The 72,089-nt window shown below is 45.6% G+C and overlaps 1 protein-coding gene across 2 annotated transcripts; it reads left to right on the top strand.

Moving 5' to 3' along the window:
- The first annotated feature begins 21,087 nt into the window (after positions 1-21,087).
- LOC128416584 (uncharacterized) lies at positions 21,088-47,810 on the top strand. Of its 2 annotated transcripts, XM_053394513.1 has the most exons (8): positions 21,088-21,496; positions 27,716-27,843; positions 29,173-29,361; positions 31,764-31,823; positions 37,005-37,343; positions 39,516-39,591; positions 41,139-41,225; positions 46,751-47,810. In XM_053394513.1, exons 3-8 carry the CDS (start codon positions 29,187-29,189, stop codon positions 47,199-47,201), a joined length of 1,188 nt encoding a protein of 395 aa, XP_053250488.1. In that variant the 5' UTR covers positions 21,088-21,496; positions 27,716-27,843; positions 29,173-29,186; the 3' UTR covers positions 47,202-47,810. The 2 variants fall into 2 exon arrangements, with proteins under 2 accessions (XP_053250488.1, XP_053250489.1); XM_053394514.1 differs by lacking the exons at positions 21,088-21,496; positions 29,173-29,361 and having other exon boundaries at positions 27,681-27,843.
- Positions 47,811-72,089: the final 24,279 nt, after the last annotated feature.

Genomic DNA, 72,089 nt, shown 5'->3' with positions numbered 1-72,089 from the left:
GTGAACCGGGTTCACGACTCTGCTCCTCCACATGCAGCTGCTAGGTGACCTTGGGCTAGTCACACTTCTTTGAAGTCTCTCAGCCCCACTCACCTCACAGAGTGTTTGTTGTGGGGGAGGAAGGGAAAGGAGAATGTTAGCCGCTTTGAGACTCCTTTGGGTAGTGATAAAGTGGGACATCAAATCCAAACTCCTCTTCTTCTTCTTTTCCTTAGGATGCCCCTGTTTTCAGCAGAGAAATGCTGGACCATCTGAAGGCAGCCTTGCATAGGGAGGTTTTTAACTATTTAATGTTTTATTATGTTTTTATATATGTTGGAAGCCGCCCAGAATGGCTGGGGCAACCAAGTCAGATGGGTGTGGTGTAAATAGGATGATAATGATGATGATGATGGAGGAGGAATAGGACACCCCTATTTTCATCTGAGAGACATTGGAGGGTATGTAATCCAAGAACAAAACTTTTTTGTCATACCCAACCCGTGTTTCAGATAAAATGGGATGTTGCAATTTGTGGAGGCATAGATAAAGTGATGCACAGAGCTGTAAGTATACGGGTCATTAGACTTTTAGAGTAGTTTATTATGCAGTTACAGACATGGTTGTAGATAGTTCATAATACGTAGGCTCACTTAGAGATTATAAATTACTCCATTACTGAGGCGAAAAGCTGGAGGGAGCCCCACAAGCAGAATATTAGACAGCAGATTAATCTACCATTTTCATCTTGCTCCAAGTGAGTAGTACTCTCAGTAGTACTCCAAGCAGGCAAGACTCTCAGGGAAGTACTTGCCAACAAAGGAAGGGTTCCTGGTGCATCACAGTCTAAATAAATCAAGGTCAAACACATAAAATCAGCATAGGTCCAAGCATAATCCAGAAGTGAGGTCAATATTCCAGAGTATTTCACAAGACGGTTGCAGTAGTGTGAAGAACAAGGAAGCAGAGATCTGTGTTGCTTCTGATAACTAGAAGGCTCAGGAGGAAGACTTTGCATACTTTGGCCATCTAGACCACACCCTGACCAAAGTAAGCCCCTTTAGTCACAAGTAGCAAGACGACTCTGGGTCTGTAGTGTGGGATGTAATCCATTGGCGCAGTCAAAGACAACATTCCTTGTTTGCCTAGAGTGGACACAGATGGGGGATGTTGATCCAGCCAAGGTAGAATTTCCTGTTCCACCTGGTCTGGAGAATCCTCCCCCTGCATATGACCAGTTAGGGTGGCGTGACCTTTGCTGACCTAACAAAAGGCCCAGTCACACAATCATCTCTCTCTTGATGTTCTCTCTCCCATTTTGGCCACTGCTCCTGATGCTGTCTGCTGGTTCTCTGCCAGCAGCACATGGGCCCATCCCTACAAGGATGTAAGCCACTCTGTATCTGTAACTACAAGCTAAAGCCTTCCTTCAGGGATCATACTGTGAACTGAATGCGAGTAAACTTTTCATTGCTTATAAGGAAGATTCGTGTGTCTTTATTTCTTTTTGAGAGGGAACAAAGGAGTCTGAGCAGGAATATACTCCAATCTGGGCATGCCAGATTGGATTGCTTAACTAAAGAAATCCAAACAAATCTGCAACTAGCTTATTGCTGTGTAAAAGGGGAATAAGCTCTGCTATATGTAACTCACTAGCATGAGTGAGGAAGGGTAATATTTAATCAATATATCCTCTCCTAGGGACGTGGGTGGCGCTGTGGGTTAAACCACAGAGCCTAGGACATGCCGATCAGAAGGTCGGCGGTTCGAATCCCCGCAACTGGCTGAGCTCCCATTGCTCGGTCCCTGCTCCTGCCAACCTAGCAGTTCGAAAGCATGTCAAAGTGCAAGTAGATAAATAGGTACTGCTTTGGCGGGAAGGTAAACGGTGTTTCCGTGCGCTGCTCTGGTTTGCCAGAAGCAACTTAGTCATGCTAGCCACATGACCCGGAAGCTGTACGCCGGCTCCCTCAGCTAATAAAGCGAGATGAGCACCGCAACTCCAGAGTCGCCCATGACTAGACCTAATGGTCAGGGGTCCCTTTACCTTTACTTATCCTCTTCTACTGTCCACAACTTTCCCATATGCAGATACACTCAATGACTTTGCTGTTCCAGTTGGTTCCTTTCGGTGCTGGTGTTCTCCAGGACTACATAATGGTGGATAAACATCCTCTTCTGATAGCTTGAGGGGTTCTCCATCAGGTCCCAGTTCAAGACGGCCCCTCAAGGGGGTCCTCAATATTGGTTTCAGGGGTCCCTGCCTGTTTCCCAAAGCCATCAATCTGTGGCACGTCTGGAGTCTCAAAGGACTCCATGCCTGGGATAAGGTCAGGTCCAGGCATCACAACTATATGTTTTGGAAAGTTGTTTGTCTATGCATTAGAACACCTCCTAAGATATTGTAACAACATTTTGCACCATGGTTCTTGAGATCAAGCAGCAGGTGTTTATGTATGGCTACAGCTGGGTGCCATTTTGAATCAAGATGGTTCAAAACTGCACAGGTTTTTCGGTTTCTCAGAAATTCCGAACAACACTGGGTATGAGGCTGCTAGTTCCCCGATAATTAATGGTGCTCCACTAATTGTATTTATTTAAAAGTTTTCACAGCTCCTTTATTCCAAGTAATGCTTTGTTGTGTTCCTACCAGCATGAGCTTAAATGGAAGCCGTGTGCGCTTTTATTAAAAACTGGAGAATGGCACCAGGTGGTCCTCTGTCTGAGAAGCATTTGGTTATGACTCAGTCCCCATCTCCCTTGTAGATGAATCTCTCAGTAGCCACCCACACAAACAATAACTTTCAGGCAGCTTTTGCTAATTAAGAGTTCACTCTTGCAAAACTACGCTTGCTGCAGCCCAGTTCAGTTAATTGTTGCCTACATATGCTTAAGAACATAAGGGGAGTCCTGCTTGCTTGGATCAAAAGTTCGTCTAGCACAGATTTCAGTTTCCAGCTTGAGCTAAGAAGATGCTTCTGGGAAGTCCACAAGTCTGTCACAAAGGCAGTATCCCTCCTACGTTTTTTAGTGGTACATCAACAACAACAACAACAACAACAACAACAACAACAACAACAACAACACTTTTTTTGTACCCCGCCCATTTCGCTGGGTTTCCCCAGCCACTCTGGGCGGCTTCCAACAACGATTAAAAATACATTAAAATGTCACACATTAAAAACTTCCCTGAACAGGGCTGCCTTCAGATGTCTTCTAAATGTCAGGTAGTTGTTTATCTCTTTGACATCTGATGGGAGGGCGTTCCACAGGGCGGGCGCCACTATCGAGAAGGCCCTCTGCCTGATCCCCTGTAGCTTTGCTTCTTACAGTGAGGGAACCGCCAGAAGGCCCTCAGCGCTGGACCTCAGTGTCCGGGCAGAACGGTGGGGGTGGAAACGCTCCTTCAGATATACTGGACCGAAGCAGTTTTGGGCTTTAAAGGTCAGCACCAACACTCTGAATTGTGCTCGGAAACGTACTGGGAGCCAATGTAGGTCTTTCAAGACCGGTGTTATGTGGTCTCGGCGGCCACTCCCAGTCACCAGTCTAGCTGCTACATTCTGGATTAGTTGTAGTTTCTAGGTCACCTTCAAATTTAGCCCCACATAGAGCGCATTGCAGTAGTTCAAGCGGGAGATAACTAGAGCCTGCACCATTCTGGTGAGTCAGTCCACGGGCAGGTAGGGTCTCAGCCTCAGTACCAGATGAAGCTGGTAGACAGCTGCCCTGGATACAGAATTGACCTGCGCCTCCATGGACAGCTTCAACTTGGATGGCTGTAAAAGAGGTTTAGATGAACTCATGAAGGATGAGACTATCAGTGGCTTCTGGATCCAGGTTAGTCTTTTTTACCTTACTTTTGGATGCAGTATGCTTCTGAATGCCAGTTGCTAGAAACCGCAGGAGGGGAGAGTTCTGTTGCACTCAGATCAAAGAATCATAGAATTGTAAAGTTGGAAGAGACCACAAGGATCACCTAGTCAAATTCCCTGCAATGCAAGAAACCTTTGCCCAATGTGGGGTTCGAACCCACAAGATCCCGCTTGCTAGTTTCTCACACACATGTGGTTGACCACTGTGAGAACTGTTGGAATAAGGTTAGAAAAAACACACATAAGAAGCTTAAATTGTATACAGTCAGCGTTTTGCTGGCTGAAAAGCTGGCTGCTTCTTGAAAACACAGACATTTTGGATTTGGAAGGGTTTAACAACAGATTTGGCTGGCATGCATATATATGGTACGACAAGGTAAAAATTCATCAAGGTTTCAAGAACCATATTGTTAGGAAAGCATTATACAATGTTTGGATTCGATATAAAGATTTGTTGGAAAACAAAACTCCCAGGTGGCTGTCACCAATGGAGGCTAAGGAAGTGAAAAAACTTAATATGGAATCCAAATGGCCAAAGTACTGGGAAATTATAGAACAGGAGGAGGGAAAAGTGAAATTGCAGAGCTATGAGAAACTGAAGTCAAAAGTAAGAGACTGGCTTCATTACTATCAGATAAATGAGGTCTTCAAACAGGACAGGAAAATTGGCTTCCAGGTGGAGAGGTCAAAATTAGAAACAGAGCTATTGGAACCCAATACTAAGAACTTGTCAAGAATGTATAACCTGCTGTTGAAATGGAATACACAGGATGAGACGGTTAAATCAGCTATGATTAAATGGGCACAAGACATTGGTCATAACATTATGTTTGCTGACTGGGAACAGTTATGGACCACCGGTATAAAGTTTACGGCATGTAATGCCTTGAGAGAGAACATTATGAAAATGATTTATAGGTGGTACATGACCCCAGTCAAGCTTGCAAAAATTTATCATATGCCCGATAATAAATGTTGGAAATGTAAGGAAACTGAAGGTACCTTCTACCACCTTTGGTGGACGTGCCCAAGGATCAAGGTATTCTGGGAAATGATTTATAATGAAATGAAAAAGGTGCTTAAATGCACGTTCGTGAAGAAACCAGAAGCCTTCCTCCTGGGCATGGTAGGCCAATTGGTGTCAAGGAAAGATAGGACGTTTTTTATGTACGCTACAACAGCAGCAAGAGTACTATTAGCGAAGTATTGGAAGACACAAGAACTACCCACACTGGAAGAATGGCAGACTAAGGTAATAGACTATATGGGACTGGCTGAGATGACCGGCAGAATCCGTGACCAAGGGAAAGAGACGGTGGAAGAAGATTGGAAGAAGTTTAAAATTTATCTCAAGAACTGTTGTAAAATTAATGAATGCTAAAGTGTTTTGGGTAATGCAAAAAAGAATTGCAGCGATTAGCAATTGGATATGAGAAATAAGATCTAAAGAAAGTATTATATTGAAATTAGGGGATGCTGAAAAGATTGATAACAGGGATGCAGAAAGGGGAGGTATGGGGAAGTCGCTGAAAGAAGGCTTAAGAAATGAAAGGTTAAGAAATTATACGTGTTTATATGTTTGTATGTCTTGTATTGTGTTGTATTGTCTTGTATTATGTGTGGAAAAAACCAATAAATTTTTTTAAAAAAAAATTGTATACAGTCATACCTCGGGTTACAGATGCTTCAGGTTGCGTTTTTTTGGGTTACAGATGCGCCGAAACCCGGAAGTACTGGAACGGGGTACTTCCGGGTTTCGGCGGTCAAGCATGCGCAGAAGCGCTAAATCGTGCTTTGCGCATGCGCGCCGAATCGCAACCCGTGCATGCACACACGCGGCTCTGTGGGTTGCAAACACTGTGGGTTGTGAACGTGCATCCTGCATGGATCACGTTTGCAACCCAAGCGTCCACTGTATAAGACTGACATCCTTCTTTGGAAATTAAACCAATGTCCAGACTTTAACATTCAAAAACTTTACTTGCAGAAACTTAGAGATGAATTAAAACATGTTGATAGTCACATGCTTCCCCAAACATGGGCTTACAGTCTGTTCTTCTAACTTCCAAACAGCTGTAATTTCCTCTCCAGAGCTCAGCAGTCAGGCTTTTGTATCTCAATTAGGCCATGTCTTGCAGCTCCTATGAGAGAATTTCACTTTTACCTTCTACTGCAGCTTTGCTTTTTCTTTTCAAGCAAAGAAGCACTCCAGCACTCTATTCAACCTAGCAGTGTTCACAGTGGATTCTAAAACACAGTCATCTTGCTTCACATAAAAAAGAAGTCTCTCCTTCACTAGATACCTCCCATGTGACCAACATTTTTTTTAAAAAAATAATCTTTATTGCATTTTAGAAATACAAACAGAAAAAAACAACAACAAAAAAGCAAAACCACACACAATACAAAAAGAAAAAAGAAAAAAGAAAAAACATTTCAATAACACAACCTTATTTTCGTTCACTTATTTCCTCGACTTCCTCACACCTCCCTCCTTGTATTCCACTCTTATTTAATTAATTTCAACAAATCCTTTCCCTCTTTCTTTCCCTTATATCTCAATTATACATAACATAATTTTCTTAACCTTATTTTAACCTTAAAGCTAAAACCTAAAAGTACTTAACTTCTAATAACATTTCTGCTAAATCCATGAAGTGTCAATCCTCCATTTCCCTATCCCTCAAAAGGAATTTTGGTTAGTTTCATATAAACCTTCAGCTTAATATATGCTTTAATAAGAACTTTAAATTTCCAATCTTCTTCCCTCAGCTCCCCCCCCGGTTTCAGACACTGCCGGTCCTATCCCCATGTGACCAACATTAGCCAATCACATGAGAACTACTTTCTAGAATTCAATTATCAACCAATCAAATTTAAACACATGGTAATGCATACAATGGGATGCGGGTGGCACTGTGGGTTAAACCACAGAGCCTAGGACTAGCTGATCAGAAGGTCGGCGGTTCAAAACCCCATGATGGGGTGAGCTCCCGTTGTTCGGTCCCAGCTCCTGCCAACCTAGCAGTTCGAAAACACGTCAAAGTGCAAGTAGATAAATAGGTACTGCTCCAGAGGGAAGGTAAACGGCGTTTCCGTGCGCTGCTCTGGTTCGCCAGAAGTGGCTTAGTCATGCTGGCCACATGACTCGGAAGCTGTACGCCGGCTCCCTCGGCCAATAAAGTGAGATGAGCACCGCAACCCCAGAGTCGGTCATGACTGGACCTAATGGTCAGGAGTCCCTTTACCTTTAATGCATACAAGCATTTACAATTTCAGTGAATCAAATCACTACACTTAACAAGAGCAAGATGTTGGCCTGATCTAGCAAGTTCTTTGTTGTGGGATAATCTCAACATAGGATGGGCCCTAAACTGGCAGTGGCCAAATAGGGAAGAGACTTAGTAGTAGTGATGGATAGCATCAACTCAGTGAACAGTAGCAATAGAAAATGGCACACTCTGTACTAGAGATTATTAGGATTTGAAAATTAGATTGTCAGTATGGCAATGCATTCATAAAAAATATATGGTGCAGCTGCATATGGAATATTGTGTGCAGTGTTTTTCATTTGCAGATAAATGATTTGCTGTCTGATTTTCAATTGGAATTCTCAGAACAGAAATTAAAAAAATGGAAACTGAAATAATAAAATACAGTGATAAAATGCAAAACACACAGAGGACAGGTTCAAAGGCATGAGAGCCAGTACTGCTCCCAATAATATAACTTTAATCGTAAAATACCTGTCTATAAAAATTGTCTTAACTGCTTGAATAAAACTGCAATGGCAAGCTGTATCATCAATCCAGGATTCTGTGTAATCTCAAAAGGGATACTGTAGATCTGGAAAAGTAGAAAGGGACAAAAATTAATAGGGTGCTGGAACACGCCAGAAAGGATAAAGCATGTGTGATTCCTCTGGACATTGCTGGACTATAACTTTCAATGACTATGCTGGCTGGACTTGATAGGATTTGTAGGCCCAGAAAAGCCGCTGCGGCAGTGCCGACATAAAGCGACATCATGTTATGTCACGGGTGCCATTGGGCACCTATAATCTGTGGCCCAAGTCAGCACCCCCGCCCTTCCGCCACCACTTTACCAAGGCAACCACTGTGTGTTATATTTACTCTTTGTAAGCAATGCTTACAGTGAGAGCTGGACCATAAGGAAGGCTGATCGCCGAAGAATTGATGCTTTAGAATTATGTTGCTGGAGGAGACTCTTGAGAGTCCCATGGACTGCAAGAAGATCAAACCTATCTGTTGTGACGTGGGGTTTGTGATTTCAGCTCTCTTGACATAATATGCTGGAGACAGTTCTGTAGTAACACTTCTTTATTAAAGCAAACAAGACTGAGAACTGAGGAGGGGAGAGCTACATTTATAGGGACAGGGAACTAGCTAGAAAGGATACATTTTGGAGGGAACAATATCAGGCAATCACAGTCCTGCCTTTTGGAGGAAACCAATAAGACAGAGGATCCAAATACAGCAGCTTAAATGAACCAATAGTAGCTGTACCCTCTGGAACCAAAAGGCAGTTACTTTACCCTAATGCAAATACAGACAATAATAATACAGATATAAAATCCTTTGACTCAATACACAACACCCCTCCCCCCCTAGTGAGCACCGCAGACGTAATCTCTCAGGTACTGTGGGGTCCTACAACTTCTACTTGATCTCCTGACAACAGGTGTTGCCGGTTCTGGATTGGATGTTACCTGTGGTAGGGGGGGTGCTATAGGGGTTTCGTCAGGAACAGATGGAGTCCCAGACATCGCAGGGTCCCCTACCTGTACCTCGTCATCCTGAGGACTAGCAGACCCTGGTTCATTTGCTGAAGCCCCTGGTGACTGCACCTCTGGGCCATTTTCACTCTGGTCTTGCAGCTCTGCGTTGTTAGCCAGGGATGAATTATCTGACCCCTCCCTGCTGAGCGCCCGGCGCCTCAGCTGATCTATATGTCTCTTCCAAACTTACCCATTTTCCAAGGTCACATAATAGGACACAGGTCCACTAGTCCGGGTGACCACACCAGCCACACACCGCGAACCTCGTGAATAGTTCCTCTCCCAGACCAGATCTTCAGGGGCGAGATACCTTGTTGTGTCAGCCTCAGCCTGGGGGGTTGCTCTTGAATTACGGTTTGGCATTTTATCGGGGTGGACATAATCCAGCACCGTTACCAGTCTTCTACCCAAGAGCAGCTCAGCTGGCGACTTGCCCGTCGTAGTACACGGCGTCGCATGCTGCAAAAATAACATTCGCGCGATGCGAGCTGACCAGTTACCCTCCATTAAGCGCGCAATGGATTCTTTGGCTGTTCTTACCATGCGCTCAGCCTGCCCATTGGAGGATGGGTGAAAGGGCGCGGATGTGACCCCTCTTATGAAGTTATCAGCCAAGAATGCCCTGAATTCTTGGGATACAAAAGCTGCCCCATTATCTGATACAATGGTCTCAGGTAACCCGTGGGTTGCAAACAGCTGCCTCAACACCTTGATTACGGCAGCTGATGCCATGCTAGGGACCATCGCCACTTCTAACCATTTGGAATATGCATTGACGATAACCAAAAAGACCTTTCCCTGGAATGGCCCAGCAAAATCTAAGTGCAGCCGGCTCCAGGGAGATCTGGACTGCTCCCACCAGTGAACTGGTGCTCTGGCCACTTCTGGCCGCACCTCTTGGCATGCCTTGCATGTTCGTACCCATTGTTCTATGTTCTGGTCCATTCCAGGCCACCACACATAACATCGGGCTAGCGACTTCATCCTGACCATTCCCGGGTGTCCCATGTGAAGCGTCTCAAGAACCCTGTTTCTCAGTGGTGCTGGGATGATCACCCTATCTCCCCACAGGAGACAACCCTTATGCATGGACAACTCGTGCTGCCTTGTCGCATAAGGCCTGAATTTGTCTTCATGCGGACCACCTGGCCACCCCCTCCCCACCCAAGTGAGCACACGGGAGAGAACAGCATCTTTCCTCGTTTTCTCAGCTATATCAGTAGCCGTTACAGGAGCCCCCGGAAGTGTTTCCAGCATCATTATGTGCTCCGCTGGAGCAGGATCCACATTGCTCCCGCCAGGAAGAGGCAATCGACTCAGCGCATCAGCGTGGCACAACCGTTTCCCCAGCACATGGGTACTGGAACCCGTTCAGGAATATAGACCAACGCAACATTCTGGGGGAGAGAATTTGTGGCGTTTGTTTTTTCGGGTTGAACAACCCTAACAGTGGTTTGTGGTCCGTTTCAATGGAGAAATGGCGACCATACACATAATCATGGAACTTTTTGATTCCTGCCGCAATTGCAAGCGCCTCTTTGTCAATTTGAGCATAGTTGCGCTCCATGGGCGACAACGTACGGGAATAGAAAGAGATGGGCTTTTCCGACCCATCCGGTTCCCTATGACTCAGCACCGCCCCCAGGCCGTATTGAGAGGCATCACATGCCAGGACCAGCGGCTTCGACTCATCATAATGAGCAAGGACGCTCCTGCTACTCAGCATTCCTCGCAAGGAGTCAAAAGCCTTCTGCTGCCCCTGCCCCCATCACCACACATTCTTTTTCTGCAACAGTCGATGTAATGGTTCAGCTACCGAAGCTTTCTGGGGTAAGAACGAATGATAAAAGTTAATAAGTCCCAGGAATGACTGCAACTCCGTCTTGTTCTGTGGTCGTGGTGCCTCGATGATGGCCTTAATCTTAGCATCTGTGGGGTGGATGCCTGATGCATCAATTTTAAACCCCAAGAAATCCACAGTTGGCACCCCAAAACTGCATTTTTCCTTTTTCAGTTGCAACCCCACCTCCTTGAACTTGAGCAACACTGCACGGACACGCGCAACCAGTTCCTGTGGGTCTTTTCCAGCAATCAAAACGTCATCAAAAAATGGCAAGACCCCCGGCAGACCTCTTAACAGGCGTTCCATGAGCCCTTGAAAAATCCCTGGGGCCACACAAACTCCAAATTGTAATCTGTTAACTCTGAGCGCCCCTTTATGTGTGACAATAGTCTGTGCTTCCGCTGATTGTGGGGTTACTGGCAGCTGTTGGTAAGCTTGTGCCAGGTCAATTTTGGCGAACACCTTGCCCCCAGCCAGTTTAGCCAACAGATGTGATACGACTGGAATGGGGTATGAGTTTCCCCTGAGTGCCTTATTGATAGTACATTTGTAATCTGCACAGATCCTGACTTCCCCATTTGCTTTAAGGGGCGTGACGATTGGAGTCTCCCACTTAGCAGAGTCCACGGGTGAGAGAACTCCCTGCTTGACCAATTTATCCAGCTCTGCTTCGATCTTGGGTTGCAGTGCAAATGGCACTCGCCTTGGTTTGAGTCGGATTGGGGCCACCCCAGGGTCCAATTCGAAGTCAACTGGGGGCCCTTTATAACAACCCAGTTTTCCATTAAAGAGACCAGCAAATTCTTTGCATAATGCCTCGCTCATCTCAGGGCAGGTTTGGATTGAATTAAGCCCTGATATACTCAGTCCCAGGGCGGGGAACCAGTCAGTGCCCAGGAGACTGGGGCGACTGCCCTTCGCAATCACCAGTTTGAGTACCGCCTGTTTGTCCCGGAACTGTACTCTCACGGCACACATTCCCATGACATGGATGCGGCCCGCTGAGTATGACTGCAAAGTTGCCGGGAAGGGCTCCAGAGGGGGCAACTTACCCCTGGGGAAGAATGTCCTCGCGGTCTGGTCCGACACGATAGTGAATCCAGATCCGGAGTCCACCTCCATGTCGCACAGCTGACCCTCAATCTTCACCTTGCCGTGTGCCTTGCCTTGCGCTGGAAACTGCACGACCCTCCCGTTGATCTCCGTTACGTAGTGGCAGTCCTTTAGAACATGGTTTGCCGTGGACGGTCTGCGATGCTCCAGTCTAGGTGCTCCTGTCGCTCCCAACGCCGCCGATCTACAGACCCTGGCGATGTGACCTGTCTTCCCGCACGTCCGGCACATAGCATCCCGGAAACGACAACTCTTCCGCTCATGGTTTCCGCCACAACCAGGGCACCTGCCTCGGTGATCTTTGTGCACTGTGCAGGCCTGACGCACTGACTCAACCCCACGGACTGGGCTTTGGCTCGGAGTAGCCTCTAGCTCGTCCATGGCATGCGCAACTTCTATCTGTGGCTTAGGGGCCTTGCGACTGGCATCAAGCTCCTCTCTTTCATAATTCTCCGTGGCGGTGGCCTCCTTCAAGGCTGAAGCAAGGGTAACCTCTTCTTTAGCCACAATGCGTCTTCTGGCTTTCTTGCTGCTCAGACCACCGATAAACCGATCCAGGAGAGTCTCTTCCAGATCTTGGAAGTCGCAGTGCTGAGCGAGCTTCCGCAGTTCAGCTAGGAATGAAGATACAGACTCCCCAGCACACTGCTGCCTCTTATGAAACTCCAACCGCCGGGCCATCTTGGTCTCAGTAGGCGCCAAATGGCTTGTCAGGCAGGCAAGAATATCTTTGAGAGGTGTCTCACTTAGCTTCGCTGGAGCAAGCAATGCCTTGGCCAGCTTGAAGGTCTCAGGCCCACAGTAGCTCAGGAATGTGGCCCTTCTTTTGCTGGCATCGGTGATCCCTTGAGCCACTGCGAAGAACTCGAAGCGTTCGACGTAGTCTTCCCACGTGTGGGGCTCTGATGGCTGGAAGGGCTCCAATACCCTTGGACTCTCCATTGTCCTGTGGGCAGGGTCGTCTTCTCAGCTGGCCAGTGAGTCTTGTTCTTAGCTACAATCCGGACTCTGAGGCAGGGCTGCGTTTAACCGCTCCTCAGCATTCCGGATCCCATCCTCGTCGCCAGTTGTTGTGACGTGGGGTTTGTGATTTCAGCTCTCTTGACATAATATGCTGGAGACAGTTCTGTAGTAACACTTCTTTATTAAAGCAAACAAGTCTGAGAACTGAGGAGGGGAGAGCTACATTTATAGGGACAGGGAACTAGCTAGAAAGGATACATTTTGGAGGGAACAATATCAGGCAATCACAGTCCTGCCTTTTGGAGGAAACCAATAAGACAGAGGATCCAAATACAGCAGCTTAAATGAACCAATAGTAGCTGTACCTTCTGGAACCAAAAGGCAGTTACTTTACCCTAATGCAAATACAGACAATAATAATACAGATATAAAATCCTTTGACTCAATACACAACACTATCCATTCTGAAGGAAATCAGCCCTGAGTGCTCACTGGAAGGACAGATCCTGAAGCTGAGGCTACAATACTTGGGCCACCTCATGAGAAGAGAAGACTCCCTGGAAAAGACCCTGATGTTGGGAAAGATGGAGGGCAGAAGAAGAAGGGGACGACAGAGGGCGAGATGGTTGGACAGTGTTCTCGAAGCTACAAACATGAGTCTGACCAAACTGCGGGAGGCAGTGGAAGACAGGGGTGCCTGGCGTGCTCTGGTCCATGGGGTCACGAAGAGTCGGACATGACTAAATGACTAAACAACAACAACAAAGCAATGCTAGCAATGTGTGAACAAGAGAGAATGTGTGGTCAAGGGACTGGATAGATTCATCTTCCAAGCTATTAACTCTGCTATCATCTACCTGTATAAACCAATCCAATTTTATTTTTTAAAATAAATAAATGATCTCCAAAATGATTTCCTTTTGCAAAGAAAAAGAGGTGGCAACAGACACCCACAAGCCCTCATGAGCTCTCCATTGCTCCCTTCCACGGCTCACCTTTCCATCCATCTGGTCCATGCTGATTAGCCCATTTCCCCCCATTGTTTGTTTGTTTACCTCCCCTATTATCCATCCAACCATTTGAATTTACTGGTCCTCCCCCCCATCTGTCTGTATTACCCATTTCCCTCCCCTCTTCATCCTGCTCTGGGAGCCATTCTGCAGATCTCGCTCTCCAGGAATAGGCCTGTCACCATAGCACAAGTGCCTTTCAGTGGGCACTAATAGTGTAGATGCCTCTTGCAACCAGTCGCACTGACAACCAGTGGGAGCAGGGGGAGATTGAACATTCAGATGCAGGATTCTAACCATTCCTTTCAGGCACAGGTAGGGTGGAGGTGGGAATTGTGTGGGGGACAAGGTGGGAAGACCTCCCACGCTCTAAATCAGTGTACAGTTGCAGTAGTAGATTATCTCACATGCCAAAGTCACTGATGTGAATAAAAAATTGCGTAAAAATAAGTGAAATATATACACGCATGACTAAAGTCGCTTTGGGGGTCCCTTTGGGATTAGGGGCCCTGAAGCTTAAGCTTCATTAATTCCACACTAGATCCACCCCAGATCTTAAGCTCTTATGCCTAGCCTCTCAAGTCACACTTAAGATTTTGATTTATGGAAAGCCCAGTGGCAATCCCAGTGGCAGTACGTTCCCAAGCACAATTCAAAGTGTTGGTGCTGACCTTTAAAGACCTAAATGGCCTCAGTCCAGTATATCTGAAGGAGAATCTCCACCCCCATTGTTCTACCCGGACACTGAGGTCCAGCACCGAGGGCCTTCTGGCAGTTCCCTCACTGCACAGGGAACCAGGCAGAGGGCCTTCTCAGTAGTGGCACCCGCCCTGTGGAACGCCCTCCAATCAGATGTCAAAGAGAAAAACAACTACCAGACTTTTAGAAGACATCTGAAGGCAGCCCTGTTTAGGGAAGCTTTTAATGTTTAACAGACCACTGTATTGTAATACTTTGCTGGAAGCTGCCCAGAGTGGCTGGGGTATAAATAATAAATCCTTATTCTTATTCTTATTCTTATTCTTATTCTTATTCTTATTCTTATTCTTATTCTTCCTGCCCTGCAAAGCAGAAAATCTTGCGGTGTTAACCCTGTTTCATTGTGGGCTAAGTAAGCAGCCAAAGTGTCCTGCTCCAAGGTCCATATTCCCCATAACTCACAGTTAGGGTTGCCAGATCAGGAGTGTTCCAGACCCTGAGACCTAGGAGCGACTCCTGATGATGTCATGGGACTGAGCCTTGGAGATGCAGATTAATTGGGAGAGGTGAGAGGAAGAGGGCAGATCCCCACACCAGGGGCTCTGTGCTATAGTTTGCAGCCAGCTCCTGCCAGGCTGAAATTTGCAAGCTATATGCACAGTCTTCTATATACGTGTGTATGTGTGTGTATGCAATTAAATACATACTTCCACCCACCTGGATATTCAAGCCCTTCACCTGCCAACTGGAAGGGGCCAGGAAAACCTGGAGACTTCAGGCCAGACCTGGAGGTCTGGAAACCCCACCCAGAATGCTCTGTGCGTACTGTTGTTGTTTATTTGTTTAGTCGTGTCCCACTCTTCGTGACCCCATGGACCAGAGCACGCCAGGCACTCCTGGCCACCACCAGTTAGTATAACGATTGTTAGGGAAAGTGTCTTCAAATTTGAAAGTTTATTGTTATACCTTTCAACAGCTGCGTTAATTCTTGCTGGAGAAACATCCCCGGTCTCAGCATCCAATATTATTGCATCTGTAGAAGACTACAAAGACTCCCCAGACACTATTCATCTATTCACATAAGGATTACCAAGGCAGAATTGGTGAATAAATCAGAACCCCAGCACATATCTCCCAGGCAATTGTATTCTGTGGACTTCTATTCTCCACTTCTACGCAGCTTCATAGAATCCAAATTCCAACAACATTCATGTACCTTAAGATTGCAAAGAGTGTTCCATCAGAAGTCTATTAATTTCTGCCACAAGTGACATTTCCCTTAATAAGTAGGTACAGGAGACCCTGGATAGACATGCTGAATAGCTTTTTATTTTTAATGTCACTGAATGTATAAGCATCCTCCTTTCCTAACCTAGAATCCTTTTCAAATATCATCAGTCAAGGAAGCAGGCTTCAAAACCATCACACTAAGTAGAAATGCTGACCTTTGCACCCACACCTCCTTATCAGAATGAAGACGTCAGGCATGTGAATGGAATTAGAGTCAGGCTATTAAGTACAAGCCAGCATTTAGCACAAAGCAGTGAGAAACTTCAGAATAACACGAACAGCAGGCGGCCTCACTGAAGAAGATGGTAGGAAATGGACCTCTTGACTTCCCCATAGGGCAGATCAACCCTGGCTCCTTTCACTGGGTCCATGAAGTCATAGATCTGTGCCTCTCATAGCCTGCATCAATAAATATATACAAGCACTTCTTGCCAGCTTCACCCCTCTGCACTGGTGACAAATCAGTGGGGCATAGCAACAAGTACCTGAGGAAATCTTCCTTCCCTTGACTCTATTTCCACTGCCAGAATGCCTCAGAAAGCCAGTTGCCAGGAATCACATGCTAAGGGAGGGTTGCTGTTGTACTAGGACGTCTGGCTGGCCATTGTGAAAATAGGATGGTGGACTAGATGAAGAGTTTGGATTTGATATCCTGCTTTATATCTACCCTAAGGAGTCTAACATTCTCCTTTCCCTTCCTCCCCCAGAACAAACTCTCTGTGAGGAGAGTGAGGCTGAGAGACTTCAAAGAAGTGTGACTAGCCCAAGGTCACCCAGCAGCTGCATGTGGAGGAGCAGGGAAGCAAACCCGGTTCACCAGATTACGAGACTACCGCTCTTAACCACTACACCACACTGTCTCCAAAGATGTGGCTTTGGTCTGATGTAGCAGACTCTTCTTAGGTTATTTGGGCCAACCAGCAATGACAAGTAGGTCAAGAAACTGACCCCTCAGCCGTACCCTCCAACATTTCTCTAATGAAAATAGGGATGTCCCATTCCATAATGATAATTTTACTATTTATACCCCACGCATCTTACTGGGTTGCCCCAGCCACTCTGGACAGCTTCCAACATATATAAAAACATAATAAAACATAAAACATTTTTTAAAAAATATTCCCTGTACAAAACTGCCTTCAGGTGGCTAGGGGGTCAGATAACTCCATACCCGCCAACATTTCGCCAATGAAAATAGGGACAGCCTAAGGAAAAGCAGGACATTCCGGGATCGAATCAGAAACTGGCATGCCTTCTCTAAAAGAGAGATGTTCCTGGAAAATAGGGGCACCTGGAGGGTTTGTTCACCAAGCAGGTGCCTCAGGGGGCTTACCAAGGTCTCCTGAATTACACCTTTCTTGCCTATGTTTCCTGCCAAAGTGAGCAAAGAGTGCCAGCTACCCAAATCAGGACCACAGACCCTTCCAATTCTGCAATATGAAACAGGCAAAAAAATCCCAAGAAAGAGTGACAATTTTAAAGCACCAAGATAACTCGAGGTCTCTTGTCTTGTTCTGGTGCTATGAAAAAAAAACCATGATCTCAGCAAAAGTACCTGTGACAGGTGGCTCCCCTGCATTGGTCTGGCTCATGAACCAAATTAAATGAGACGCGATTCCTCTCTGTTGGGCAGTGGACTCCTTGGAGTTGAACTGTTTGGCCAGAGATCGTCTCTCCAGTCACATTTTCAGAATGGCAGCTTTGGGCAAACACTCTGGCTTCCAGAGCAGTAATTCTGGCAAGATAATGTGCTTTCATCCAATTGCTGTGGCCTTTAATACACTCAGATGCATTTCTCATCTCATTTCTCAAGGGAGGTACAGAGGGTAGCCACACAAAAATGGGCCTTTTCAGTGTTGGCTCCCTGATTGTGGAGCCCTGTCTCCAGAGACATGGTGCCTGGCACCATCCTTAGCATCTTTTGGGGGCACCATGAGGTCATGGGATATGAAGACAATCAAGCCTGTATTGGTGTCCATCTTTTAATAGGGTAGGATTTGTCCTTTCATGTTATTGCAGGATGGGCACTTTTAGTTAGGGGTGTGTGTGTGTTTTAAATTTTGCTTCATTTATGCTTTTGTAATTGTAAGTGGCTTTGACACATTTAGTAATAAATGATGGATAAATGCTATTATCCCCCCCAAAAAACCCCACACCAATATCCTGCAAAATTGAGGGGTAACCTATCTCCTTCCAGATGTTGGACTGCCGTCAGCCTCAGCCAGTGTCAAGACAACATCTGCAGGGATCCAGGTTATCCACTGCAAAACAAAGAATGCAAAGTCCTTGTGGTTGCATTTTGCATCACCTAGCTACTAACGTTAGCTCATCTCTGGGAGCACCTACATGAGGCAGGGATAACGATCACAATAGGCAAAATGAGAGGACAGAAAAAGATTCGGGCATAGGATTATATATTCTATTGCATACCCCTGTCAATTTCTTTACAGTTCTTTATTTAAGCAGGTGTGTTGTGCAAGAGAACTGATCTGCTTTAACAGTGTGACCTGAACTTGCTGGTACCCAATGGCATCCCATTTGGCAAATAGTGACAGTCTGGAAAAGGCCTTCTTAAACAGACACTGATTTGTCACTTATTTGTTTCCATCAGCATGGTAGAAAAATGCTGTGGGATTTTCTTTTTAGGCCATTGCTGAGACTGAGTTGTTGAAAGGAGTGGCCTGATTGCTGAGTGAGGCAAATCTGAAGATTGCTGCTCTGTCAAGCAAGCAGTATCCTAAAATTATAGGGTAGAATTCAGTGTTACATTAGGGGATCATTCCACCGGTGCAAACATTCCTACTTTCCAGACTGAACAATCTCCCCCTCTTCCCCTGCGGCTTTGGGGCTTTTCCCAACCCACCTGGCCAATTTTGGTGGGTGGGGGCAGGGGAAGGAGAGTGCAGGGAGCCCAATTCCATAAGCCGTATGCATTGTGCTGGCTCCTACCAGCACAACCATTTAGTCACGTTATTTGGCCCATTGGCAGAAGTACCAAAGCTGTATTGCTTTCGGTGAATCGGCTGCCAACACATTTCAGGAATTTTGATGCCGTACATGTGCCATATTCCAGCAGCATCTTCATTCAAACACATTAATCCCTAGTCTATCTGGGGGGAAAGAGCTAGAATGGGATGAGGCTGTAGCAGGAGTGGCTCACCTGGAGGGATTGGGGCCACTCCTGATGGCAGCATCCTGATGGCAGCATCACTAACACTTCCTGAGAGAGTGTCGTGGACTGGATGTGTCAGGATGAAGCAGATGGAGGATTGGCTGAGGCCCCAGGGGAAGACTCTAGTGGGACATGGGGGGTGGGTCTCTGGTGGGATTGGGGTGGCCTGATAGTGAGGGTGAGTGGGGGCTTCCTAAGTCTGCTCTCTCTTCTACATCCCCTTGATGGGAGCTGCAAGCTCCTCTTCCCTCTCCAAACTTGGCTCTCTTGAACATGTCCACTCTTTTGCTGTCAGATGCTGGGTGGAACTCTTGTCTTCCCAGAGACAGAGGCAGATTTAGGGCAGCACAACCAGTTCCGCTGCACTGGGAGCCGAGTCTAGGGGGCGCTGCAGGGTGTCGTAACTATGACGTAGTGAATTAGGCTGAGTGAATGGAATACAAGAGACAGGGGGCTCAAAATTTTGGTCTTGCACAGGGTGCTGCTGAAATTTGAAAGGTCTGCCCTTGCCAGAGAGCAATGTTTCACCGGACTCAGCCACCTCTCAGGAGGTGAAGAAACCTCTCCCATAACCTCCAGGAGGAGTCAAAAGCGAAGAGAACAAGGGTTCTGCCTACAGAGAATGCAGAAACGCTTTCAGCCTTAAGATGATCCTGCCCCAAATATAGGATAGTGAATGGGTGTGACAGCATCAGATCAGCTTTCAATACTTTTGGCAGTTAGAGCACCTGACTTTGTTGTAGCTGCAATTTAGGATTAGCAGCATTTCCATACATTTGTCCTAGTGGTTAACCAATTCCCCCAGATTTGGGTCAGAATTATACTGGCAATCATGAGCAAAAATGGAGGGTGCTGGGGTTGGAGTTGTAGACTCGTAATCTGGTGAACCAGGTTCACTTCCCCGCTCCTCCACATGCAGCTGCTGGGTGACCTTGGGCTAGTCACACTTCTCTGAAGTCTCTCAGCCCCACTCACCTCACAGAGTGTTTGTTGTGGGGGAGGAAGGGAAAGGAGAATGTTAGCCACTTTGAGACTCCTTAGGGTAGTGAGAAAGCAGGATATCAAATCCAAACTCTTCTTCTTCTTCTTCCCATCTGTTTTGCTTTCCCCATCCTCGTGTTTGAAGAATTTGAGGAATTGCATCTGGCAAAATTCCTCATTTGTGTAATTATTAGGGTTCCAGAACACTAGGGCAGAGGGAGGGAGAGAGAAATGAACTGGCAAAGCATGGATGCCAAACTTGACTACAAACATCAGCAGATGACAGGCCTGATCCATGATCTCCTCAGCCTTCTTAACCCTTCTCATCTACAGCAGTGATCTTTCTCCCCACTGCAACCTACTACCCTGGTTGCATGGGAACCCAGGACTAAAAAAGCAAATATTTGCAAACACGGGCTTCCAAACAAAATCTTTCTTCCCCCACTGAAGCTGCCGCAGTCAAGTTGGAACCTGGAGTAGCACAGGCCCATAGATTCTCCTTTTGCAGCATCCTTTGATGACAGAGCCAAGCCTCGCCTCCCCATATCTTCATTAGCAAGCTTGCTCAGTTCTTGTAAATCTTTGCTGGCATTTATTATTTTGTTTGCAGGATGAGTGTTGCTTCTGAGTACGAAAGGAAGGTGCCATCTTGCTCGAGGGGAAGGGACCGACAGGAGCAGCAGGCCTGGCCTTACCAGCCGGCAGTTTCCTACACATCCATGCACTGGCTCCATGGCCATCCAGGTGATGCATGATGCAAATAACATCTCAGCCTTGGGCATCCCATTTGACTGGCCTGTGTGGATGATGCCACTGTGAGCAGGGGAAATAAACTGAGAGCGAGAGCGAGAGAGATGCTAATAAGTGGACAGCCACTTTTGCAGGTCAAAGAGGCTTTTATTTATTTATTTATTTTGCAACCCCCCAAAAAACACATCAGAAGAGGCTGCAAGTCATCCCAAAGGAATTCACAATTCTGATTCTCTGTCACCTGTGAGATTCTCTTTCTCCCCTCGAGGACCCAGGAAAAGCTGGGAAAACAACAACAGCCCACCCACCCTTCCTTATTTTGTCACATTTCAGAAGGTTCCAAAAGAATATTTCGGGGCATCCCTTGACACAACTTTGCCATGGGGGCGCACCCCTCCCTCGCTGCCTCCCTCCATCTCGGGGAGCCGAGCGCCAGCAATGTGACTCACCCGCTCCCTCGGCAAACATGAATTAACCAGGAATGTTCGAGAATTATCCCTGAATAATGCATGAACCTGAATTAATCATGCATTTTCCCCCCACACCACACCCCAGCCATGAATTATTCATGAATAACTCATGGAAATGCAAGGTTTATTCATGCTTTGCGGAAAGAGGGGGGAGGAGGAGGAGGAAGAGGAGGAGAAGCCCCTCTTCTCAGCCAAGATTTCATCCCCCCCATCTCTTTTCTTTTTTGTCCTTAGCCCGGTTTTTCTGTTGTTCCTTCCCATAAGGGAAGTGTTTGGGGTTTGGTGGGGGGGCTGGTTTGTAGTAAAGCAAAAGACCTATTTGTTTTGCAGCTGTGGGGGTGGAGGTCTGAGGAGGGCAGTGGGGCTGTAACTATATCTCAGGGTGGTGGGGTGGGACTTTGCTTGGGGTGGGCAGGGGGTTGCAAACAAAAGGAAGCCCATCGAAGAACGGTGGTGATGAAAGGAGAAGGAGACCTGGAAGGCAACCTCCACTTCTACCCTCAGCAGACATTTTGAGAGAAGAAGACTCCGAAGGAAAGCAGGCAAGGACTTTGTACTTCTTACTTTTTTGATGGCTGTGGGACTTCTCCTTTCAATTCCCTCTCATCCCCCACCCACCCCTTCTCTCTCTCTCTCTCCTTCTCTCTCTCTTTCTCTTGGGTGTTGGCTGCATGACTTGGTTGGCTCATTGCTATCCTGAAACTAAAAACTGAGCGGGGGGAAACTCCTCAGAGGGACTAGCACTCCAAACCACCTGATACCATCAAGAGATGGTTTTGTGGGAGCTGCCTGCCTGCCTCCCCACCCTCACCCCAACCCCACCCAAAGAAACCTTCTGGAAACAGCTTCATTTCTGAAATTAGGGGCACCCAAGCTCAAACGACACTTATAGCCTGGGGGCAGGAAAAGCTGGTTATGGCTTTTCAAGGCTGTGCAGTGTCAACACACACACACACACACACACACACACACACACACACACACAGGGCTGCCCTGCCATTCAGTTCATAGACTTGTTCCTCCTCCCACCCAGCTCTTGTTTCCCATTTTGCCCAAAATAAAACCTGAAGCTTTCTATTTGGGCAGGTCATCTGCTACCAATATTCTTCTAAGGCAAAACTGAAAGGCAAGTTTGGATAACTCAAGAAAAGCAGTAGAGTGCAAAGGTCTGTCTGATCCAGTGTTCCCAGCAGTGGTCAGCCAGATGTCTCTAGGAAGCCCGCAGGCAGGGCATAAAGGCAGTAGCCCTCCTCTGGCATTTGCCCCCTTGCAGCTGGTATTTGGTGGTACCCTATCTCTGAACCCGGAAGTTCCATTTAGCCACCATGACTAATAGGCCCATCCTGAGATTCATGCTCTGAGGACTTGAGAGGATCAGAGGCTCAACTTAGAAGTTTCCCCACATGTAACCAGGTGGCCCTCCTGAACATGGCACCCTCTAGATGTTCCTAGACTAGAAATCCTATCATTCTGACCTTGGTCTATTGAGCATTGTAGTCCAACAACATGTGGTGGGACCTCCAGATGTTCCTGGACTACAACTCCCATTATCATTGACCATTTGGCTCAAGGGAGATGAAGTCCAGGGACATCTGGAAGGGAGCAGGGCTCCACCCATCCTGACCTTTGGACATCCAATGATGGTCTGAAGATAAAGTCTACAGGTGCCTGATAGTGTGACAGTCACACTGGGGGCAGGACCACAGGACATCCCCCTTCCATCTCCCTCCCTGTTTTAGCCGTAAGTATGAAATGCAACTTATGGAGGACCAGAACATTTCAGTGAGAATCACAACGTTTCTCAAGGGGGTAGGATTCTGCACATCCTATTGTAAATATTTGGTGGGGCAGGGTTCTTTCCCTCCAACTAATGCATGATGGTCAAGATACTATTTGTATCGTAAAATGCATGCTGTGTCTGGCAGGAAGAAAAAATCTCTCCCAGACTTGTAAGGAAATGATGTCTCTGTTTATGGTAAATGTTGCGACCTTGGGAAATGACTATGCTCTTGGGAGCAAGAGACAGTTTGCAACCATCTGCTGAATGACCCCAACCAACTTTCTTAGGAAACACTTGCAAGCTCCAGTGCTGGCCTGGTGATATTTCTGCATCCTACAGAAAAGAACATGTGGGATGTGGCTGCCTAGCAACTGCCACTGTGGTGCTCTCCCTTCTCCTGGACCATTAATGAAGCATGGCTGCTGTCAGGAGGTAGCTGAGCACATCGGAAACATATGCTGTGGGCATCAGTTTACTTGTGTTTTTGATATGTTCTGAGCTTGCTTTCTGATGGGCCCTGATGAATCTAGGGCCCGTTTCTGACCTTGAATTTGAGGGTTGGACCATTCCACAGAATCCAAATCCTGCCTGGTGGAATTCTGAAATTGTTTTCTCCCCTACTCACCCACTCTAGGGCCAGGTTTGACAGGTGGGCAAGGGCACTCATCTGCCAATCCACTGATGTCACAATGAAGTGACAAGAAGGGCCAAAAGTTCAGAATTGAGCAGAAGCAACAAAGATGTCCCAACAAGTTTCCACACCCCATTTACCAAGCTTTTAAAGATGAGGTGTGGTGTGCTCACTCACAAGACTCACTCATCCTGCAGGAATGCAGGGGGCTGCAAAAGTGTGCTTCTTTGGGCTGGGTAGATCTGCTCCCTTATGCAAAAGCAGTGTCTGGTTTTAGGTGGCAAGACTGTACTCTTCTGTTGAAGTTCCTCTTCAGTCATTGCTACCTCTGGTTCTGGCTCACCCCTTGGCTGCACAGAGCCCTCCTGAGTCCCCCACTGAGGTTGTCCACTTTGCAGAAAAGTAAGGGAGGGAGGCCAAGCATCCTTGATCCCTCACCGCAAGCAACTGAAGTCTGAGTAGAAAGAGGAGCGCTCCCTTCAGCAGCTCAGCTCCTCACCATCCACGCCTTCCCGCTGTTTTTCCCAGCTTCCCCTCCTCCTGCATCAGGGCTTGTCAACCCAAGCCTGACCCTAGTAGTACTGCAGAACTCGTGGCAAGAGTGCATTGCAGTAATGCATTCTTGAGGTTACTAATGCATGGACTATATTTATCCTGATCTAGATATGGACAGACATAGCTGGTGTGTCAGGTGAAACTGGCAAAAGGCACTCGTAGCCCCTGAGGTCTTCTAATGGCTACATACCTGCTCCTTTGAATTCAGTCAGGATGGTGATGGGTCTGTCTCTGGAGGAGCAGGTGAAAGAGCTGGGTACGTTTAGCCTGGAGGAGAGAAGATTAAGTGGAGAACTGATAGCTGCCTTCAAATATCTGGAGAGCTGTCATGCAGAAGATGGAGTGGGCTTGATCTCTGTTGTTCCAGAAGGCAGGCTAGAAGAGATGCTTGAAATTGCAGGGAATCTGTTTTCAGCTGAGCATTTGGAGAAGATTCCTAGTGATAAGAGTTATTCTATAGGACACAGGTAGGGAGCCTCAGACCTGAAAACCAAATGTGGCCCTATTTTTCTATAGCCTTCAGAGCCTTTCCCAGTCCACACCCCTTTCCAATGCCCTTCACGGTCCTTGCTCTGCTCCTTCCATGAATGCTTTTGCCTGGGTGGAATATGTAATAATGTTTCGTACCTGGATGGAGGCTGAAGTCTCTGGTGTCATGTTGGAGAACCCTACGATGATAATTCTGGATGACTTCAACATCCACACAGAGGCTGTCATTGGGCAGGCGTAAGACTTCATGGCCTCCATGACAACTTTTGGGCTGTCTCAAATGGTCATTGATCCAACACCAGACTACTCTTGATGTTGTCTTTACCCCAAGTGATCTGAGAGATGGAGTAGAGGTACATGCACTCCCTTGCCATGGCTGGACCATTATCTGTCAAAGTTTGGAGAGGTAGCAGCAATTCTCCCCTATAAGGGTGAGGGTCCATTTGGATGACCCACTCTCAGAGACTGGTGGAACCTGATATATTCCTCCATGCTCTGGGGGATTTTGCAACAGAGAAAGCTGATGATCCCATCAAAGTCCTGTACTTGCTATGAAATGGCAAGATGAAATGGGATGATGACGTTCTCTCTCTTGAGCACCCTCTCTTGTGGAGCCCAAGTGGTTCCTTGGTATTTGGGGGAGCTTTGGGCTATGAAGCAAGCTGGACAAAGACCAGAGCATAAGTGGCATGAGTCTCGCACCAAAGCAGACTGAACATTGGTTAGCGCACATAAGATTGTCCACCATGTGCAGGGATCATTTATCTCTCTTGTGTTCTGCTTTCAAACATTTGGGGGCCCTTAATTCACATGGAGAGTTCAGCGTCCTAGACCCTTCTAGCCCACACTGAAGAAATAGGAGAAATACTATTAGCTACATATAAAATGGAGAAAGTTTGGTACACTATTTACCTTGGGAGCAGCATGGTCTTCCCGCACCATCTCTCTTCCTTGTTTCCTCAAAGTTACCCAAGAATTTTCTCTTCCTTTGGGGACCCACAGAGTTCTAGGATTCTTTCCAAGTGCCAATAAGCATTTTGATACAGGCAATCCAACAGACCATTGATGGAGGACCTGTGACTTTCCAGTTATTGCTGGACTGCATCTTCAATCAGTCCTCATCATTGACTATGTTGGCCGGGGCTGATGAAAGTTACAGTCCAACAACATCTGGAGGTTCACAAGTTGCCCATCCCTGTGGTAGATGTTATGTTTTTGGCCAAGTCCCTCACCAAAGGGAGTGAAATTAGCAGTCATGGAATAAGAGAACAGGACCTTTTATGAAATGGTGACTGGTTAAAAGCAGAAGGTTGGAATCAATAGGGAAATGGGGTGTTGAGTTTGAGGGGGAGCATGTTTTTCCACCCTTCTAAATTTCCATGTAAAGCCAGAATTGGGGCCTTTGTGGATTGGATTGGTGGCCATGCAGCTTGCAAATGCATGGCTTGCAAATGCATTGCATATGCACTGACACACAGCCTTCAGTTCCCACTCAGGCAGCCCAGAGCACACACAAATGAGGGCAGTGTGTAATTCAGGCAAGTAGTTTTAGAAGATTTAAATCAGTATTTTAAAAAGATTTGCCATCTCAGCTGGAGGGTTTGGGGCTTTCCTTTTGCGATTTCTATGAAACAGTGGTTGCACTGGTGCATTGATCCAGAGAAGAAAAGCTATTTGTTTGCAGGGTATACTCCCAGTGGTTAATATTTCCTGTGGTTTGGGTCTAAATTTGCTTGAGCAAGAGCAGTAAACAGCAAGATGCGTAAACAGGAGCTTCAGGACCATCAGTTTGTGGCCGGGGGAGTGAGGGTATGTGCAGAATTTTAACATCTCTGTAACAAACGTTTCCACATGGATGGTAATTAAAAGATTTTGTTGGAGCGGGACTGAGCAATGTTTAAATTAGATTGAGGCTTTTAATCAAGAAGGCTAATTTGAACAACATTAGACTCTAGAGAGTGGGAAAGGGAATGATCAGTTTCTGTCCTGCATCTCTTAGACCTGATGCCTGCAACTGTCTTCTCACTGATAACCCATCATGGCTGCCGGAAAATGGGGAACAGGTAGACCGGGCCAGTGGAAGGGCGATGATCTGGGAGACTTGGGGGAGGAAAACAAAATAACTGGGAGGGAGGAAACAGCAGGGGAGAGAAAGTGGGGTGGCACAGAAGTTAGGAAGGAGGGAGGCATGTTCCCGCACACACATTGGATCCAGTAAAATTGAACTTTCATGGATTTCCCCCCAGAAGTTCATTCCTCAAATCTCCATCAGATCACAGATCACATTTGTCTCTTTTGATTGAGCTGTAAAAATAGTGGACTTTCTGCCTTCCAGCACTGTCATTGCTCAAAAATATCCTTAAGCATCCTTGTAACCATATCAAAACATAGTTCATTCCTGCCTTCACACATGTTTCCTATGATTTGTTGATGGTTTTATTGTCCTGTGTAAAAAAAAACCACAAAGTTCCATGAGATCTATGCCCTAGATCAACATTTCTGTGGCTTTAAGCTCAATCACAATTAAGCAAAATGGAATTAAGCAGCCTCCAGTAAGCCTGGTCCTTTCTTTAGGCAGAGTGAGGCAACCTCCTCAGGCAGCTGATTTTGAGTGTCGCGAGAGGGCAGCAAAAAGTTGTTTTTTATTGTACATTTGTCTCCCAGGGAAAGGCATTTGTGAGCTTTTTCTGGCGCAGATGCCAACATAACTTGGCCAGCTTTATAGCACTCTACACTGATTGTATGGTGAGAATCATTTAGATTTTCACATCTGATATCTATCATTGTTTAGGCCAGCCCTGAGAACAATAGAACATAGTACAGAAAATAGCAGCACTAAAATAGCAGTTTTAATGCAACCCATACAACCAGCAGGTTGTTAATAATGAAAAATGCTTACCAAACTGATGGACTACGCCAAAATGGCAAAGCTGACTGGAAAGCTCAGGAACCAAGAGGACAAAAGCTTTAAAAAAGAATTGGGGAAAATTGTCATTTACTTAGGAGACCACTGTAAGCAGATGAAAACATTAGCAGGATTTTAATTTCACTTGTAATGTAACAAATACTATGGATAGATACAAAATATAGATTGTGAAATAAGATGTAGCTGAAAATGTTGACGATAGGAGGGGATGTGGGGGGAAGGCTCAAGATTCAGAGAAATCTCTTTATACAGATAGGTTTTTGGCATTGATATAAACTTATATTTGTAAAATCCAATAAAAATAATGATTTCAAAATAAATGAACAAACAACCATGCAGGTAGTTTTTTTAAAAATGAAAAAAGCTTGATTTCTGAAAATACCTTCAGTAGATGCCTAGAGACAAAGAGAGGGGAAGCCTGGTGATTCTCTATCAGGAGGACTTTCCACAGTGCCACCACTGAAAAGGCCCAGCGTCTTGCAGCTGTCCATGACATCGCACATAGCAATGGGACAGAAGGTAAGACTATTGATTTCAATGTTCATATGAACCATATAATATCAGATGTGTCATCAAATATGGTGTCTAGCCTTCTTTATTCAAGGATGTGGAACCTCAGGCCTGGTGGCCAAATGTGGCCCTCTAGCCCTTTCTACCTGGTCCTCAGGATTCACCCCAGGTCACTCCCACTCCTCAGACACACCCCTTATCCCCAGGGCCACACCCCTCATTGGTGCTACTTCCCACCCTCAGCTGTTTTTGCCTGGCTGGAATGTGCCCTTGAACTCTTTTTTTAAAAAAAATTATTAAATTTTATTAGATGTTACAAAATAAATATAGGAACAATACATAACCAATCATAAAAACATTTAGCTACACAATTTTCCAGAATGCAGACTAGAAAAGAAGAAAGATGAAAAATAGAAGAAAGAGACAAAAGAAAGAAAGAAGAAGAATGAAGAGAAAAAATACTTTTCATAATCAATAATTCCAAATTCATGCTTCAAACATTACAATATAGAAATCCTAGTTAAAATATTATAAAAGACTTCTACCGCATTCGCCACACGTCTCTTGGTTATCTAATTCACCTTTACATCTGTTCTTCAGTCACTTCCTTTCCTTAAGTTCTTTCATAGTCCATCTAATATTTGTATTCTCTGTACTCTTCACAAGGTTAGTCTAAGCACAACCAAACTTTCATGTTTGATCCCTGTTTGTGTAAATATTCATTTAAGCATTCCCATTGTTTCTGTACCATAGTTTTAGATTTATGCCTTATTATATCCGTCAATTTTGGTAACTCCAGATATTCACTCCAGATATGCCCTTGAACTCTGATGATGATCACAGCTAATTTATTAATTGCCTTCTAAACCACCATCTGAAGGCGATTCACACAGAGGATCATCAGAAGTGGTTAAAAATTCAAAACACAACATATACATTTAAAAACTGACAAAAACCTCTGGGAGGTGTGTAGAGAGAAGAAATGTCAAGGTGCGTCTGCAACAGCACAATTGGATGTCTTCAGTCACTTCCTTTCCTTAAGTTCTTTCATAGTCCATCTAATCTTTGTATTCTCGGATGTCTTCATCGGCCCCGGCTGCAACAAAACATGTCTCTCCCAAAACATGTCTCTACAGCCACAGCAGGCGCTGTAACTCTCCATTGGTTCAATTTCAAACTCTGTAGGCATGTGCCAATAGGTAAAGTTTTTGCTAGCCATTTACAGAAAGCTTAGAGTACCAACTCATAATGTATTAACAGGTGGTTTTCTTCCTTTCAAGAAAGAGACATGTGAATTGTTCCATCAGATCTTCCCTGCCTCTTTTTTCTTTTCTTAAGTGACCCAGCTGCCAATGGCTGCCAAGCTTTATGTTCTCATCAGCTGGCCAGACGGAAGCCGTGTTATCAACATTGAAAACATCAAGGAACCACGGAAACCCTTCCACCTCTATGAGGCTGGGGAGCAAGTTTTGGCCCGATGCCCAGGCTTCAGTGGTCTGTACTGGGGAATCGTGGAAGGAATAAGCGGTAAGCAGAACTCACAATATAGCTACGTTTTTGTAAAAACAAACAAAGAAACACACTTCCATTAATGGGTGGGTTTTATGGAGTTACTGCCTTGAAAATTAGTTCTATTTGCTCTCCAAGATCTCAGAAGTTCCTCTGTTGTTCTGTTCAAAGAGGAAAGAACCTCAAAACTTTGAAACTCTTTTTCCAGGTCTTATCAACTTTGAACAGCCCAGGACTCTCAACAGGCCATCCTGTGCCCATAAGGGATCAAAGGATGGCATCCACTAGGGATGCAGGATGTGTTTGGTTTTAGCAATTTGCAGCATGTGAACCACAGCACAACTATTTTTCAAAATCTGCACTTCTCCAAGCATTGCACTCCAGCACAAATAAAGGTAAAGGGACCCCTGACCATTAGGTCCAGTCGTGACCGACTCTGGGGTTGCAGCGCTCATCTCGCTTTACTGGCCGGCGTACAGCTTCCGGGTCATGTGGCCAGCATGACTAAGCCGCTTCTGGCGAACCAGAGCAGCGCACGGAAACGCCGTTTACCTTCCCGCCAGAGTGGTACCTATTTATCTACTTGCACTTTGACGTGCTTTCGAACTGCTAGGTTGGCAGGAGCAGGGACTGAGCAACGGGAGCTCACCCCGTCGTGGGGATTCGAACTGCCGACCTTCTGATCAGCAAGTCCTAAGCTCTGTGGTTTAACCCACACAAATAGGGAACAAAAAATGTGCACATTAAGTGAAAGTGTGCAGAACTGCATGGCAGTGTGCTTAGAGTGTTGGGCTCGGACCTGGGAGACCAGAGTTCGAATCCGCACTCAGCCATGAAGCTCACTGGGTGACTTTGGGCCAGTCCCTGCCTCTCAGCCTAAGCTGCTTCACACCTTGAGCCATCTTGAGTTTCTTGGAGGAAAGGTGGGATGTAAATGTAGTAAATAAAGAACAATAATATGTGTGTTGATATAAATAGCATACAAAATTCATTATATCAGGGGGAAATTGCTTGCAAAAATAGATATATTAGGGAATATGAGGACAAAAATACTGATTTTTTAAATATTACGAACATGTGCAAACGTGGTAAACTGAGCTTAAGTCTGGAAAAAATGGAGAGATCTCCATCTAAGAGATTTGTGCATCCCTTACATCCACAACACAGCTTGACTAACAACCAGCATTCACTGCAGGCCCAGAAAAGTGTGGCTCCGCCTCCCCACAATTAATCGAATGTTTTTTGCTTCCCTCAAAATCTGAGTAGAAATTTCCTAATTTATCCTTGAAGATAACTAGCGTCACAGAGTGATTTAAAATGGTGGTCCTGTACAAATGTACTTGGGAATAAGTCCTGTTGGACCTGGTAGGACTTCTTGTTGTTGTTTAGTCGTGTCCGACTCTTTGTGACCCCATGGACCAGAGCACGCCAGGCACTCCTGTCCTCCACTGCCTCCCGCAGTTTGGTCAAACTCATGTTGGTAGCTTCGAGAACACTGTCCAGCCATCTCGTCCTCTGTCGTCCCCTTCTCCCAACATCAGGGTCTTTTCCAGGGAGTCTTCTCTTCTCATGAGGTGGCCAAAGTCTTGGAGCCTCAGCTTCAGGATTTGTCCTTCCAGTAAGCACTCAGGGCTGATTTCCTTCAGAATGGAGAGGTTTGATCTTCTTGCAGTCCATGGGACTCTCAAGAGTCTCCTCCAGCACCATAATTCAAAAGCATCAATTCTTCAGCGATTAGCCTTCTTTATGTTCCAGCTCTCACTTCCATACATCACTACTGGGAAAAGCATAGCTTTAACCTGGTAGGACTTACTTCCAAGTAAATATCCATTAAAGCTGGGCTGCAGAAGACCAACCATGAACCAGATCAGAAGGTCCTTAGTTCAAATCTTGCCATTGCTATGAACTCACTGGATGGGCCTTTGGAAAATTTCTGTCTCTTGACTGCAGTCTGCTCATCTGCAAAATGGGCAGAATTCATGGCTGTTTTGAGGAATGATGAAACAATGAATTGATCCAGTGAAATCACTGTGCATATGGAACTTCCCTTCCTTATCATTCTCCCTGTGACCTCAATCAACCAGAAATCTGCACCAATGAAGTAAAAAAACCCTCAGAACAGATTTGGGGGTGGGGTGGGCTTGCAGAGGTGCACCAAGGGCCAGGGGTGGCAATGCGGAGAAAAAGGGGAAGTTTTGTTGGGCAAGCCAGAATTAGGCTCATACAATGACTTGGAATCAATCCGCTGTATATGAATTGCCTTGAGTATTCCAAAGCATTAAGTCAATGGCATGTATTATTGTTGTCAAAATTTTGTATTGGGCAAAAGTTGATGACAGTTCCACAGCACAGTGGGGTGGATTTGCCTGCAACCCTCGTGGAGGTGAAAAATGAACATTAAAAGGCCTTTCTTCCAACAGAGCATAAATATATCCTGGAGAAAAAGCTACAAGAAGATAAAGAACTGCTGGAGATGTTGGGTAAGCAGAGTCCCTAATTGTGCTTTGTAAGTGCAGCAGGGGCTCAGGGCAGTCCAGAATTCAATTTCCAAAACATAATTCAAAAAGGATCTAAATTAGTATGGTTCCAAAACTTCCTTCTGCATTTTCCCTACCAATCTACACCAATAAATGAGAACAGATATTCCACTTGAAAATTGTATCAAAGGGGAGAGATAATTATCGTGAAATGCTCGTAGATGGGGCATCCCTACCTTACTTCCAAGGTGGCCAAAAGACTTTTGTGGCTGTCTTCTATTTCATCCCACAAATCATCTCATTCTGCAGCCTCCCTGGGTGCCTGCACTTCCTCAAAATCCCATGCTATTTTTGGTTGAGCTTCCCTATAAGCATGGGGAGATGGGGAGGCTCCCTACCATGTTCCTGACAGTATGAAGGGGAATGGGAATAGATTTAGTTCCTAATAATAATAATAATAATAATAATAATAATAATAATAGTAATAATAATAGTAATAATTTTATTATTTATAGCCCGCCCATCTGGTTGGATTTCCTCAGCCACTCTTGGCGGCTCCCAACAGAATGAAACTTCAAGCATTAAAAAATTCCCTAAACACGGACTTAAATGTGGACTTACTGAATTTGCTCTTTTCAAAACGAATATGTGAACCGAAACACAGCCTTCAAAATTCAGTGCAATTCTCTGGCCAAGAAATGTCTACAAGCATGCAGATACTTGGCTATTTTTTGCATATAAATGCATATAGTAGTGAAAATAATATACAAAAAATGCATTTAATTGGAGAAAATGGCTTTAAAACTGGCATTTCTACCTGACAGCTGTGAATTGTTGTTTTTAAAAGAGGAAGTCAGTTTCCTTAGAAGAAAAATCAGCAAGCACACAAATGTCAGACACTTGTTACCCAGCCTTCCCACTTTCCTATAACTGAGATAAACTGGGGAAGATATGATAGGAGAGGCTCAGAACTTACAGGGTTAAGAGTTCTGAGTGTTGACGCCTCACATTCTGAGGGCGGGCATAGAACACGGAAAGGGAGTGGTTTCTCTGTGTGCTTTCAGTCTGCGTGTTTGCTCCGTTGAGCAATAAAGATAAGCAACGTTCGTGCGTGTGAGGAGGCTGCAGCCGGAGGCCAGCCGATGAGACGCTGGGAAAGAGAGACTGCAGGCAGAATCGGCTGAGGAGCAGCCAAAGGCCAGCTAAGGAGCTCGCTGGGAAGGATCTGCCGGACCGGGAGGTGCTACTGTATCGTAAGTAGGCTGGGCCCCCGGGGAGAGATGGCAGACAGCCATGAATCGCGTGCAGTCCCTTTTGAAGAGGCAGACGGGAAGGAGCCCTGGGTCGGTTGGCAGGCACTGAAAAGAGTGGGAGCCACACCAGAGGGGGCTAGACGCCAGCCTGAGGGACGCCCAGAGGGGGCCAGATGCTGCACAGAAGCTGGGGAACGCCCAGAGAGCCCAGGAGGGGCTGAGGAATGCCCAGAAGGCCCAGAGGGGGCTGGGACTGTGTTGGAGGGCTGCCGGAATGCCCCTACATATGAGCTACATGCTGGAAAGCTGCTGGAAGCTGGGAAGAGGAAAGCAGTGGCTAGCTGTTCCTCTGGAGGCTGTGCACCAAAGTTTGGGGGTGCAGGCCAGAAAGGCCATTCCAAGGGTCTTGAGAGTGCCCAGGCTGTTTGGCAGGAGCTGGAGGGGGTTTGCAGAGAAACCACAGCAGAAGCCAAAAGCCATTTTCCCAACAGCAGAAAAGCCTCAAGGAGGAGGGCTGCTGGAAAGGTTGGGGGGGCAGAGAAGACCAAAGGCACGTTTGCAAAGTTTTCCACTAGGCGATGTTTTGTTTGCGGTTCTCCGGAGCACCTGCGCCGAAGCTGTCCACAGCGAGACAAAGGGCAGGAAAGTCCCAAGGTCACTTCCCATGGGAACCAGCCGGGTTTCCATGGCAACAGAGGGAGCAGGCGTGAGAAAGCTTATCAGCTGACTGCTTCGATGGCTATTGTGGAAAACACCACCTGCAGCGAACGCTCCAAGGTCGGGGGGAGCAGGAAGGCAGTTGCAAAGGCAACAAAGAAGGACAACTCCGGAGGGGGGAGAGTGCTACGTTGGGTTGTTGACTCGGCTGCGAATGCCCATCTGGTCACAGCGCCACCTGATGGACAAATGTGGAACTGCAAGGCTGTTTCAACTGAGAAAACAGTTAGATTTGCTACAGGTTCACAGGGACGTGTAACCCATGTTTCTAACATGTTTGTCTCTTTTTTACAGGCTGAATTGAAGGTTTATGTTCTCCCTGAGATAAAACATTGCCTGCTATCTGTACCTTGCCTTTTACAGGAGGGATATTCTGTGAGTTTTGAAAAAAATGTTTGCACAATTTCCAGAGGTGGAGAGCAACTGGTACGTGTTGAAAAAAATCAGAACAACCTCTTTGTTCTGGAATCACCTCTCGAGGGTGAGGGGAATGTTGGGAAAGCCACTGACCACACTCATGTGTCGTGTGCTTGCGTGTGGCACAAGAGGATGTCACATGGGTCCTGTGAGGACGTCCAGATGTTATCAGAGTGCACCAAAGGTTGCAAGGTAAAAGAATGTGGTAAACCTTTGAATTGCAAGGCTTGCAGAAAAGCCAGAAACAAGGGATTTAGCCATCCCAGGGTGGAAAGAGTGACCACAAGGCCTTTTGAGCTTGTGCATGCAGACCTTTTAGGTATGCCACAGCCAAGTCTGGGCAAGGCCAAGTGGCTGATGGTGCTGACAGATGATTATACTAGGAACTCCTGGGCTTTTTCTCTGAAAGCTAAGGAGGAAGCAACGCAACTGATCAAAGATTGGGTTGCAGAGGTGGAACTAAGGTTCTCCACCAAGGTGCAAGGGTTCAAATGTGACCGAGGTTCAGAGGTCACTGGGTCTGCTCTAAAGGGTTTCTTTCGCCAGAGGGGGATACGTCACAAGGTGACTTCTCCTCAGGAGAGTGGCGTGGCAGAGCTGAGGAGTAAAGCTCTGGTTCGAGCATCCGAGATTCTACTGGATGACTCTGGTTTGCCTCACAGTTTTTGGGGGGAGGCGGTAAAAACGGCCAATTTCTCGATGAACAGGTGCTACAATGCAGTGGTAGGTGACACCCCATATTTCTTGCTCAACGGACAGAAGCCACAAGTGCATTTCTTCCGTTCGTTTGGTTGCAGGGCCATGGTGCCTGTACCAAAGTGGTTGCAGCAAGAGGGTGGTCCAAAGTACCAGGAAATGATCTTCTGTGGATATGAGCCTGCGACAAAAGGGTGGAGATTCGCATATCCAGAAGGTGATCAGACCAAGCTTCTGGTCAGTAAACAGGCTGAGTTCTTTGAGCAGGATGGTTGGGCAAGGCGCAAAGTGCGCTCTGACGTTCACTCAGATTGTCTGTACGACTCTGAGGAGGAAGGAGAGCCAAAGCCTGAACCTGCTGGTGGAGACCAGGTCCCTGAACAGAGTAGGGCGTCTCCACAGGTTGTTAAGGGAGTGTCCAAGAGTGAGCCCTCATCTCCTGTGCGCATAATGGAGAAAGCTCACAGACGTGTCAAGTCAGAGGGGGAGTCTTCTGATGAGGAAGACGCACATGCTGGCCCCAGTGGGTCAAAAGGAGCACCCCAGTTTGTGCCCAGGCGATCATCGCGGGCTACAAAGGGAATTCCACCTGAGAGGTTTCAGGTCACAAATGCGTGGGTTGGTTTCGCACAGTGCGAACCTGAGGTTCGTGAGGTTCAACAGGTGCCTAACAACGATGCCAGGAAGGGGCGGAAGGCAATGGGGAAGGTGTTGAACACTCAGAAGTCCTCTCAGAACGTGATTCGAGAGGGGGTGATAGGAGAGGCTCAGAACTTACAGGGTTAAGAGTTCTGAGTGATGACGCCTCACATTCTGAGGGCGGGCATAGAACACGGAAAGGGAGTGGTTTCTCTGTGTGCTTTCAGTCTGCGTGTTTGCTCCGTTGAGCAAGCAAGATGGGTGAACTGTCTCCAGGCAGGAGATTTATAACTGTTGTGTTTTGCTAAGGAATAAAGACTTTAGAGATAAGGAGACTGCTAAGTGTCAGCCTGAGTTACTGCCACCGCACGAAGAACGTTCAAGCTTCTGTTCCGCTGTGTTTTACGCTCTGCTGAGTCAAAGGTCCCGGGGGAAAGACCAGAGCTGCGCATGAGGAAGTGTGCCGGACCCCCCTGGACGTAATTGACCCGAACAAGATAACTCTTCCTCTGGCTTCTTTTTCATATCAGGAAGTGCGGGCAGCTAGGGAGGCTGCAGAGCTCTAGAGAAATGTCTAATGGAAAGAAAACACACACACACACACACAGAGAGACACACACAAACATGTAGTGTGATGGTCAGAGTGTTGGACCAGGACCTAGGAGACCAGGGTTCTGGTCTCCACTCAGCCATGAAGCTCACTGGGTGACCTTGGGCCAGGCACTGTCTCTCAGCTTAACCAACCTCACAGGTTTGTTGCAAGGATAAATTGGGGAGCAAGAGAAGCATGTACACCTTGGAGGAAAGGTAGAGTGCACATGTAATAATCAATAAATGCTCTTCCTGGCCCCTCTCACACATGCTGCTCTGTACTTGTGGGATGCTTGCTGGGCAGCTGGTCCTGCTGCTGCCAGTCTGCACTGACAACATTTAGCTAGATCAACCAATGCTCTGACTAGGTGTAAAATACCATCCTACATTCCTAAAATGTTTAGGTAGCAGACGCTTCAAGTTCCTGGAAGGCCACTGCCTGTCACAGTAGATGACAATGTGGGACTAGACAGACTTGTCTTTATAAGGCAATTCTCAATATGGAATACTCTAATCATGCTATACAGTGCAATTCTTTGGACAACAAATCTATACAGTGGTACTTCTGGTTACGTCCGCTTCATGTTACGTTCTTTCAGGTTATGTCCCACAGCGGCCCAGAAGTACCAGAAAGGGTTACTTAAGGGCTTCGTCGCTTGCGCATGCGCAGACATGCAAAATGGTGTCACACACATGCGCAGAGGCGGCGAATTGTGATCCACGCGTGCGCAGATGCGCCACTGCAGGTTGCGCTCTTTTCATGTTGTGAACAGGCCTCTGGAACGGATCCCGTTCGCAACCAGAGGTACCACTGTACAAGCAAGAATAACCCACACAGTGTTATTGTTTGATGCACTTTTCCTGATTTCAGATGATCAGTCAGCAGTGCAGAATCTGGGGCCACCACAGCCAAAGAGGTCCAGAAAGTCCTTTCCCAAGTGGAACCCAGGGAACGGTTTGAAGAAATGCCCCCGTGATAAAGATGTCGAGACGACTGTGGAAGATGAAGAGGCTGATCTCCAGCAACATCCTGCAACCTCTTCTGGCCTTAGAGAGGTGCGCACCCTTGGTGTCATGATGAGGTCCCATTCCTCTGAGCCAACCGTTCCTCACTCTTCTACTCCCTTTCATGTATCGCCTCCTTTCCTAACAATATCTTCTGCTGGGGCATTCCCAAGAGGGGCAACGAGGCCAAGCCCAGCAACCAGAGGTAAAACATCTGTTATGATCAAAGAATGGAATGAGGGTGCAACAGGTGTACAGCAAATGTGAGATGATTACGTTCATTTGTATTCCCAGCATATGAGCCTGCTAATTCATATTTCATGTGTTCTGAGTTGTGGGAAATTGCAGACAAACATAACTATGCACAAGTGCTAGTTAGTGCATGAAGGAGCTGCAGGGGTCAGCAAACTTTTTCAACAGGGGGCCGGTCCACTGTCCCTCACACCTTGTGGGGGGCCGGACTATATTTTTGGGGGGGAAAGAACGAATTCCTATGCCCCACAAATAACCCAGAGATGCATTTTAAATAAAAGGACACATTCTACTAATGTAAAAACACGCTGATTCCCGGACCGTCCATGGGCCGGATTTAGATGGCGATTGGGCTGGATCCGGCCCCCAGGCCTTAGTTTGCCTACCCATGAGCTAAGGCAATAGAGTTGAAGTCCTAGGCTCAGCTAGGTCACTCTCCCTTTTCTCCAATAAGGGAGGATTGAAGACTTCTTCCTGTTATCTCTCACTATATGCCATGTAGCTGATCAAGGAAGACGTGCTCCAAGCTTAGAGCATGTGTTTGAAGCTACACTAGTGGCCAAAATTGTGGAGACCTTTTGAGGAAAGTGTATGTCTGAGGTTTGATGGCTCATAACAGCTGATTGGCTCTCTAAACACTCATGCTCATTAGCCACATTAAAATGAAAGCAATCACCCTAAGCAAGTTGTGCTTCCTTTTTCTGGTTATTTGGCTATAACTTTTGATAGAATACAGATAACTGAACAAACTTTGTTGCATTACATTCTTCAATAAATTATCTTTGCATTGATGTACAATTTTATGGTATTGCTCAAAATGAAGTGGTGTTATGAGCCATCAAACCTCAGAAATACACTTTTCCCAAAAGGTTTCCACAAGAGTGTACTGCCTGTGTTTTCCTTGCTGCTGCTTAGATAAATTCATGAATCTGACCTTTGGCATGCTTTGTATGTGAAGCATTTTAAACTTGCTTCGCAGCATGGTCTGTTCATTTTAAGCGGGTTAGAAGAAGAGGAGCGCTCTTTGCAAGTGGACTGATTGAGATAAAAAGATTTAACAGCCTACATTCCTAACGCTTCACAGTCTGCTACTGGAGGCTTCTCTCCTGCTGGAGAGTGAGTTTAATCCCACATTTTGAATCCAGGCACCCAGCCGATTCTTTTGCTATTCGGCCCACACGCATGGGTCACAAAGATCATATATTTTCCTCCCACATGGGTTGCATACAGAATTTCCTCCCATGCAAGGGCTTCCTTCCCCAATGTGAAGGAGGAAACCCAACACATACAAAGGAATGACCTTGTGGCTCTTCTCCCTCCATTGAAATGACTGATAAATTGTGGATTTGAGGGGCTTCCTGTGAGCATAGAAGCATATATGAGGTTCCTGAGCATGAAGATGCATTTATCATTACTGAAAGGTCTACATTGGCTCCCAGAACATTTCTGAGCACAATTCAAAGTGTTGGTGCTGTCCTTTAAAGCCCTAAATGGCCTCTGCCCAGTATACCTGAAGGAGCGTCTCCACCCCCATCATTCTGCCCGGGCACTGAGGTCCAGCACCGAGGGCCATCTGGCGGTTCCCTCACTGCAAGAAGCCAAGTTACAGGGAACCAGGCAGAGGGCCTTCTAGGTAGTGGCACCTGCCCTGTGGAACGCCCTCCCACCAGATGACAAAGAGAAGAACAACTACCAGACTTTTAGAAGACATCTGAAGGCAGCCTGTTTAGGGAAGCTTTCAATGTTTAACAGACCACTGTATTTTAATACTTTGTTGGAAGCTGCCCAGAGTGGCTGGGGAAACCCAGCCAGATGGGCAGGGTGTAAATAAATTATTATTGTTATTATTATTATTATTATTATTATTATTATTATTATTATTTTGAATTACATTTGGAGCCGACTCTACAGTAACATTAGACTGGATCTTCTCCTCAGTATCTCTGTCAAAGAAATCAGAAAATCACACATCAAAATGGATACCTAAATGCTGTTGACTCCTTAGAAGACTATCACTTTAATGTGGTGGTCATAAATGTATTGGTTGCACTTAGAACAACAAAGGGGTTTTCATCGGCCGTGTTTAATTTTACATAATCTTTCCTTATCCTATCTTCTTTTTTAGATTACACTAACATAGCAACTAGGAGGAGGTCTGATGATTCTCTGGCCCAATGTCAGAAACATATCTTCATAAACAGGTAATGTACCCCCCCAAAAAACCCGCAAATTGTACAAATGTGTCATGGTATACAGATCAAGCATTTTCATTTTCATTAGGAGTAGGGGTTGGGGAGAAGTTCAATTTGGTTCACGTTTAAAGGCCAACCTATGTAATCCACACTTTCTGAAACTATACGTAAACCGCTACACAGCCATCATTTGAAATTTGCACTTCTCTAAATTTTGCAATGCCGTTCTCCGTCCAAGTACAAAAATGCATATACTAGGGTAAAGTGTACCTAAAAATGCATATATTAATGAAAGAACACAAAAATGCATTGTATAAGGGAAAACTGCTTTGAAGGAATGTATCTCTTAGGCAAATTTTGCAAAGAAATGTGGAAACATTAACAGAGGAGAAATGAGAATCCAAAACTGACAGATTCACCCATCCCTAATTAGGAGTGCAATTCAGATCCTGGCAAAATGTGTTAAGAGGATTTTAAGTTGAGCGGTGAATGTGCATGATCACCAGCCATTGTGCACATTCACCAGCCCTCGTGGAGAATGTGCACATAATCCTGCTATGGAGAGGTAATTGTGCACATTTCCTGGTCCATATACACAAACAGGCCTTGGAGGATGTGCATATGGTGAATGGATTTTGTTTACACTTGGGAGAAGAAGATGGTTAAAGAATATTTTGCTCAGCTAGAGATGAAAGCAGGTGAGCTGCATAATGTGCAGGAGGGTTGTGCTAAGACACAAATGGGGAACCTCAGACCCAGAAGCTGAATGTGGTCCTGGCAGCCACTCTGTTTGGCCCTTGAGAGTTTCCTTAGACCCCACACCCTTCCCAGGCCACATACCCTTCTCGCTCTGTTATGCAGCCTCCTTCAGTGTTTTTGACTGCTTGTAATGCATTAATAGAAGGGACGCGGGTGGCGCTGTGGGTAAAAGCCTCAGCGCCTAGGACTTGCCGATTGAAAGGTCGGCGGTTCGAATCCCCGCGGCGGGGTGCGCTCCCGTCGCTCGGTCCCAGCGCCTGCCAACCTAGCAGTTCGAAAGCACCCCCGGGTGCAAGTAGATAAATAGGGACTGCTTACTAGCGGGAAGGTAAACGACGTTCCATGTGCTGCGCTGGCTCGCCAGATGCAGCTTGTCACGCTGGCCACATGACCCGGAAGTGTCTGGGGACAGCGCTGGCTCCCGGCCTCTTGAGTGAGATGAGCGCACAACCCTAGAGTCTGTCAAGACTGGCCCGTATGGGCAGGGGTACCTTTACCTTTTTAATGCATTAATAGAATCTGATATAATGTCTCATGCATGGAAAGATAAGTGTGTGTGTGTGTGTGTGTGTGTGTGTGTGTGTGTGTGTGTGTAGACACTAACCAAAAAGGGGAAAAAAATACATTTGCTTTTCTGCCCAAGTTTGCCTCCAGTTGCACCCATCACTGTCAGCACTTCACACACACAAAATGAAACAAAACCGTATAATCTTCTCTTGGTCTTAAGATAGTGGGTTGTTGCTGTTTTTTAATGAACTCTGGAGTCACTTGTTTCAGCTATCTGTTTGTTCTTCTAGCTGTGACAAGTCAAAGGACACCAATTCTCTGGAAATGGATGGCTTTGAGGTGGCTCAGAAAGTCTTCAGTGCTTGTGAAATGGAAAGGTAATCTGGCAGAGAAGAGACCCATCTGCCCCTAATTGCATTTCTAGCATCTTGCGGGAATATAATGGGATATAGATTAGACATGCCTGGAAACCTAATAGCAATTTTCAGGTCCACAAACTCACCTGGCTTTTCCATTGGATGGATTCTAGCTGGAGTGTCCAGCATTGCTCGTGGTGGCAGAGAAGTGAAATATTTCAGAATCACATACCAGCCACTTACCAGGTGGGTTCCTAACCCAATCGCTATTGTTTCCCTTCTGGCAAGAGCTACGTAGGGCAGTTCCAGCAATGGACTGTGACACCCCTATGTTTAATTCTTCATAACACTTAGGCCAGAGTTGAGTAACCCTTTTCAGTCTCAGGGTCAAATCCTCAGCAATTTCTCATAACATTCAGAACTGCTGGGCTGAAGTACAAGCTGAAAAAGTCAATCAGTAATTAAAAGGTCTGATATAAAAATGTCAGCTGCTGAAATTTTCCTCATAATTGTATTTCCAGATTAGAACAGGCTTGCCCTGTTTAATTTGTCCCAGTCACACAGCTGTAAAGGCGCAATGCGCCATTTGCTTTCTTCCTATCCCTGTACTTCTTCTTGGAAGCTGCTCCTGTTAGAAGAGAGCAAAACTCTTCAGCAAGGAAAATACAGGAAATGCCTCATGTTCCTTCCTTCCGATTGCTTAGTAGCAGCGAGTGTGAATAAGTATCGTTCAAAACAGCAGCACCTTCTTAACTACCTAATTAGCCAGAGAAGGTTGCCACCTCATTTTGTTTCCTAACTTTCTTTATATTTCATAATTTACTTATTTATTTCATTAAATTTATACATTGCTTGATTATAAAGAAACTTCAAAGAGGTTTACAAAAAGATAAAACACGAAAATCAATTTAAAAAATCACAACCATACTTTAAAAGAGATGCACATTAAAATACCGAAACAGAATAAAATTACCTCAACTTTCTAAGCATCTGGGTAGGCTTGTCTAAACAGGAATGTTTTTAACAGGCACTGAAAAGAGTACAAGTTACAGGTAGGTAACCGTGTTGGTCTGCCTGTAGTCAAAATAAAAAATAAAAAAAAATCCTTCCAGTAGCACCATAGAGACCAACGAATTGGTATTGGTATGAGCTTTCGTGTTCATGTATCTGAAGAAGTGTGCATGCACACAAAAGCTCATACCAATAACAAACTTGTTGTTGTTTAGTTGTTTAGTCGTGTTTGGCTCTTCGTGACCCCATGGACCAGAGCACGCCAGGTACTCCTGTCCTCCACTGCCTCTTGCAGTTTGGTCAAACTCATGCTAGTAGCTTCAAGAACACTGTCCAACCATAACATCCTCTGTTGTCCCCTTCTCCTTGTGCCCTCAATCTTTCCCAACATCAGGGTCTTTCCCAGGGAGACTTCTCTTCTCATGAGGTGGTCAAAGTATTGGAGCCTCAGCTTCAGGATCTGTCCTTCCAGTGAGCACTCAGGGCTGATTTCATTCAGAATGGAGAGGTTTGATCTTCTTGCAGTCCATGGGACTCTCAAGAGTCTCCTCCAGCACCATAATTCAAAAGCATCAATTTTTCGGCAATTTAGTTGGTCTCTAAGGTGCTACTGGAAGGAATTTTTTTATTTTGAAAAGAGTACAGTGAAGGTGAATGCTTGATCTCAATAGGCAGGGAGTTTCAACGTGCAGGTGCTGCCACATTAAATGACTGAGTTTTTATACATGAGGAAAGGGTATTATGTAGCATGTGTAGTGGTGCCAATTCCGTTTATCAAAGTGGTCGAGTGGGTGCATGTGGGGTAAGGCGATATATAATTGACTCCCCCCATTTTGTTAATGAAAGCTAAGGCTCTAGACCTTCAGCTGGAGGTAGCAGGGGGGAGGGAATGAATGTGAAGATGAACAAGAAAAAGTTCAAAGTTCTACCCCAACATGAACTTCCTTCACCTTTAGTTCACCTGGCAATTATGGGGACTACTTCCAGAAGTAGCTCTGAGGTTTTTGCATTACATTCAACTGAACTAGTTAATTTCAGACATCTAGAGGGCACAAGGTTCAGTAAAGCTGACTTAGATAGCTTGACAAAAAGAGAAAGAGAGAGAGAGAGATGTTTTTGGACAATGGATCTGTCCATAGCTATTAGTGATGACAGCTGAATGGAAGCTCCATTAGAAGCAGAATGTCACACTGTGTACCAGGTGCTGAGGACTGGAGACAAAGAATAAGAAAAGCCTGTCATGTTCATTCTCTGTCTGTGAGTGCCCCAGACATCTGATGTTCTAAATTGATGCTCTAAAGGGAGTGCTAGACTGGAGGGCCTTTATCTGATTAATCAAGTTAGTTCTTAAGTGCTAAAAAGAGTTTGTTGCTATTGCTGCTATTGTTGTTGTTGTTTAGTCGTTTAGTCGTGTCTGGCTCTTTGTGACCCCATGGACCAGAGCACGCCAGGCATTCCTGTCTTCCACTGCCTCTTGCAGTTTGGTCAAACTCATGCTAGTAGCTTCAAGAACACTGTCCAACCATCTCATCCTCTGTTGTCCCCTTCCCTTGTGCCCTCAATCTTTCCCAACATCAGGGTCTTTTCCAAGGAGTCTTCTCTTCTCATGAGGTTGCCAAAGTCTTGGAGCCTCAGCTTCAGGATCTGTCCTTCCAGTGAGCACTCAGGGCTGATTTCCTTCAGAATGGATAGGTTTGATCTTCTTGCAGTCCATGGGACTCTCAAGAGTCTCCTCCAGCACCATAATTCAAAAGCATCCATTCTTCGGTGATCAGCCTTTTTTATGGTCCAGCTCTCACTTCCATACATCACTACTGGGAAAACCATAGTTTTAACTATACGGACCTTTGTTGGCAAGGTGATGTCTCTGCTTTTTAAGATGCTGTCTAGGTTTGTCAATGCTTTCCTTCCAAGAAGTAGGCGTCTTTTAATTTTGTGGCTGCTGTCACCATCTGCAGTGATCATGAAGCCCAAGAAAGTAAAATCTCTCACTGCCTCCATTTCTTCCCCTTCTATTTGCCAGGAGGTGATGGGACCAGTGGCCATGATCTTCATTTTTTTGATGTTGAGCTTCAGACCATATTTTGCGCTCTCCTCTTTCACCCTCATTAAAAGGTTCTTTAATTGCTCCTCACTTTCTGCCATCAAGGTTGTATCATCTGCATATCTGAGGTTGTTGATATTTCTTCAGGCAATCTTAATTCCGGCTTGGGATTCATCCAGCCCAGCCTTTCGCATGATGAATTCTGCATATAAGTTAAATAAGCAAGGAGACAATATACAGCCTTGTCGTACTCCTTTCCCAATTTTGAACCAATCAGTTGTTCCATATCCAGTTCTAACTGTAGCTTCTTGTCCCACATAGAGATTTCTCAGGAGACAGATGAGGTGATCAGGCACTCCCATTTCTTTAAAAACTTGCCATAGTTTGCTGTGGTCGACACAGTCAAAGGCTTTTGCATAGTCAACGAAGCAGAAGTAGATGTCTTTCTGGAACTCTCTAGCTTTTTCGATAATCCAGTGCATGTTTGCAATTTGGTCTCTGGTTCCTCTGCCCCTTCGAAATCCAGCTTGCACTTCTGGGAGTTCTCGGTCCACATACTGATTAAGCCTTGTAGAATTTTAAGCATAACCTTGCTAGCGTGTGAAATGAGTGCAATTGTCGGGTAGTTGGAGCATTCTTTGGCACTGCCCTTCTTTGGGATTGGGATTGCTGCTATTATTCTGATTTATTACCCACCCATCACCCCAAGGTCACAGGTGGGACACAACCAATTTAAACACAACATTAAAAACAGATTGCAATCACCAGAATAGGATGGGTGGTGGAAATATACATCTCAAGTGTCAAAGGCCAGGGTAAAGATGTGTGTCTTCAGCACATGATGAAAACTATATAGTGAAGGTGTCATGCACCTTCTTCTCCATGGAGAAGGAGTTCCACAACTTAAAGGCTGCCACAGAATATGCCCTCTCTTGGGCCACCACCACCCCAAGATTGTGACGGTCATGGAACAACCAAGAGGCCCCTTCTGCTGATCTCAACACCTGAGAGGGTCTGTAGAAAAGAAGGCAGTCTTTCATACATTTAGGTCCTACATCGTTTAGGGTTTTGAAGACTAATGTGAACACCTTGGACAAAAAAAAAAGAATATGGAGGACAGAAGGCAGCAGTTGAGAGCCCCTTGAGTTGCTCCTGGAAATGAACTGGCAAGGTTCATTTCACCAAGGTTGCTAAACAGGTGCTGAGATACTGAGTGCATGGAAGAGTAGCTCTGGACATCCTAATGCACAAACCAGCAGTCCAATTTACACAATTCAATGGCTAAACTTTTTGTAAAGCCATGGGAGGGGGAAGCAGCACTGAGACTGCAGAGGACCCCCCTGAAGCTGCTGCTTGCTTTGGATAGGAAGCTTCACTCCTGGTGCAAATAGCACATGCAGAGGTGATAGCAAGCAAAGGCTACCCTACATTAGATTACTGTCATCACAAGTCCATTTCTGACCCAAGAACATGCAAAGAAAAATGCTAGATCAGACCAAAGGTCCATCTAGTCCAGTATCGTGCTTCCCATAGTGGAGAACCAGCTGGGAAGCACAGAAGCAGGAGATGACGGCAACAGCTCTCTCTCAGTGTTGTTCCCCGGGGTCATATATTCAAAAGCAGGCTGTCTCTGACCGGGGAGGAAGACAGATAGCGAACAAGTGGCCACAGTGTCCTTCTGGACTGGGTGGGTGCATTCTGAAACATTTCATTGATGCAATAAAAGTGCATGCATGGTGGATTTCTACTGGACAATCCACATATCATTCTGCTTTATTAGCTGTTCTGTAGGTGGTCTGTAAGTGTTCTGTAGGGACACAGGTGGCGCTGTGGCCTAGGGCTTGCTGATCAGAAGGTTGGCAGTTCGGATCCCTGTGACAAGGTGAGCTCCTATTGTTCGGTCCCTGCTCCTGCCAACCTAGCAGTTCGAAAGCACATGAAGGTAAATGGCATTTCTGTGTGCTGCTCTGGTTCACCAGAAGCACCTTAGCCATGCTGGCCACATGACCCAGAAGCTGTCTGCGGACAAACGCCGGCTCCCTCGGCCAGTAAAGCGAGATGAGCGCCGCAACCCCAGAGTCGTCCATGACTGGACTTAACGGTCGTGGTCCCTTTACCGTTACCTTTAGGTGATATATAAGCGCAATTAACAAATAAGTGAATGCTTTACACATTACTGCTGTCTATAATACAACAAAAGTGGGGGGGGGGACACCCCTGGAACATTTGGATGATTAAAAAGCAACAGGAATTCAGCAGGAAGCTCTGGGACAACTGGAAACAAGGCAGTATGTCTACCTGGAAGCAAATCATATTGAAAGTGAGATTGTGTATAACTGTCCCAATACAATATTGAGCACAGATCATCATGAATGCACATTGAACAGGATGTCTGGGGGGCCTCAATGATAGCCTCATCACCCATGAATTTGTCTACCCTCCCATCCCCCCCCCTTTTAAAGCCATCCATGTTGTTGCTTGACTCCTCTAGGGAAGAAAAGATCGAGCAACTTGAACAAATGGTCCTCAGCCTCCAGAGAGAAGTCCTCTCCTTGAAGCGGAAAGTGCAGTACCTGGAAGCCTCCTCCTTTAAGGAGCAAGAGCCCGCACGCCATCCCTGCGAGGCGTCCGAACTCTTCAATGGGTACACCAGGGGGCAACTCAAAGAGGCCATCCGGTTTGACCAGAAGATCAGCACCGCTTGCAAAACACTCCTCTACAAGCTCTTTAGTTCTGACTATATACAGAGCCATTCCATCACAGGGAGGCGGGGAAACACCTTCCGGGAGGCTAAGCCCATGATGGACGAGAGGTGCATCAAAATCATCAGGGTTTTGCTGAAGCAGAAGTTTGGGGACCATCTGAGTGACACGGTGATCACGGAGAAGATCCAGAATGTGCAGAAAGCTCTGAGGCAGAAATTCAAGACGGAATGTCTCTGAGATGCAACATCCCGTCTGTAGATGAGATGGGGGTTCCCTGCTACGTTATCATCAGCGTTGATCGGGGCCTTGGAGATGAAATACGCCTACTGTTGACACCCCAGATCTTTGCTGTCTGATCTTGAAAGCCTTTCTGAAGCTGAAGCTGCTGTCATACTGTCATTGGGAATACGGATCTATTGCTTACCCTACGCAGAAGTGGAGCTAAGAGCTGTGAAGCAGGCAGATTGCCATACGCACCAGCTCATAAACTGATTTCCATATGCTAGGAGACAGATGAGATGTTAGGAAGCAGGACACCACGTGAAGCTCAGCTGGTCATAAAGTGATATCCACATGCTGGGAGCCAGATGAGACTGGAATCTCTTATAGAACAGCAATACAGTCCCAAACAATCTTTTCTGGGAATAGGGTCCATTGAACTCAGTAGGTCTTCTGAGTGGATAGGCATAGGATTATGCTTTCATTGATTTTGGATTGTATTCATTGTTTGTGTTTGCACCACCAAATTAGCATTCTGCCCTTCTTACTTTGTATGTCTTTTGCTCTCCCTCTCTCTCACACTCTCTCTCTCGCCTTCTCCATATTAAATGGCTCATAAATTTTCTATTTTATGTTGTTTTTTTCCGTGTGTGTATGCAAACAAAAGCCCATTTATTATGGAGGCCTCAAAGAGCAATACGGTTTTTTTAATACCACGAGTACAGACTGTTCAGTAATTTTTATTTCTTCCCCGCCCCCCCGTAGGAGCAAATGGCAGCCATTCATTTATATGGCAGGAAGTATAGAGGTGCACACAGAAAGAACAATGGGTGGGGCTGGATGTGCTCCCTACCTCTGGAGAGATGCAGTACCTGGGATGAAGAACAGGGCTGCCTCTGCACTTGTGTGGTTAGGGATTTTAAAATCGCATGTATATCCAATCTTTTCCTCCAAGGAGCTCTCCCTCTCCCCATTTAACCCCCACAACAACCGTGTGAGGTAGGTTAGGTAGCGAGGCAGTGACTGGCCCAAGTCACCCAGTGAACTTTATGCTCAAGTGGGGATTTGAACCCTGGCCTCCCAGGTCTTAGTCTGACACTGTAACTGCAACACCCCACTAGCTCCGTGGTTGAGGCAGGGAGTGGAAAACCTTAGCCCCGAACGTCAGTGTGGTGTAGTGGTTAAGAGCGGTGGACTCATAATCTGGTGAACTGGGTTCGTGTCTCCGCTCTTCCACATGCAGCTGCTGGGTGACCTTGGGCCAGTCACACTTCTCTGAAGTCTCTCAGCCCCACTCACCTCACAGAGTGTTTGTTGTGGGGGAGGAAGGGAAAGGAGAATGTTAGCCGCTTTGAGACTCCTTCAGGTAGTGATAAAGCGGGATATCAAATCCAAACTCTTCTTCTTCTTCTTCTTAACCCGAGGTAATATTTCTGGGTTAGCAGAGTTTGTAACCTGAAGCGTATGTAACCTGAAGCGTATGTAACCCGAGGTACCACTGTATAAGAATATAGTATGGTCTTAGGAATCTCCTCTCCTAAAATACCTAACAAACAAGTTTCCAGTTTCTTATGGAACATGTTCTTAAACACTTTCTTAAGTTCATTATGTCCCAGTATGCTTTCACCTTAGGGCAAGTCCACCACATATGGTAAAAGTTACCTTCTTTTTCTTTACATTTCCAACATAAGTTGACTCTGAACTTTCCACAGTAAGGTACATCCCATATCTCTCCATCCTACCTCCAGGGGAACTCGGTTCCCCAGATTATGAGTCTATCGCTCTTAACCACTACACCACACTGGGTTAAGAACTTTGCTTCAGGATGAGAACAGAAATCGTGCTCTGGAGGCACGGCGGCAGTGGGAGGCCCCATTAGCTAAAGTGGTGCTTCAGGTTAAGAACAGTTTCAGGTTAAGAATGGACCTCTGGAATGAATTAAGTACTCAACCCGAGGTACCACTGTACGCAACAACAGATGCAAGGATTCTTTTCGCCCAGAAGTGGAAACAGCAAGAAACTGCGACAGTAGAAGAATGGCAGAATAAGATGATTGAATATACAGAGCTAGCAAGACTGTCCAGGAAAATCCGAGACCAGAGAGACCAACAGTTTGAAAAAGACTGGAGTAAATGTATTATTTATTTGAAAGAACATTGTAAACACTTAACAACACTAACAGGACTGGCTTAAAGGTTTGTCAGTTAAAATTAGAATTTACAATGATAAGGAATCTCAAAGTAAAAAAAGGACAGGTAGATGTGGGGAATGAGAAATGCGGATGAAATTATAATTGGAAGTTAGAAAGTCAGTTGGGAGGGATGGGGTGAAGTCGTTGACTAGAGAGAGTCAGAATATTGGTAATGTAAAGATATGTAAAATCACACAGCATTTTTTGAAAATGAAATGAAATGATGCTTTTGAATTATGGTGCTGGAAGAGACTCTTGAGAGTCCCATGGACTGCAAGAAGATCAAACCTATCCATTCTGAAGGAAATCAGCCCTGAGTGCTCACTGGAAGGACAGATCCTGAAGCTGAGGCTCCAATACTTGGGCCACCTTATGAAAAGAGAAGACTCCCTGGAAAAGACCCTGATGTTGGGAAAGATGGAGGGCACAAGGAGAAGGGGAGGACAGAGGACGAGATGGTTGGACAGTGTTCTCGAAGCTACCAGCATGAGTTTGACCAAACTGTGGGAGGCAGTGGAAGACAGGAGTGCCTGGCATGCTCTGGTCCATGGGCTCACGAAGAGTCGGACACAACTAAACGACTAAACAACAACAAAAGAGAAAGGTCAGAGTCACCTCCATTGCTTTTCCTACTTTTGTTTCTGCTCTCACCAAATACTAGTTTGTGGCCCCCAGAAGGTAGCTCCGGAAGGAATACGGCCCCCAGTCTGACCCTTACCCCTGTTGTCCAATAGGATTCGATGGGAGCCACTGAGATCTGACTCAGCCCTTATCTGCATGCCTTTGCATCTGCACACCTCCACTCTGATGGGCTTCTTGTGGACAAAGACATCTTGGGCTTTGAAAACATGATGAAGAGAGAGAGAGAGATGAAGGAGACAGAGACTGGGGCTAGTCGAAATGTCAATTCATGGAGCTGAGAGTGACGCAGGAGAAGTGGGGGGGGGGAGAGAGCAGGGCCAAGCTCCAGACAAACAGAACTGAGCCTCGGAAGGTGCTAAAAACATTATTTATATTCTAGGGCCCTCCAGTTAGCTTAATGCATTTCAAGTGCCAGATAACCTTCTCTGGAAGCAACCAGAGAACACTTCAAAAAGATGTAATTAGATGGAAATTTATGCCATGACGCTATTTAAAAAAATAATAATCGTGTTCTTGCACAACTACATCGTGCCATTTGTATCAGGACTGGGGAACCTATGACCCTCCAGAAGATGTTTAGCTCCAGCTCTCATCAGCCCAGGTCAGCATGGCCATTGGTCAAGGTTGATGTGAGATAGAGTCCAGCAACATCTGGAAGGCCACATGAGGTTCCCCCAACTTAGTGCCCTCCAGCTTTTTTGGCACTACAGCTTCCATCAGCCCCAGACAACATGACACGTGTACATTAAATGCATTATTATTTATTAGCTTTCTATAGTTCCCTTCACCTGAGGATCACAGGGCAGTTTACAATATAGAATCATAGAATTGTAGAGTTGGAAGGGACCGCGAGGGTCATCTAGTCCAACCCCCTGCAGTGCAGGAATCTTTCCCTCAACATGGGGCTCAAACCCACAACAATAATAATAATAATTTATTATTTATACCCCGCCCATCTGGCTGGGTCTCCCCAGCCACCCTGGGCGGCTTCCAACAAATTATTAAAATACAGTGGTCTGTTAAACATTAAAAGCTTCCCTAAACAGGGCTGCCTTCAGATGTCTTCTAAAAGTCTGGTAGTTGTTCTTCTCTTTGATATCTGGTGGGAGGGCGTTCCACAGGGCAGGCGCCACTACCGAGAAGGCCCTCTGCCTGGTTCCCTGTAACTTCGCTTCTTGCAGTGAGGGAACCACCAGAAGGCCCTCGGTGCTGGACCTCAGTGTCTGGGCAGAACGATGGAGGTGGAGACGCTCCTTCAGGTATATTGGACTGAGATTAAGAATAAAATACATAAAATAAAGTAAGAGTCTCATGCTCTACTGACTGAATACATTCTCTCTCTGTCTTATTCACTCTCTATCTATTTGTAGGCAGAGACTGATGGGTGGAAAGGGAGTAAGAAGATGTCATCTTCCATTCTGCCCTGTGTTTATCACATGCAGGACTGCTCCTATACCACCAGGTTTGTCTTCTGCCGAAACGTACAACATTTGCCTCACTGCGCTGCGGTGAAATTACACAGCTCAGCGTAATTAGTTTCATAAATTATACTTTCATTGTGTTATTCCACCCCATTCATTTCCATGCAAAGGAAACACAATGTAAAAGGGGGAAGATATAATCAATTGCATCATCATTTGCGGACTGAAAGCAGTGACATACGAACATCAATTGTGGAATGATCCACTGGATTAATTTCAGTCCTGGACATGGGATGACTAAGCGGACATCGTCCATTTCTGCTCCCATTTCCATTGTAAGTTCCCACCTCCCTTACACACAAAATGTTAAAAAGAGATTCTTGATATAAAAGATGTATTATGACCAACAAAGCTTACTACAGATATCCTATTCTTCCAACAGTGATCAGCCTTTTTATTGATGAATAACCAGTGATCTCAAACAAGGATTGTGATGTTGGCCTTGTATCGTGTCTCACCCACTGAAATACTAATTCTGAATAATACTTGCACATTGCTTAAGCTAAGTAGCACCAACATCAGAATCACCATACATTCTTCTTCTTTGGCGATCACTTGTAGCCGAGTAAGATTGTCTTCCATAAACATGGTTTTAACAGTGAGTCCATAAGTGACTGTGGAGGCCAATTCTGGATCCACACGTCCTTCCACAGTGGGGACATTGGTTTCTGGGCAGGAAGAAGAGAAGAAGAGTTTGGATTTGATATCCCGCTTTATCACTACCCAAAGGAGTCTCAAAGCGGCTAACATTCTCCTTTCCCTTCCTCCTCCACAACAAACACTCTGTGAGGTGAGTGGGGCTGAGAGACTTCAGAGAGTGTGACTAGCCCAAGGTCACCCAGCAGCTGTATGTGGAGGAGCAGGGACACAAACCCGGTTCCCCAGATTACGAGTCTATCACTCTTAACCACTACTCCCACACTGGGAGTTGATCACGGTGAGGATTTGCCAAGCGTGCCTTCCTCTTAGCATGTTTCTCCCTTGCGTCCTGAGTTCGAGCGTCTTCAAAGCACATGACACCTTTGGTAAGGGCAGTTCTCCAATTGGAGCGCTCGCAGGTCAGTGTTTCCCAGTTGACAGTGTTTACATTATATTTTTATTTTTATTTTAGATTTGCTTTTAGAGAGTCTTTAAAACTCTTTTGCTGACCACCAGCAGTATGCTCTGCATTTTAAAGTTTGGAATAGTTACTTTGGAAGATGATAATCAGGCATCCACACAACATGACCAGTCCAACGAAGTTGATGTTGAAGAATCATTGCTTCGACACTGGTGATCTTTGCTTCTTCCACTTCACTGGCATTAGTTCGCATGTGTGATGTGTAAAAATTTTCGGAGACACCATTGATGGAATCTTTTGAGGACTTGGAGTTTACAATGTGGCCCAATTTAGCCACAGGGCTCATCCTTGTAGAAGCTTTACCTTACCTTAGGGGATGAGAATGCCATGGGCCCTCCAGATGCTGCAGTTGGACTGGTTGCTACCTGGACCTTTTAGCAAGCCATCTGGGACATTCAGATAAGCATTGGGTCAGTTGGCTAAGACAAACTGCTGCTTTCATTCTGCAGGCTGCCTGGCTCTCCACACATGGATGCTCCCCGGAGCTTTCTGCCTCTCTATCTGTCTTGGAGAGCGGGAAATATGTTTAAGAGGCCGCTGTTGGCAGTTCCAGCCCGGGCTTGTTCATTTCCCCAGGTTACCATGCTTCGCAGACTGCTGGATTTAATTGGAAACATCATTGTCTGTGGACTTGCTTGGGCTCTCTTTCTGTGTCCAGCTCTGGCTCACGTGTCGGGGGCTGAGTCCTGCCAACAGGCCACTGTGAAAGTGGTGCACATTAGAACTTTATTTAGAGACTTGCTCTTCTTCTTCTTCTTTGGCAATCACTCGTAGCTGAGTAAGATTGTCTTCCATAAACACGGTTTTAACAATGAGTCCGTAAGTGACTGTGGAGGCCAATGCTGGATCCACACATCCTTCCACAGTGGGGACATAGGTTTCTGGGTAGGAGTTGATCACAGTGAGGGTTTGCTAAACATGCCTTCCTCTTAGCACTTTTCTCCCTTTCGTCCTGAGTTCAAGTGTCTTCAAAGGCCACAACACCTTTGGTAAAGGCTGTTCTTCAATTTGAGCGCTCGCAGGCCAGTGTTTCCCAGTTGTCGGTGTTTATTCTACATTTTTTAATATTTGCCTTGAAAGAGTCTTTGAACCTCTTTTGTTAACGACCAGCATTACGCTTTCCATTTTTAAGTTTGGATTAGAGTAGTTGCTTTGGAAGATGATAATCAGGCATCCGCACAACATGACCAGTCCAACGAAGCTGACGTTGAAGGATCATTGCTTTGACACTGGTGATCTTTGCTTTTTCCAATACATGGGCATTAGTTTGCCGGTTTTCCCAAGTGATATGTAAAATTTTCGGAGACACCATTGATGGAATCTTTCAAGGAGTTGGAGATGGCATTTATAAGTGGCCTGTAGTAGTAGTAGTAGTAGTAGTAGTAGTAGTAGTAGTAGTAGTAATAGTAATAATAATAATAATTTATTTCTACCCCACCCATCTGGCTGGGTTTCCCCAGCCACTCTGGGCAGCTTTCAACAGAACATTAAAAACAGAATAAAACTTCAAACATTAAAAACTTCCCTAAACAGGGTTGCCTTCAGATGTCTTCTAAAAGTTGGATAGTTGTTTATTTCTTTGACATCTGATGGGAGGACGTTCCACAGGGCGGGCGCCACTACTGAGAAGGCCCTCTGCCTGCCATGTTTCACAAGCATACAGTAAGGTTGGTAGTACAATAGACACTTGCACTGGTATAACAGCACAAGTGCAATGGAGGCAATAGGTGTCAGAATACCCCTTAACTGTCCTGATTAAATTGGGACTTTTTGTTTTGGGGCTCTGTGCTTTCACATAAGAGCACGGTACCCCAAAACACGAAAGAGCACAGAGCCCAAAAGCACACGAGATCACTGAACCAAAAAAAGGGTGTTTTAGGCAATGTACTCTCATTCAGGTCACGTGACTCACCTGGAAGCATGGCCCATGAGACACGTACCCCAGTTTCTTGATGCGACATGTTGGAGGGTATGAAATAATGTGACCACATCCTGTATGTGTGAAGCCTTTGAGACCGACCAACCAATGCAAAAGCCCCATAGTCTGAATGAGGCACCCCCTGCTACTCACTTTCTTTTTTTTCATTTTCTAGCAGGAGGGCAGCAAAACGTGCTGGGAAGCAGAGGTTGTGTGGACCCCTAGACACCATTGAAGATGTGTGGTGCATCTAGAGTTGAGGAAAATGTTAACCCATTTTAAAATGGAAAGGATGGGTGGGTATTGCCTTTAGGGATTCAACACAGAGGCTTAAACCAGAATCCCAATTAGTCACACTTTATTCAGAGTCCAAAAGAGTCTGTGAGAGCTTATCCATTAGAACACTCCCAATATAGAAAATATACATCATATTGGCTGTTTATTTTCTAGCCAACCATAGTCTGTTACCTTCTGCCGCCCCAGCACCTCACAGTCTCGTCATCTAACCACAGTTCTTGAAAACACTTATTCTACCCAAACTTTTTTGCTTATTTATTTATTTATTTATTTATTAAATTAGTATACCACCATTCATCCGTAGATCTCAGGGTGGTTCAGAAGTTATCTGGAGTTGTTCTTCCATCTGACAGTCAATGTCAGGCTCCTCCTAAACTGGTTCTCACCAGTTTTGGGGTCAGGCTACACTCCTGCATTCATGATGCTGGTCTCACTCATAATGGCTTTTGCAGACTTTCTACCTCAGTAAATATGTGAAATACCTGCAAAAAGGGCAAATGTGTCTTGTTTTTATGACTCCTTGAAGCAATAGTGTTGCCTCTCTGCTACACCTCTAGCAGAATTTTAGCTACTCCCTCACATAGTGTGAGTTTACCTAACCTCTTCTTCTCCAGGTGCTTTCTAAAAGAAGGATCCTGAACAAACTCAGCAAAAAGGGTTTTTGTTACTTACATCCTTTATGGCCTGATTTTTGGTTTCTGGGGTGCTATACAGAAGCACCCTGGCGTGTTCTGGTCCATGAGGTCACGAAGAGTCAGATATGACTAAACGACTAAACAACAACATACAGAAGCAGCAGATCCATTTAGTGTATGAACCAAAGTTTTGTTTTGAGAATCTGCGGTGATCATGATGCCCAGACCAAAAGCTAGAGGAGCAGGACAGGTGCTGGCTAAGCATCACTGAATGCACAGATTATTCTTACCTCCATGACAACTTTGAGATAAGCACAGCAATGGACCCTTTATCTTCCTCTGAAGATCATTGTCCGGATGGTCGATGCATCTTTGATAACTCTGTTTGCTTGAACTGGGAAGCAGCTGTTCATGGAAAACACCCCAGTTATAAACTAATTCCTCATTATGCCTCATTTCCTTAAGGGGTTGGAGGCAAAATTCTACACACACACACACTTAAATGGTGTGTGTGTGCATTTTCTCCACCTTTCAGGTTTATATTTGTCAGTGTTGATGATGCATCCTTTTGACAGCTAAGCATTTCATCAGATTCATGAAGGTAGAAACCTGTTCAGTCTTCTGGATTTCCATTTGTGATGGAAAGCAACAGCTGTGCTCATGAGGAAATTCTGTCTTTCTGTCTAGTGGTATTTGCATGTTTGATTGAAGATATGACAATTCATCACGGATCTTTTGTTAACCCAGTAAGTCATTTTGGCTTCACAATGATATTGGGCAGAGTGCCCCACATAGCTTAAAAAAATCTGTAAGATTGTTGTCTGTGTTAGAAGAAACTTCTGAAGGCATAGGGATGCGGGTGGCGCTGTGGTTTAAACCACGAGCCACTTGAGCTTGCTGATCAGAAGGTTGGCGGTTCGAATCCCCGCGATGGGGTGAGCTCCCGTTGCTCTGTCCCAGCTCCTGCCAACTTACCAGTTCGAAAGCACCCCAGTGCAAGTAGATAAATAGGTACCACTCTGGCGGGAAGGTAAACAGCATTTCTTTGCGCTCTGGCACTCGGTCCTCTGTGTGCCAGTAGCAGTTTAGTCATGCTGGCCACGAGACCCGGAAAGCCGTCTGCAGACAAACGCCGGCTCCCTCAGCCTGAAAGCGAGATGAGCGCTGCAACCCCATAGTCGCCTTTGACTGGACTTACCGGTAACTGTCCAGGGGTCCTTTATCTTTCTGAAAGGATAAACCATTCTCTTTGTTAAGTCAATAGGCCTGGCCATGTCTGTTAGGTGTCTATTTACATGTCTAAAGAGCTGGTTGAGTACAGCTGTGTTGGCATGGGAACAGCTGGGTGATGTTTTTTCAGGAGGATGTAAGCCTTCCCCTCCTCACTTGGTTGGAGGACACATCATCTTGAAGGAAGGAGAGCAATATCCCAGGAGCTAAACTTTTTTGGGACTCGGGTGGCGCTGTGGGTTAAACCACAGAGCCTAGGACTTGCCAATCAGAAGGTTGGCGGTTCAAATCCCCGCAACGGGGTGAGCTCCCATTGCTTGGTCCCTGCTCCTGCCAACCTAGTAGTTCAAAAGCATGTCAAAGTGCAAGTAGATAAATAGGTACTGCTCCGGCGGGAAGGTAAACAGCATTTCCGTGTGCTGCTCTGGTTCGCCAGAAGCAGCTTAGTCATGCTGGCCACATGACCCGGAAGGTATACGCCGGCTCCCTCGGCCAATAAAGCGAGATGAGCGCCACAACCCCAGAGTCGGTCACGACTGGACCTAATCGTCAGGGGTCCCTTTACCTTTACCTAAACTTTTGTTTTAGTTATGTTAGGAGCTGGAAGCAGAAAACCTATTTGGAAAGCAGGATACATTGGAGTGTAAATGCTATGAGCCTGCTATCTTATACACAGGGTGTAGATATGTTTAAATTAAACCACATATCCTAAAGACACCACAATCTCCAGTGACCTTGATTCCACGGAAACCAAACCTTGGGTAAGTTCTGGAATCCCTGAAGTCTCTCACTGCTCAGAGATTGGGGCGCACATGACAATGTTCTGTTAAGAAACCTCTGTTCAGGTGTAGCATGGCTGTGCAATGAGCATGTGAGAGAGCTACACTTGGATTGTGACTGTACACTTGGATTGTGACTGCAAAGCGCATGGTGCAGTGCGAGTGATAAGTCCATGCACAAAGATATCCAGGGCCATTCGAATGTGAAATATGGTATGTATTCAAAGTGACCGAGAAGAATCTGAGATAAATTGTGTGGGTTACAGAGCAAGTTCTGGAGCATGATTCCGCCTGAGTGAATTCCTGGATTTCATCATAAATTCTGTATTGCACCTCTATAGCGTGTTTCTGTCTTCATTTCCTCCCAAACACCACAATTCACTACGAAATGCCATTTGTTACATTACTAATTCAGGCACCTTCTCTTGCTGGGGGGAGCATAAGAGGAAGAAGAAGAAGCAACTTCTGGAAAATTACATGGTATATTTCAATTTTCCCCCCTCCCAAATGCATTTATAGCACCTGTCATAGGCACACACATTATATTTGTGGGAAAATAATTCATTCTATCCAGCAAAAGAATGTGCAGGAGGAAGGAGATTATCCTGACATTTTGGATTAGAATTCCCCCCCCCCCTCACTGGCAGGTAACCAACAAGTGGCAGCAAATTGCAGATTTCTCCCAGTACATCCCATTCCCCCGGGGAAACTTCAGATCAGAAAAAGCATAACTATAAAGCCAGCTCACAAATTTGTATTATCTAATACTAAGGAAAATAACCAATGTATTATAGGCTGAGGAATCTTCTTTCTATATGAAAATGTGGTTGCTCGACTATGACAGATCTCTGGAACTTACTACCCCTTAGGACTTGTTGCTGTTGTTTAGTTGTTTAGTCATGTCCGACTCTTCGTTCCCCATGGACCAGATCACGCCAGGCACTCCTGACTTCCACTGCCTCCCGCAGTTTGGTCAAACTCATGCTGGTAGCTTCGAGAACACTGTCCAACCATCTCGTCCTCTGTCCTCCCCTTCTTGTGCCCTCAATCTTTCCCAACATCAGGGTCTTTTCCAGGGAGACTTCTCTTCTCATGAGGTCACCAAAGTACTGGAGCCTCAGCTTCACAATCTGTCCTTCCAGTGAGCACTCAGGGCTGATTTCCTTAAGAATGGATAGGTTTCTGTGTCCTTAGGACAGAAAGCATCATTTAGTATGGTACCATCTGCCCATGTCGCAGAGATGGGGAACCTGTGGTCCTTCAGATCTTGGTGAGTTCCAGTGTCCACTCCACAATTTTATAGCCACTGGTTCACATATTATTTCAGAAACTGAGAATTAGGTATGTTTGTCTTTACATGTGAATGCAACTGAATTTCTCCCCCATGTCTGTGCAATGATTATGGGGCAAGAAACTGGCATTCTCCTTTGCCCACCAAGCTTCCACCACTGGTTGGGGCATCAACATCTGCAGAGCAGAGGAAACCAGTCTCCTTCCAGACCCACCCAGCACATTCTCCCAGTTCCACTTTTTCTGACAACTTCATAAACTTTTGGCTGGTTTTACTGAGTAATCTTGGGTTCTTCTACCTCTCATCCTGAAAAGAAGGCTGCTCCTGGAGTTGCAAAGCACCGACTACAAAGTGTGCAATTGCTGACTGCCCTCTAAGGGGGCATCTTCCAGAGAGAGCCAGCATGGTGTAGTGGTTAAGAGCGGTGGACTCGTAATCTGGTGAACCGGGTTCGCTTCCCCGCTCCTCCACATGCAGCTGCTGGGTGACCTTGGGCCAGTCACACTTCTCTGAAGTCTCTCAGCCTCACTCACCTCACAGAGTGTTTGTTGTGGGTGAGGAAGGGAAAGGAGATTGTTAGCCGTTTTGAGACTCCTTAAGGGGAGTGAAAGGCAGGATATCAAGTCCAAACTCTTCCTCCTCCTCCTCCTCCTCCTCCTCCTCCTCTTCTTCTTCTTCTTCTTCTTCTTCTTCCTCCTCCTCCTCCTCCTCCACAATACAGTGGTACCTTGGGTTAAGTACTTAATTCATTCCAGAGGTCTGTTCTTAAGCTGAAACTGTTCTTAACCTGAAGCACCACTTTAGCTAATGTGGCCTCCTGCTGCCGCTGCGCCTCTGGAGCCCGATTTCTGTTCTTATCCTGAAGCAAAGTTCTTAACCTGAAGCACTATTTCTGAGTTAGTGGAGTGTGTAACCTGAAGCGTATTTAACCCGAGGTACCACTGTAGGGGTATATTCACCACTGGGCGATAGTTGCTCAACACTTCTGGGTCCAGGGAGGTCTTCTTAAGGTGCTGGCAGTTCACCATCCCCTTCACCAATGAAGTATTAATTGCTCCCTGGGTCCACTTAGGCAACCCCCTACAGCTAGCTCTTAGAAGCCAAGATAGGTGAGGGTCAAGGAGAAAGGTGGCCAGCTTCATTTCTCCAAGCAGCTTGTTCACATCCTCAGGCTGCAATTATCTAAACTGATCTAGTAAGATGGAACAGGCAGCGCTCTAGACACCTCCACTGGACTAGCATCCAACTCTGTCCAAACCATAGAGCTAGGAGTTCGTATTTGATATTTGCCACCAAAATTCCCTGCAAAAATAAAAATAAAAAGTAGAACTTTTGGAGTATTCTCCCCGCCTCCCAGCAAGTTCTACTTGGGTGCAAGTTTTTAGACTCGGGTGCTGCTGTGGGTTAAACCACAGAGCCTAGGACTTGCTGATCAGAAGGTCGGAAGTTCGAATCCCCGCGACAGGGTGAGCTCCCGTCGTTCGGTCCCAGCTTCTGCCAACCTAGCAGTTCGAAAGCAAGTCAAAGTGCAAGTAGATAAATAGGTACCACTCCGGCGGGAAGGGAAACGGCGTTTCCATGCGCTGCTCTGATTTGCCAGAAGCGGCTTAGTCATGCTGGCCACATGACCCGGAAGCTGTACGCCCGCTCCCTCGGCCAATAAAGCGAGATGAGCGCCGCAACCCCAGAGTCGGCCACAACTGGACCTAATGGTCAGGGGTCCCTTTACCTTTACCTTTATACAGCTGCAAATAAAGTGTGTTTTAATTGCAATATAAAATGTGACACTAGATGGCGATGGCGAGCCTTATGGAAAATTCAATGTGTTTTTTAAAACGCTTTTTAAAAAAAAGCATTTTCAGAACGGTTTTTATATGGGTATAGATTCCACCATAGAGTTGAGTCAAACGATCCACCCTTCTTTATCTTACAAGCAATTTCGCCGTCAGGCTAACACTGCAGCACAAAGCACTGGCAAAGGCGAGTCGCAGCAAAGTACTTGTGATTCATTTAAACACACAGAGCAATTTGTCAGAGCATGTAACAGAATGCTGCTTAGCTTTCCCTTGAGGATTTGCTAAGAGATCTGTCGCTTGTGCCTTGTGCCCCCGCAAAGGGAGCAACAGCTCATCAACATGACAATATGGCAGAGCCATTAGGAGGAATCAATGGGGGGGTGAGGGTGTCATTTTAAGTTCTTTCTGTAGGTGTCCATTAACACACTCCTCTCATCCTTTCTGGTGAGAAACAGATAGTAAGTTCATTACTTTAATTCACTTTTTACAGTACAGAATTGAAAACTAAATTAGAAGGAACTTGACTCCCGGAACACAGAATACTTTCAGTTCCTTAGTGGATTGCCCCAGTCAGAAAACAAAGAAACAGGGCGGCATTTGACTAAATAATAATTGCACGTGCAAAATGACTGCTGATTGCACAACAGGACTTGACCCCTTCTCCTTCCCCTGAGGCCATCCCAGATCTGTTCCAGAGGGTTGAGAGAAAACCCATAAAACAGGGGTGTCCAACCAGTAGATCGTGATCTACCAGTAGATCCCCAGCTGATCCTGGTGGATTGTGGGATCCTTATCATGTACAGTGGTACCTCAGGTAAAGAACCTCGTTCCGGAGGTCCATTCTTAACCTGAAACTGTTCTTAACCTGAAGCACCACTTTAGCTAATGGGGTCTCCTGCTGCCGCCGCACCGCTGGAGCGTGATTTCTGTTCTCATCTTGAAGCAAAGGTCTTAACCCGAGGTACTATATCTGGGTTAGCGGAGTCTGTAACCTGAAGCGTCTGTAACCTGAAGCGTCTGTAACCCAAGGTACTGTCATGGCTAAAAATTGGCCGCTGTTTCTTTAATGCTAAAAGAACTAAGTCAGGATGAGTCAGCGGCCTACAATGACTCATCCAACCTTTCACCAAATTGTACCTGTATATATAGAGTGGTCCAGATCATGAAGCTGAGGCTCCAATACATTGGCCACCTCATGAGAAGAGAAGACTCCCTGGAAAAGACCCTGATGTTGGGAAAGATTGAGGGTACAAGGAGAAGAGGACGACAGAGGACGGGATGGTTGGTCAGTGTTCTTGAAGCTACCAACATGAGTTTGACCAAACTGTAGGAGGCAGTGGAAGACAGGAGTGCCTGGCGTGCTCTGGTCCATGGGGTCACAAAGAGTCGGACACGACTAAACAACAACAACATATAGAGTGGTCAGTGTTAGTGTTGGGTGTGGGTTGGTTGGATGGTAGAAAGCTGGTTGTGTTTGATATGTATAAAGCTGTCGGTCGTGGTTGGAGAAGACGACTTTTAAGAATAAAAGCAGCATTCTGCAAGGTACTCTTTCTTAAGGACTCTTTGTGCCAACTAAGGTCTGAGGACTAGGCAAAGGTGTAAAAGCTGTGCAATCCTCTCCCCAAATCTCTGGGCACTTCCCTCCTAAAAAAACCTCAACAACTCTGGGCAATCCACCCCCCCCACGCTCCTCCTCCCTCCAATGAAAATGGGTAGATCACTGCAAGGTTTTTTTACACTGGGAGTAGATCACATTCTCTTGGGAGTTGGACATGCCTGCCCTAAAAAAATATATGGGGAGGAGTGCAGAGGGAGGAGGGGGGATACTGTTTCGTTGTGCAAGGAAAAATCTATGCCCTGACGGAATGCTCCCTTTAGCACTGTGCTGAATTCCACCAACAGACCCAGGACATCTCCCCTCAAATCAAGATGGCTCACTGGTATCTCTCCAGTTGTTTCTGAACTACAACTCCCATGAACCTCAGCCATCACGGCTAGGGATGATGAGCATTGAGAACACAATTTGTGCCTACTGGGTCAGGCCAGTGGCCGATCTTACACAACGTCCTCTTTTCACAGTGGCTGACCAGATTCCCGAGGGAAGCCTTCTGTAAATGGTTGTTCACCTACTAGAGCACATTCCTACTGGGATGAAGTCAAACTGTTGGAGAGTTACAGCGCCTGCTGTGGCTGTAGAGACCAATACAGGAGAGACATGTTTTGTTGCAGCTGGGGCAGATGAAGGCGTCTGGTTGTGCTGCTGCAGATGTACCATGGTTTTTCTTCTCTCTGTGCTCCTTCCAGTGGCCACCCTCCTCTGGTCATGGCTATGGATACGCAACCTGACTGCCTGTCTCCAGGCACTGCGGTCATCTGCAAGGGATTGCCACACAGTAGGGTTGATGTTTCCAGCCGTCAAGGTTATATGAAGTAGCAAATAAAAGGTTGTATGCAACACAGCTCTAAGTAAGCTATTGGTAAAACCTATTTGGTGTTTTGCAACTTTCTGACTAGTTGCAGGACCTTAGCCAGACCTTGCAGAGTACACGCAGAATCCATGGAAGCAATTGGCGACTTGGCTGCAGACAGGATAGACGAAGCAGGGACCAGGAACTCGGAGTTAGGTGTTTATTATATACAGTGGATTATTTACAGGAACAGAACACGGATCTTTTGCTAGCTCTCTCTGACATGACTCACAACTCCTACACTGACACACAGAACTCTGAACCTCTGAATACTGAACTAACACATTCCAGTTAGTAGGCCATTAATTATCACTCCCTTGAGAGAGCTTGACCAATCAAGGAGCTGTATCCATGTCTCTGTTATCACCAGGCAGACTTACTCCTTCAGATTGCCTTCTGGCTGTCTGCCAAACCTTAATTGACTCTGTGTGAGTAGCTGCACATACACAGTTTCCCAACATAAGCATCCTCCCAGAGAAAGAATTTCCACTTGTGCAATGAGACCCCCCCCCACCCTGTTCCCCTAGTGTGCCCCCTAAATTTGTTCTAGGTGTTCCCTGAACCCCCCAGAGCAAATTGGGGTGGATGCATGGGGTGAGTGATGGGGATATGCAGGAGTCTTGTTGCACAAGCAGAAATCCTTTTGCCAATGGGACGAGTTAGTTGAATATTGCCCAATACGAAAAACTTCAGTAAAATACCCCGGAGTCCCAGAATTTGGGGTCAATGAACAAAAAGGTCCAACTAGCCAACAGCAGCTTTCTGTGTTTCCCGTGAATACAGAGACAGGTCCTGCTGAAAATATATTTATTTAAACATTTTTTATATACTGTTTAAAGACAATAATCTTGAAGCAGTTGAGGAGGATAGAGGGCAAACTTTGCGGTGTTAATTTGGAAGCTGACTTCAGAAGAGCAGTGGTGGATCTAGTCCAGCAGCCTGCTTTCACAGTGGCACCCAGATATCTATAGGAAATCCACAAGCAAGCAGGATCCAGTCATGAGAGCGGCCTCCCTTCCTGTGGCTTCCAGAAACTGGTATTCAGAGGTGTACCACCACCACCAACAACAATTTATTATTTGTACCCTGCCCATCTGGCTGGGTCTCCCCAGCCACTCTGGGCGGCTTCCAACAAAGATTGAAAATACATTAAAATGTCACACATTAAAAACTTCCCTGAACAGGGCTGCCTTCAGATGTCTTCTAAAAGTCTGGTAGTTGTTTTTCTCTTTGACATCTGGTGGGAGAGTGTTCCACAGGGCAGGTGCCACTACCGAGAAGACCCTCTGCCTGGTTCCCTGTAGCTTTGCTTCTCGCAATGAGGGAACCACCAAAAGGCCCTCGGAGCTGGACCTTAATGTCCGGGCTGAACGATGGGGGTGGAGACGCTCCTTCAGGTAGAACATAGCTATCATGCACAGTAGCCGTTCATAGCCTTATCCTACAAGAAATCATTTTCTCTTCTTTCTGGCCTTTGCAAATTAGTCATATTTGACTTCTGCAGGGGTTTTCCCCCTCCCCTTGACAGTCCCGTTGGTTTTATGCTTTAATGCTGTCTTATGATCTGTATGGTGTTTTATATTCTTTTAATTTTAATTGTTGGCAATTGAAAATGGGTCAAGGATTGGTATTCCAGCATGACAATGATCCAAAATACACAGCCAAGGCAACAAAGGAATGGCTCAAGAAGAAGCACATTAAGGTCCTGGAGTGGCCTAGCCAGTCTCCAGACCTTAATACCATCAAAAATCTGTGGAGGGAGCTGAAGGTTCGAGTAGCTACACATCAGCCTCGAAATCTTATTGACTTGGAGAGGATCCGCAAAGAGGAGTGGGACAAAATACCTCCTGAGATGTGTGCAAACCTAGTGGCCACCTACAAGAAACGTCTGACCTCTGTAATTGCCAACATGGGTTTTTTCCACCAAGTGCTATGTCATCTTTTGCAAAGGGATCAAATATTTATTTCACTCATTATAATGCACATCAATCTCTGACTTTTGTCTTCTGGGTTTCTGGGGTTTTTCCTGTCGTTATTCTCTGTCTCTCACAGCTACAATAAACCTACCATCAAAATTATGGACTGGTCATTTCTTTGTCAGAGGGCAAACGGGCAAATTTAGCAGGGGATCAAATACTTTCCATATATATATATATATATATGAAAAAAGCAACTAAAACCTAAACTGGATGCCCACCAGTTTGAGTTCCAGGCTCTGCAAACATAAAGGTCAACAGGATATTGGGCAGTGATGTGGCCCAGTAAAAGTGCTTTTTAGGTGGACTGCAGAAATTACCTGCTACTGAAAATATGAGAGGTGATCAACCTCAGAAGGTTAAGTGTGGTCCCAAGGGACAGCAGGACAGAAAATCAATTGTTCTTTATTGCTTAATGGAGGTATAAGGAAGTGATAGACACAGAACATTTCTGCTAAAACACTAACAGTTATTAAACCTTTTGTGTTGTGTTTGGGGCAGGCAGGAAGGGGGAGGAAGAGAAGCTGAAATGTAACAGAAAACAAAAGGTTTTGCAGAAAAGTGAATTGCTCCATCAAAACATGTCTCGGGGAGTTTGGCAGGAATAGTCAAAATGATAACCGACTATCAAGGGAACAGAGCTACTAGAAATTTGCCGATGCTCCGGGAAATGGGGAGCGATAGATTTTTGTGCCATCTGGTGAGAGAAAGAAATTGAAAGCGAAATGTGTTGATTTTGAAAGGGTGCCAGGAAGAAAATAAAAATTGCTTTCTTTAAAAATAAAAACAAAGTAACAACTGCATCAGGGACTATTCTGCTCGATTTTGCTTTGCAAGTGGCAAGAAGTTAAGAAGAGCTCTGCTGAACTGGTCCAGCGGCTCATCTGATCTGGTAGTTGTGAACCTACAAAGGTTGAACACAAGTGGTGTAGGCAATGATGAACTAGATCAGCCAATGGACTCTAACTAGTTATGAGGCAGGTTCCTATGTCCTTGTAGGACAGCTCCCCAGCTGATCCAGGCCTGCTACCCTATACTTGTCGTTCCCACCTGAGATCTTCCACCCCATTCAGAGTTGGCAGAGATGGATATTCAACAGAGGATGTAGAATCAAGCATCCATTCTACATTCTGCATGCAGGAGTATTTTGCATGTTTATACCTTGGTTCTCAAACTTAATCCGTTCTGGAAGTCTGTTCTAGAACCAAAGTGTTCCAAAACCAAGATACACTTTCCCACAGAAAGTAATGCAAAATGGATTAATCCGTTCCAGACTTTTAAAAACAACCCCTAAAACAGCAGCTTAACATGAATTTTACTATCTAACGAGACCATTGATCCATAAAACGAAAGCAATAAACAATGTACTGCAGTCACACAGTCAATCCATCAGTAGCTGGACTGGGTTCCACACAGTCACAAAAACAAAACAAAAAGAGCCGCAAAAACAGGCAGACCTCAGTGTAATACTCAAATTGGAAGTGTGGCACTTGAATCAGAAGCATAACACTCAAAATGGAGCTCGTTCAGCTTCCGAAAAAAGTTCGCAAACCAGAACACTTACTTCTGGGTTTGCAGTGTTTGGGTTCCACGTTGTTTGAGTACCAAGGCATTTGAGAACCAAGGTACCACTGTATACAGAATCATTGCCTGCAGCTCCAAGCTTGAAAAAAAATGTGGAAAGCAACTTTCCCCTTCAGGAAACCATTTGTTGCTGTTGCCCTCAGGAAAGAGCACTGTTCATTGCAAGAAAAGCTCTTTCCTCAAAGAGATAAGAATGTATGGAAGCTGCTTAACACTGAGTCAGGAGACCCACCTAGCACAGTATAGGCGATGCTGACCGGTGGGCGCTGTCCAGGGTTTTAGGCAGGGATCTCTCCAAGCCCAACCTGGGGATGCCTGGATTTGAACCTGTGACCTTCTGCATACAAGGCAGAGATGCTTGACCACTGAGCTAGGGCCTTTCCTCCATTACTTCCCAGAACCGCTTGCGCAAGAGTTCCACTCCTCGGAAACAACTTGCATTTTCTACCATCAGCTTGTTTTTGTTGTGCACCTGGTAATGGGAGGTTTGGAGAAGGGAGAGAGCTTATTTTCCAGTATGCTCAGGGTTAATAATACGTAGCTTGGGAATACCGCATATTAACAGGATGAATCACCTAAGTGCATGGCATTATTATATTTTCAATTTCCAGGTTGTTGTTGTGTTTTTAGTAGAGGGAACTTATAGAAAGCTGAGCATCTAATTTATTTGTCCTAATCAGGAACATGACATGGAAAGGTACATTTCTTCCCCTTCGGGAGCTAATACCACCTCTTGTTCATGCCTGATATTTCAGACCTATGGATTATACTTTAAGGGTAAGTGCCCACTCTTTGCCTGAAGCAAACCAGAGAGGTGCATTTACAACATGCACAAACGCAGGTAAGTGCCATCCCAACAAATCTCATTACTGCAAATATCAGAGCCCAATTTAGAAATTATGCAGAAGTAGGGAGGTAGAGGACCATGAAGTGTAATGATGACAGCAGTGATTAGAGACTTCACTACATATCCATCAGTGATACTTATTTGTGCTGCTGCCACAAACTTCACAGAGTGGTGATTGTAGGTTTGGGTTCCCTTAGGTCACATAAACTCAGTCACTTTTCCTCTTCAGAGTCCAGATAAACTTGATTGGTACAATGTGTTAATGATTCGCTAGATATATCAGTGAAGCAATATCAGTGCCGGATTTATGTATAAGCTAAACAAGCTATAGCTTAGGGCCCCACTCTCTTGGCCCCCCCACCCAAAATATACTACTTCTTAATTGTATTTCACTATTAATATACTTCTTAATTGTATTTCACTATTAATATACTTCTTAATTGTATTTCAGTTCAACAATTACTTTGATAAAATACATATTTTGTTATGTGCAAATGGCTTGAGATACTTATTAGGTCCGTAAATTACCATATAGCATATATTCACAACACAAAAAACAGTGACAATTTGTTGTTGACAAAGGACAGCTGGACATATAAAGGGCCCCATTGCCTTCAGTAGCTTAGGGCCTCATCAAACCTAAATCTGGCCCTGAGCAATATACGTATAACAGTCTCATTTTTACTTAATTACTGTAATATGTGTAGTTATGACTAATGAATGTGTTATGGAAAGTAGTCCTTTATATATATGTCTGGTGGTGGTCGCTAATTGAATTTATATACCGCCCTTCATCCAAAGATCACAGGGCGATTCACAGCATAAAATACAAAATAAGAACACAAAATACATAATAAAACGAACACAAACCAACAACCCCCTTCCCACAAACACATTTAAAAGGTCATAGAATATAAATCGACCAAAGGCCTAGTTATAGAGAAACATTTCTGTTTCTGTTTACAGTTTATTGCACAAAACTTGCAATAACCATTTGGTTTTTTAAAAAAAGAAACCCAAAGAAAAAAAGTAAAAGGAAGATAGTCCATTCATCTTTCTTGCTCCCAAAGTTTCAAAATATACACCTCTGGGTACTTTTTCTTCCTTTCAACGTTGCTTTATCAAGGCCCCGTTGTTTCATTTCCTCCTTTGATTTATGGCCAAGCTGTACATGGGAAGGCTCCATCCTCTAGCCCGCCTTTCAAATGGTGTTTAATCTTATCTGAGAAGCCCAGACATGGCTGAACAAACAATGGTCCCTTGATCTTCTGGCCCCAGCCTAATACAATTGCAGCCGGCAGACTAGAATTAAGAATAGAGAGCCAAGGAAAAAAAGAACGATAAGTAGGATTTTTTAAAAGGAGACGGAAGAATAGCAGCTACCAGGAAAGAAATGAGATAAATTTAATTTCCATCGTGTCTTAGAGCACCCAGGGCTGCGGGGTGGAGGCAGGAATGGCCCAGAAGCAGGCTGTGGTTTTCTTGTGTGAGTGTGTTTGTCTGAACTGGACCCTCAAAGGCAGGAACCAGCTATTAGATAATTTGCTTCTTGTGTCAAAGACCACAGGTTCAATTCCTTACTGGGGAAATCTGAAGAAGATTAATAAAAAGCCTATGCAAGGCTGTGGCAGCAGCACCCCAGGGGAGCATTTAACGTGTTGCTTTAAAGTGCAGAGAGAGAACACTTTGAACCTTTGCATAAGTGTTTTTTGTTCCTGACTGCTAGTAACATCAGGAAGGTATGCCTCTGCGTTTCTCAGTGTGATTTGGAGATCTTGGTTCATGTTTCCAGAACATCCATGGTTCATTACTGCCTATGCTTCGCCCTTGAGTCTCTCAGGTAAATCCTTTGGGGAAACAACAAAAAATGACTCTAGAAGAAATCATATATCCCAAGCTTCCCTCAGTTATTTATTAGTATTATTTATTAAATTTGTATGCCACCCTTCATCTAAGGATCACAGGGCACACACACACACACACACACACACACACACACACACACAATACAAAATGAGAACACAAAATGCAGAATAAAACAAAAACAAAATAATAACACATACCCCCCCCACACATTTAAAAGGCCATAGATTGTTTAATCAGCCCAAGAACTGGGTTCCACACAGTCACAAAAACAAATTAACCGAAAAAGCCTCAAAAACAAAAATACAAAACTTAATCCGTTCCGGAAGTCCATTTGACTTCCGAAATGTTCAAAAACCAAGGCGCAGCTTCTGATTGGTGCAGGTGCCCCGGAAACAATAGCCGACAATCAAGTCGGACGTTCAGCTTCCGAAAAATGTTCAGAAACCGGAACACTTCTTTCTGGGTTTTCAGCGTTTGAGAACCAATGCGTTTGAGGACAAAGGTACCACTGTAATCCAACCTAGAGGTTATCAGAGCACAGACAACAGGACTTAGGCTATCTCTGTCCAGACAGGGGCACAGCTGGGCCAACAGTCGAACATAATGGAAGGCACTCTGTGCTATCGAGGCCACCTGAGGCTCAAGCATCAACGAAAGAACCAGAAGTGCCCCCTGGTTGGATTGTGCATATTCTTGCTGATACTTTTTTTTAAAAGCTTCACTCTGACCTTTCCTGATACCAGGCTTTTGATGAAACCCACGATGAGGCTTAGAATATTGCCTACAGATTTCTGAAGTGATCTGGAGGGTTGGTTTCATTAAAGCAAAGCAAAGCAACATAAAAAAACAGAAACAAAAACTTAAACGAAGCTTTCAACTAAAATAAAAACAAAAACCCACTGCTGTGCTTTAACAAAACAAAACAGATGCAAGCGCTTCAAAGTTCTGCAAGTGACATCTGGGACAGACTTGCTTCTTCTTTCTTTCTTTTAATAAAAAAATGCTCCTATTGAATTTTTGTTTGGGAAAACAACTACTGAGAGGCGTATTTCTTGCAAATTCCATGGAACTAAGGGAACATAAAGATATAGAAAACCACAGAGCTATAAGATCAGAAAAGGATACAAGACAATGAAATAAGAATATGGAGGGGTCCCTTCAAGGGGTTCAGTTTTTAAAGGAAGACTGGACCTTCGGAGAGTGCGTATCTTTTAAGGCTTAAACCGGTTGGTGGATTTTTGCCGTTGTCCTGTTGGGCTGTGTATGTGATAAAGGGGATGTGATAAAGGTGTCTTCTTCTATTTGTCCCCATGTCAGTTTCTGTTTATTAGTTAGTTCTTCTTATAAGGCTGTTCCCCATACTATTTGATACCATTGGTCCATGCTTACTCCTGACAGGTGTCTCCAGTGTCTGGCTATGATGTTTCTGGATGCTGAGAGTAGGTGGCTTATGAGCTCTTTATGATGTGAGTGGGCATTCTTATCTTGGAAGATGTATAGTAGGGCCAGTTCTGGGGTGATTTCTAATACTTGCTTGGTTATTTTGCATATTTCTTGTATGATTGTTGTCCAGAATAGTTGGATTTGGGGGCATTCCCACCACATGTGGAAGTATGTGCCTGTAGAGGTGCATCCTCTCCAGCATTTTGGTGAGGTTCCTGGGCATATTAGTGCTAGTGGGCCTCTCATAGTGAGCATACTGTAGTGGTTAAGAGTGGCGGGCTCGTAATCTGGTGAACAGGGTTCGCTTCCCCACTCCTCCACATGCAGCTGATGGGTGACCTTGGGCTAGTCACACTTCTCTGAAGTCTCTCAGACTCACTCACCTCACAGAGTGTTTGTTGTGGGGGAGAAAGGGAAAGGAGATTGTGAGCCGCTTTGAGACTCCTTAAGGGGAGTTGAAAGGCAGGATATCAAGTCCAAACTCCTCTTCCTCCTCTGTCATGGTCTGGTTCACGGGCGATCAAAGTCCCAGCTGGGGACATCGGGACCGGGGGCAAGATGGTGGGGTGGAAGCAGGATTGGGAGTCCAGAAGCCAGGAGTCGGGAAGCCAAGAGTCTGAGAGTCAGAGAACTGGGAGTCAAGAATCCAAGGGTCTGAGGATTAGGAAGCAAGGAGTCACGAAGGCAGGGGTCCGAGGATCAAGGAGCAAGGAGTCGCAAAGGCAGGGGTCCGAGAATCAAGAAGCAAGGAGTCACAAAGGCAGGGGAGCTAGGAGTCAAGGAACCAAATGCAGCAAGGCAGGGAACATGCTGCTGTGGCAAAGAGCTGAATGGAAATGCTGACCTTATATCCCTTCCCGGCTCTTGCCACCAGGTGCTGTGAGTTACCAATCGGCCTCACCTGTGAGGCCACGCCTTGCCTCTTCAGAACAAACTTAGGAAGGCCCCAGTCCTTGTCACAGGGCCTGGCTCCTGCACGCACACCTGACATCTTCTTCTTCTTCTTTTTCTTCTTCTTCTTCTCCCCCCCCCATATTGTTGAAAAGCACAGATAAGCTTAACCCCCCCCCTCTCTCTTTGTGTGTGTGTGTGTGTGTGTGTGTGTGTGTGTGTGTGTGTATGTTGGACATCCCATGTTTGGAGTGCCAGATACCTGCCCCTGGATGTATACCCAAGCCCACATTTCCATACCCCAGTGAAGCGGAAGGCTTGGCCAGTCCACACTGCCCACCAATCACAGGAGCTGACGCTGTATGCCCCTATCACTTCCAGGGCTTAAAGAGGACTACCTCCATGTTCTACCTCCACCGTCAGAGGTGATATGCCGGGAATCTCAAGT

Source organism: Podarcis raffonei, chromosome 6 (genome assembly GCF_027172205.1).
Source record: "Podarcis raffonei isolate rPodRaf1 chromosome 6, rPodRaf1.pri, whole genome shotgun sequence".
NCBI lineage: Eukaryota > Metazoa > Chordata > Lepidosauria > Squamata > Lacertidae > Podarcis > Podarcis raffonei.
The sequence above is the reverse complement of the archived record's forward strand: the minus strand, read 5'-3'. Positions and strand labels throughout refer to the sequence as shown.

Bases quoted from the DNA above. Each gene is read 5' to 3' on its own strand.
- LOC128416584 (XM_053394513.1), top strand. From the start codon at position 29,187: ATGGCTGCCAAGCTTTATGTTCTCATCAGCTGGCCAGACGGAAGCCGT. The intron at 29,362-31,763 runs GTAAGCAGAACT...TTCTTCCAACAG, and splicing joins AATCGTGGAAGGAATAAGCG to AGCATAAATATATCCTGGAG. The intron at 31,824-37,004 runs GTAAGCAGAGTC...TCCTGATTTCAG, and splicing joins AGAACTGCTGGAGATGTTGG to ATGATCAGTCAGCAGTGCAG.